Source organism: Saccostrea echinata, unplaced genomic scaffold (genome assembly GCF_033153115.1).
Source record: "Saccostrea echinata isolate AGI-Se365-2 ecotype Australia unplaced genomic scaffold, CSIRO_AGI_Sech_v1 ptg000009l, whole genome shotgun sequence".
NCBI lineage: Eukaryota > Metazoa > Mollusca > Bivalvia > Ostreida > Ostreidae > Saccostrea > Saccostrea echinata.
Genome location: NW_026889758.1, coordinates 6,907,980 through 6,975,313, shown reverse-complemented (window position 1 = coordinate 6,975,313; position 67,334 = coordinate 6,907,980). Strand labels below are relative to the sequence as shown.

The 67,334-nt window shown below is 32.7% G+C and overlaps 4 protein-coding genes across 5 annotated transcripts; 2 read left to right on the top strand and 2 right to left on the bottom strand.

Annotated features, from left to right (window-relative positions):
- Positions 1-15,587: 15,587 nt before the first annotated feature.
- Positions 15,588-20,697, bottom strand: LOC133183234 (keratinocyte-associated protein 2-like). The gene is made up of 5 exons (XM_061318183.1): positions 20,640-20,697; positions 18,441-18,595; positions 17,808-17,871; positions 17,565-17,631; positions 15,588-15,780 (listed from the first exon to the last, which is right to left on the bottom strand). The coding sequence occupies exons 1-5, from the start codon at positions 20,641-20,643 to the stop codon at positions 15,666-15,668; spliced, it is 405 nt and encodes a 134-aa protein (XP_061174167.1). The 5' UTR covers positions 20,644-20,697; the 3' UTR covers positions 15,588-15,665.
- A 7,807-nt stretch (positions 20,698-28,504) lies between these two features.
- LOC133183233 (Krueppel-like factor 9) lies at positions 28,505-31,629 on the bottom strand. Its single transcript, XM_061318182.1, has 4 exons — positions 31,515-31,629; positions 30,794-31,369; positions 30,233-30,322; positions 28,505-29,974 (listed from the first exon to the last, which is right to left on the bottom strand). Exons 2-4 carry the CDS (start codon positions 31,275-31,277, stop codon positions 29,805-29,807), a joined length of 744 nt encoding a protein of 247 aa, XP_061174166.1. The 5' UTR covers positions 31,278-31,369; positions 31,515-31,629; the 3' UTR covers positions 28,505-29,804.
- Positions 31,630-34,366: 2,737 nt separating this feature from the next.
- On the top strand, positions 34,367-43,287 carry LOC133183231 (protein C1orf43 homolog). Of its 2 annotated transcripts, XM_061318180.1 has the most exons (8): positions 34,367-34,437; positions 34,685-34,784; positions 40,362-40,454; positions 41,282-41,375; positions 41,494-41,547; positions 41,816-41,979; positions 42,285-42,343; positions 42,616-43,287. In XM_061318180.1, exons 2-8 carry the CDS (start codon positions 34,722-34,724, stop codon positions 42,920-42,922), a joined length of 834 nt encoding a protein of 277 aa, XP_061174164.1. In that variant the 5' UTR covers positions 34,367-34,437; positions 34,685-34,721; the 3' UTR covers positions 42,923-43,287. The 2 variants fall into 2 exon arrangements, with proteins under 2 accessions (XP_061174164.1, XP_061174165.1); XM_061318181.1 differs by lacking the exon at positions 34,367-34,437 and having other exon boundaries at positions 34,674-34,784.
- A 3,641-nt stretch (positions 43,288-46,928) lies between these two features.
- On the top strand, positions 46,929-49,187 carry LOC133183230 (peptidyl-prolyl cis-trans isomerase B-like). Its single transcript, XM_061318179.1, has 5 exons — positions 46,929-47,134; positions 47,309-47,425; positions 48,020-48,125; positions 48,220-48,407; positions 48,686-49,187. The coding sequence occupies exons 1-5, from the start codon at positions 47,030-47,032 to the stop codon at positions 48,818-48,820; spliced, it is 651 nt and encodes a 216-aa protein (XP_061174163.1). The 5' UTR covers positions 46,929-47,029; the 3' UTR covers positions 48,821-49,187.
- The last annotated feature ends 18,147 nt before the right edge of the window (positions 49,188-67,334 follow it).

The following is a 67,334-nucleotide window of genomic DNA, read 5'->3' as shown; positions in this document are numbered from 1 at the left end:
CAGAGTAGGACAATTTTGCGTGCAATGTATACCTAAACATCAACATGACGATAAAACGCTATTTCTAAATTACGATGCATTAATTCTACAACAATTGGTTAACCCATAAACCTTACAAATGCTTCATAATTATGTTTTAAAACAAAAATCTAATTTTCAAAATACAAAAAAGACAAAGAATGAAGGTAATGTATTTCCGTTGCATTTCACTACCCATTTAGATTTGCAGAAGGTGACAGATACCACACAACATCGACTTACCTGTAGCTAACAAGAGACACCTGAGACGAATGACAGCGACCTGTGTATTGTCACAGCTCTTGTGGGTCGCCTTCATCATCGATTCCATTGATCGGACACTTTCCTGAAACTCTGCCGTGAAATTTACCAGATTTTAGTTAACGAATCAGTGAATAGATAACTAAAATTGAGGAAGTATCTGAAATATTATATCTGTTGTATAAATATTGAATGACACATAAAGTAAAGGCAAATTACACCGCGGTACATTAACAGTGTTTACAATAGCACTGTATGGAAGAATATTAAAATTGATAATAAAAATGTTTATTTGAGAATCTGTTGAAATGAATATTCTAGCGGCAATAATGATTTTATATGAATCAAAGTCAACAATTCACCTAGGCTAGCCAAACAGATTCAGAATTCATCAATGCATCGGGGAAAGCAGTATAATTATATGGAGGATTTGTTTGATCAGCAAACATAAAAAAATCTTTTGAATAATAGCTAAATGTTTATAAAAAAGTTTTGAATCTTGTACACACACACACACACCCTTACACACACCCTCACACACACACACACACACACACACACACACACACACATATATATATATATATATATATAGAGAGAGAGAGAGAGAGAGAGAGAGAGAGAGAGAGATTCAAAAATTATCTATGGCGTAATTAATATGCGATACATTTTAAAAAGTCCTATGTTTTACGATTTAAATCCATTTTCGTAAAATTTCCTTTTTCACATACTCACACCAAAACGTCTCAACTTTCTGCATTGGCTTGAGACTTGTCGTGACATTTTATATTTAGTGCACATGTATACATGCATACAGAAGCTATGATTCGTGGACCAATATATTGTTAAGACCTTTGAAAATTTATCCGCGCAATCAAAAGCTAATGCATTCACTTAACACGATGCAATTTTTTTTTATCCATGTTTTTCTTATTTTTTTTCTTATTTTGAGAACACAATATTTATCAATACCTTTCTTTAAAAAAAAAACAAACAACTTTTTATCAGAGTTTCAAACACAATTTTACACAAATATATGTTTCCACTTTACTGTCTTAAGTATAATGGCTGCTATTTTAGATTTATTTAAATTTCAAAGAAATAACAATGACCACACGATGCCGATCTGACATTAATTTCAATATTTCCCAAAAGTAGCAGGTTTTGATCACTGAAATGACAAAATTAAATCAGAAATACAGATCTTTAATTGCATGCGATTGACCAATTTTTGAAGACTTCAAACGAAAAATAGTAAGGACTCAATGTCAGTTTTAGCCAGGTAGAAGCCATTGTAGTTTTAGTGTAAAGTTGCAAGCACTTTGTCTTGTCAACTTCTTTCTGTTTTGTAAACATAAATTACAGCGTCTGAAACCTTGTAATTATTTTATCAACTTTGCGATTGATTTTCATTTAAGGCCTCCATGCAGGACATTTCATTTTTAACAAAGTTATCGTATTCATTATCTCACTCGTACATGTACAGTCATGTTTTGTTTGGCCAGGATAAATTAAGTAGCCATATTAAATCCGAAGTTTTAAAGTTTAAAGTCTACCCCCCCCCCCCCCCCCAAAAAAAAAATTAAAGTTTCTTTTAGAAAATTTGTCAAATCTTATTGAGATGCATGACATGTTTCTAAACATCATCACAAGTAGCTGGAAGAAAACTTTACATGACTTTATTATTCGTTACATGTATGTAAAAAAAGAACATTCTATATATTTCATAGAGGTTTTCTACATCGGCCCATTTGTACCGTGAAGCAGAGAAAGATCTATATTAGCAACACATCTATATACTTAGTAATTACGTAGACGAAGAAGTGTTTTTATTGTCATCATAGCCTTGTTACAACGCAAAATGTAATAAAGACGCAAAATGTAATAAACTGAGATGAATACATTTTGCGTTATTACATTTTGCGACAGAATATAATAACGCAAAATTTAAAAACGCACTTTTTGGGGTTTTTACATTTTGCGTCGAGGTTAAAGGAAAATGTTATAACACATTCTGTGGATCTAATATTAAAATTTAGATATCAATTAACCATTTTAAGATAGAACCTATGTCGGAAAAGTCTTTGTCACAGGATTTTCAAACTTTTCAAAATGAGTAAATGGTACTCACTTATCAATCTTTTAAAAGTATATGACATATTTCCTTTTAATTGAATGTAGTGCATCCTATGCAACCTGGAATGATAATTATAAATTGCAACTATAATTTTCAGCCATTTTTACATGAACATGGCCAGAAGGAGAATATAGAAATCACAAAAATACTTCTTCAAACATCTTCGTTTATAAACTTTATTGACTGAACAATAGTTAAAATATTATTCAAAATTAAATACTTTTTTCTTCAATGGACTTAAAAATTAAACCCACATTTCAACAAATATAGGCAAATGTGTTCAATATTTTTCAAAGGATTGTTCGTTATCTCCATATTTCAATCTTCCACCCTAACTTTGTAAATATTTACCAAAAGTCTTTGCCAGTGTTTTCAATCCTTAAGATGAAACTATAACCAAAGGATTACGAAATTTGATTAAAATATATACCTTTCCATGCAAACGAGAGAGAGAGAAATGTTTTTCATCAATGCTACCTCTGTTGAACTTTTTGCACTTACACAGGATTTAATGATTAAATAAATGTTTTAGTGTTTCTTTCAGATTTACATTGTGAATACTTAACAAAAATGTAAATATTTATTTAAAAAAATAAAAATTTTAGGGAAATATTATTATAATTCAAATGAATAAGTAACAAAAATACGAAAATGAATACACATCATTTCGTAATGGATATTACAACCATTAAACACAATCTTTAACTGATTTATGACTCATACGACATATCATTAAGGTATTGTACTAATTATGAGTCAACTGAAATTTCTTAGCAACTTTGCATGTCTTCAAAATAGTTGCATGTTATTCACATTATACGTGTATTTTCATTGGCTTAGTCAGCCTTGGACTCGTTCACTTAACTATGACGTCATACGACAGGTTCTACGTTAAATCAAATTACCAAGTTTAGCATTAAAAATATAAACAATGGAAATTTACATTTTGTATACCTACAATTTTGTGTCTAAATAACATTATACAACTATTGACTCTTTCGTTGGTGAATAGGGTTTGTTATTCACCAGAAAAACATCAGTATTGACCGAGGCTTCACCTATATTATTTTATTATATAGTTTTTTTTGTTTTGTTTGTTTTTTGTGTTGTTTTACGTCCCTCTCGAGAATTTTTCACTCATATGGAGACGCCACCACTTGCCGGTTGAGGGCTGCAAACCTATGCTCGGCACTCAGGGATACTGAGCAGTGAGGGATTTGTGCCAACACCTACTACAAATGTACGACACGGGACCTCGGTTTATACAGTCTCATCCGAAGGACTGGTCTCCACGTCCCGCAGTATCTATGCACTGTTTTCACAAATTGGACGACCATACTTTTGGTTTTTGTCGTGTTTTATGTCACCCTGAACGATTGACAATCTTAATGAAACTTCACAGTAATGGTAATCCCCAAGTGTAGTTATAATGCAACATTCAAAATGCCGCCTTTGACAATGAAATAGAGGTAGTTCATTTCGGGGTTACAGACTCAATCACAGGCATTGTCAGTGTTTCTAATAATATTATCCATACCTGAATTTAGTGTTATCGGCGTGTTTTCATACAAGACTAAAGTTGTAGTTGGGTGAATTCAAAAAAATTACCAAACACATATTTATCAACCTGCACTAAAAATACAGGTAAAGGGAAAATATTTCTATGTCTCAGCATATGTCTTTAAATAGTGTATAAATACCTGCCAAATTTCTCATCGGCATCTCAATTCACAAAAAAGTTATGGCCAAAAATGATGCTAAAAATGTCAGGAGTGCAACACCTTTTTGTGACATTTTGAAAAATGAATACTTTTTGAAGATCTGTGAAATAAAAAATAATAATTTATGTTGGAAATAAAGATTTTCCTGATGATATTCAAAGTATTGAGCTTTAAATATAGATTGTAGCAACTTTTGTTTGACCAAGTTATAGTCATGGCTGATGTTGAAAAAAAAATGTTATACCATATCAGGAGTGCAACAGAAAAAATGAAGTCCCCCCCCCCCAAAAAAAAAAAAAATATCGATTTTAAAAATTTGAAAGACAATTAAGTCAAATAAGAATTTTCAAAGTGTAAAACAATACGTGATATACAATTTAAACTTTAAAATCTTATATAAATCACAAGCAGCATTAATGAGAGTCAGGTATCTGTGCATAAACAATAATGTCAGGAGTGCAACATTTCATGTTTTGCTCAACAGCATGATAAAACTTTCATCAGTATATGATTCTCTGATTTTTATTTTGGAAAATAAAAACACAAAGAACATTTTTACCAAACAGATTTATCAAGTACAGGGTCTGTCTGAGTTTCAGATCTATATTTCTATGGTCAGGAGTGCAACATATTTTTTTTAAAGATTCAAGTTATATGATGAAAAGACTTCTATTCATGCTTCGAAATATTCTTTAATTAATAATAATCTATTTGAATAATTAAGTACTAAATTATTCACAGCTTTATTATTGAAATCCTTCTATTTTTTCAATTTAATCAATCCAGGTGTGTTTTTTATCTTTTCTTTGATTTTTTTTTATGAATGTAAAAACTAAACACATTGAAAATTTGTTATAAAATTTAAGTAATTTCCTCTCAACTTCACTGAAACAACAGAACAAGTTCTGATGTATTTTTTCTACTTTAAAGACTCCTAAGCTCTTGGCCAGGAGTGCAACAAATATGTTGGAATTATTGCTGATCAAATATGAATAAATATAATGAAAAAAATGATGAGTGGAATGTTTCTGGTTGACCTCAGTTGCTTACAGTGTTTGTCATGTGAAGGAAAATATACTATGAAAAATATTTTATCTTCTAAATATATATTTAAGCTAGTTTTTTTTTATATATATAAATAGGAAATAATTCAGGATATAAAGCCATTTTAAATACTTTGATGTGTTTTAATTATGAAGTATGGGACTATAAATATTGCATAATTTCGTTACCACTTGATGTTGCCAACACTTTATGAGTTTTTGTGTTCTTTGGTTTTAATTTTTAATTTTACTGCAGTCGGGAGTGCAACAAAACTGTTTTTTTAATTATCAATGATCTTCATCTATCTTTCCTAAAAGATACATTGAAAAAAATGTTTGATACAATTTGATGCTCAAAACATTATGTCTATCAAATGATTACAGACATTTTACAGTCAATTCAGCGAATAGTTTTCATCACTTAACACATATTTTAAATACAATATAATTACATTACACATGCAAATAATCATGTTTTGAAGTCTTGCTATAATAAAAAACTTGCCGTGATTGATTAAAATATCAAAACGACAAACTGATTTACAAACTAAGAATTTGGTTATTGTGTGTTATGATTTTCAAAACAATTTAAATAAAATACATATCAGATTTCAGGAGTGCAACACAATAATGTAAAATAGGGTCAGTTCAAAATCTAGTATTTTTGTGAGAAAATTTGTATATCAAAATTCTTTTTGGCCTAGTTTTAAAGAATTGACTTAAATAGACAAAAAAGTTATCCTTGGGAATTTTGTTTCATATTTCTTTCAAATTAAAACTTTTCAAACCAGAATTGAAAAAAAAAGTTATAAAACAATCAAAAAGCCAATTTCTTTTCCACATATACAAGAAAAGAAACTCAATAAAGGTTTATATCTAAGCATTTATATCCCTGATACCATTCTGAGGCATAAAAACTATAATTTCTTTGGATTTTGTATTTTAGAAAGTCTTTTAGGATATAGTAACATTTTCTTTTTTCAAATAAAATTTTACATATAGAAATTCTGAAACATTGTTTATCCAATTGTCCTTCTGTTCTAACTTTAGAAATTTTAACTAGGATGCATGTACAATATGATGATATAAGTGAAAAAATATGTTATGGCTAGTTGATTTTTTTCCAAAATTTCAATTTGGTGGTCATTATTTTTTAATTTACCTATTTTCTATAGTGGGATATGATGACAAGTATATTACACCTTCTTTTTTCCCTATGAGATTTGAGGTTTAATCTTTTATAATTTTTCCAGAAACAATATAGCAAGCTAAGATGGCCAACTATTTTTTCTGTGTTGCAATAAACGTTATGTAACAGGTCATATGAAACTTTGAATTCTGGTTGAAGATCTACTTTTTGGGAAATGCATGTTTACTTTCAAAGGTGCTCAGAAGGCATTTTTAGGTTCAGTGGTGTGTGCAGAGTTTAACAATTGAACACATCCGGTGAAACGTAAACATTAACAACAACAGAGCTCGTGCCCTGTTTACAAAAACGGTTTACGTTTCACGGGTGTATTCAATTTGTTAAACTCTGTACACAACTACACAACACTGAGCACGGGCTGACAATACTTAAGTGAGTGGGTTTTGCTTTCGCACATTTTTACTCTGAATTTTCTGGATTATAGATGTTATATTATTCATTACATGTAATACGCAACAAAATTGCTACTTTTCTTAAGTATTAAGGATAAGGTTAAAAAATGTGAAAGTGCAAGGATGTGTTAATCAAACACCTCTCGAAATTCGTAGTTTCAATAATTTCCAGATTAAATAAGTTTTTTATTTTATTTTCGTGTGAAATGCTATAGCAACATATAAGTTGTGATATTATACAGAAAAATTTAGAAAATAAAAGCTTCAAATCTGTGTCTATGCACCTTTAATATTACTGCAGTCGGGAGTGTTTTCTAATTATCAATGAACTTCATCTATCTTTACTAAAGAGTAAATTAAAAAAAATTATACTACATGTATTTAATGTTCAAAATATTGTGTCTATCAACTAAATACATACATTTTACAGTCAATTCAGAGAAAAATTTTCATCACATGTATATATATTACACATTCAGTCTTGGAAACATGCAAAACTTGCGGTAAATGATTTAAAAAAAAATATCAAAACGACACACTGGTTTACAAACTAAAAATGCATTATTGTGTGTTATAATTTTTAAAACAATTTTAAATAAAATACCTATCAGATGTTAGGAGTGCAACACAATAATGTAAAATAGGATCACTTCAAAATATAGTTACTATATGTTTTTGTAAGAAAACTTGTATATCAAAATTCTTTTTTTTTTTTTTTTTTGGCTTAGATTTAAAGAATTAATTGACTTAAATGGATTTTAAAAAATGTTTTTTGGGGAATTATTTTTTCATATTTCTTTCATATTAAAATTTTTCAAACCAGAACTGAAAAAAATAATGTAGAATAACAATATAAAACACCATTTTTTCACATATAGAAGAGAAAAAACTCAATAAAGGTTTAGATCTAATCAATTATTTCCCTGATACCATTTTGAAGCAGAAAAAAAATGTTATTTCTTTTAATTATGTTCATGTATTTCAGGAAGTCTTTTAGGATGTAGTGATATTTTCTTTTTTCAAATAAAATTTTACTAATAAAAATTCTGAAACTTTTTTTTTATCCAACTGTCTATTCTATTGTAACTTCAGGAATTTTAACTAGAATGCATGTACAATATGATAATGCAAGTTAAAAATATGTTATGGGTAGTTAAATTTTTTCAAAAAATTCAATTTGGTGGTAATTTATTTTATATTCACCAAGAGCAAAGACGGATTTTTGAAAATATCAGAGACTGGATCAGATGCCACGGAGGAGAAAGCATCCTACGTTTACCGGTCACACCCTTGAGCACTTTGTCTTGAGCTTTTAAACTATAGCTTAATAAAATAAAGTGTGTCGGTAAATAATTTTAAGTAAGACTTCTTTCAATCCAAGCAAACTGCCTTTAGTGAAGCTAGTTTTTTGCCAAAAGAAAACAGAACAGTTTTTGTGATTCCAAAAATGTCATTTATTAAAAATGACGATAAAAATCCACATTATAAAAAATTACTGGGAGGCCAAAAACCAATATTTCCTGTAATATACATTATAGGTAAAACAGTCCAAAATGAGTACATATTACATAATTACAACAAACATTATACACTGAAATGGCCTCCCAGAACTAGATGATAAAACAAAAGCAAAAAAGGTGGCCAAAAATTCTGCCACAGACAAAGTGAAACCTTGACATCGACAAGGTGAAACCTTGAAGGCCACCCGGTGATTCCAACGAGAACCAGAAGTCTCTGACGAGACTGAAGCTCTACTAGTTTGTACTAATAATAGTCTATTTGTGAACCAAGTCTCATTGAATTTGGACCAACTTTTACCAAAATTGTAGGATAATAGCGTTTTGAACGAATATTACAGAAATTTTTAGTAACCATGGCAATACTACGTTTATTGAAAGCAGAAACCGATATAACAAAAATATATATCTTAGCATAGTCTACTTGTTTACCAAGTTTTAGTAAAATCTCACCAAAAATGGAGAACGGGTAGTGTTTTGAAAGAATTAAACATGTTTTTTTTTAAATCTAAGTCACCAAGGCAACATCGTCAAAAAAAAATGTACTCTGAACTATGTAACTAAGTATAGTCTACTTATTTTTCAAGTCTTTTGAAAGGATTTCTCAGAAATTTCTACTTTTAGTTACCATGGCAACTTTGTTCATCGAAATCAAAAATCGATTCATAGAATTATGTACATTAGTATGGGTTAGTTGTGTACTAAGTCCATTGAATCCTACCAAATGTGTAAAGGAGTAGCATTTTGTTTGTTTGTTTGTTTTTTTTGAGCTACCATGGCAAAACCGTGCGTTGAAATCAAAATTGATAAACGGAATTATGTATCTCAGTATAGTCTACTTATGTACCAAGTCTTATTGAAATTGGACCAACTGGAAGAGTAGCGTTTTGAAAGAATTACACATTTTTTAAGCTACCATGGCAACACCGATCATTTAAATCAGAAACCAATACACTGAATTATGTATATTAGTGTAGTCTATTTGTGTTCCAAGTCTTATTAAATTCGGACCAAAACTGTAGGAGGAGTAGCGGTTTAAAAATTATACAAAGTTTCTATTTTTAGGTACAATGGCAACACCTTTCGTTGGAATCAAAAGCAGATAGAGACAATTATTTATCCTTGTATAGTATACTTTTATACCAAGTCTTACTGAAATCGGAGCAAAACTTTAGGAAGAAGCGGTGTTTTGAAAGAATTACAAAAAAGTCTACTTTTAGTTACCATGGCAGTTACCATTGCAACACCGTTCGTTATCTTAGTAAAGTCTACTTGTGTATCAAATTATACCAAAACTGTAGGAGAAGCGTTCTGAAAAATTGTTTACAGACGGACGGACGACAGACAACTTACTAATTAAGGCATTAGCTCTTCTGGTCTCTGACCAGTAGAGCTAAAAACATAATTAAAACTATCATTTTAAATGAAAAATGAACACAACCAGTTATAAATATGGGAGGGTTTTTTTCCATAACAGACAAAAGTAATGTATACAGTTTGCCTATAGTCTCTCAGAAAATTATATGAATTATATACTCTCGCGATCAATCTCTTCTTTAAAATTGAATTTCAATTGAATATTGATATCGAAATATACTTTTGACACGATTTCAAATAATTCCAAGAAAATGCTTCATTTACTACTTAATTCAATTATAGCTGTAACGTACAGGAAAAATTATGTTGAAATTAATTTTAAAAAAAAGAAAGAGTAAAAACTCATTTACTAGATCTTGGTCTTAAATACTTCTTTCAACATTCGACCTAACGACAGGCATAATTGCAAACAATGTCACTGTATCGGCCAAAGAATTTGCAAAATGTTGACTGTAAAGGAAGTTGACGAAGCCCTTGTTACATTAACTTATTTGTCAGTAAGCCTGCCTAGAAGTTGTTGGTGTTCTCTTGCGTATCGAATCAACTGGGAGACATAACATATGCAGGTGATATAGGTATATTGCTACATAATTAAAAAAAATATGGCTAAGGAAAAATTGAAGTCGTCACATTTATCAACTATCATAAAATCACGTCATTAGTTGCCATCAATGGCTTTCTGTAGTAAAACATTCAAATATGAAACAGATGTGTCAGAATTTATCAACTATCATAAAATCACGTCATTAGTTGCCATCAATGGCTTTCTGTAGTAAAACATTCAAATATGAAACAGATGTGTCAGAATTTGTGATGTCTTTTATTTCGAGTTCAGTGGGATATATCAAATTTGGATAATTTGGGAACCTGTAGAAAAGAAAGCAAATGAAATGGAAAACAAAAAGAAACGAAACGAATACAGGAAAAAAAAGAAAAAGAGGATAAAAGGTAAAGTTATATACAATTTTTTATTAGTACAGAATGTTATCATAGAATTGATTTCATTTGACACCCGAAAGCACTTCATATTATCGAAAGCAAGTGATGTGTGTAAAATAATCTGTATTCATATTTTTTCTCTCTTCTTTTTGTTTCTTCCGCTTTCATGGGTTATGTATTTTTTTCTGCAATAGCTGTTACATTAATTCCCGTACTTACAAACAAAGAAAGCATTTCATTGTTTAAATTGACCCTTACTTTTTTGATACATATACCTGAATTATCAGCTGGGACGAGTATATACTGATCATAAAATCTTCTTAATTCTTTTAATAGTTATTTTGATTCACTGAACACGGATGTTAGCATTTGCCATTCGGCCGTTTAATAAGAGATTTCAATATCCATCTCAAATTGTTCGTCTATTCTGTCAAAGTGTCAATGCCTTCTCTTAAATACTAGTAGTAATATAAGAAACTTCACAAACTTTAACACGCCGGAAACTAAATCACTTCATGGTTGCCTATAGAAGATTCATAGCTATTTAGCTTTTAATCAAAAGTTTTAAAGATGATTATTGCATACACATTTTATTTCACTCAATGAAAGCAAGTTGTCAAAACACACATTTTGTCAGAAACCCAGAATTTTTGTCTGTTTGTTTTTTTTGTTTTGTTTTTTTTTTAGTGTGACCACCTCCCCAGGGCCATAGCTTCTCACCAAATTTATCAAAGTTGTACGAAAACAAAAAACAAAACAAAAACAAAACAAAACAAAAAAAAAAAAAACAAAAAAACAAACAAACAATAATAATAAAAAGATATAAGAATTAATTAAAAAAATAGTTCAACTTTAACTAATTCTAAAGTATGACTATCATTTCTTGCGGACTTTCTGCAGGACGAAGAAAGCGTTACATTATTTTCATATTACCTTTCCATTTACAAATACTACCGTAACGGTATAAAATCAATATGTGTTATTAATGGTGACAGTCACCGTTTTCATTGACTGGATATAAACTTGTGAATAAACTTAGGCAAAATTAATTGATTACCAAAGTTCCTAATTATGAATTCTGATTAAGTTTGTCAAACACTTTGCCGTTATTTACTCAGCATTCGTTACAAATATGTAAATGTACGGCAAGACTGAAAATAGATACTCTGTAGTGGTATTGATTTCTATTGTTGTAGCCAATATCTAGTGCGAGTATGAATATTCATAAAATTTTAAAAATTAACAAAACCTCAGTCATCAAATTTGGATTGATTAATAAGTTAAACTGTACTTAAGTTAAAGTCGAGTTACATTTGATCAATACTTTCTTCTCTCCCCTGTCCACTAATTCTGACAAAATGTGGTTCTAAGGTGATAGTTACATAAGGGTTGTACTTTTGCAATTCCTTTATTGTATGTATTTTGGATCATTCAAAATAACAAGCTGCTGTGAATTATAAAAGGGTGTGCTTGTGTCAGTTTGACAACAGTTAACTTAAGAATTATAAAAGGGTGTGCTTGTGTCAGTTTGACAACAGTTAACTCAAGAATTATACAAGAATAGATATGGGTTACCCCATATCCAAGATATTCGACTTTTAATTTATTCGAATTTTCATTGTGTTCAGATGATTTCTAATAAAAAAACAAGTATTTACTGACAAAACGTCAGAGATACTCAAGCTGTAGAAAGTCAACTATAAAACTGCCATATACATAAATATCCTAAAATGACATATTTAGGCTACTGAGTTTCAACATCTTTTGTTGAGTAAAATATGCATATAGTAGGAAACAAACTGCATGTACATATATAACGTTACATGCATGTAGTGACTTTATCACAGAGTTGCACATGCATAAAAATAGTTTTAATTTCACATAGAACATAAACTAAATATAATTAATCGTATAATTTTAAAAATGTATTTATTAACGCCTCACTCATTTTCAGGAATATTTAATCCAAATAGCATGTTACAGGCCTATAGCAACGTTTTCAAAGTGAAAGGGGGGGGGGGGACTCCCAAAAAATCCCGCGTACTGTGGGCCTGTGCTACATGTGTACCATCTAACTTTCCAATGATAGAATCTTCTGTAAAAAAAAAAAATTCAAAACAAGTCCAAGCCGTTATGGATTATCAAAGATAGCCCATTTTTATAAATAGCAAAACTACAGATCTATCAAGGATAGATTTTAATTTATTTTTTAATTTTGTGCTATTAAAAAGTACTATCACTCAAAGTATAGGCAGATGTTAAAGATGGTCCAACCTGTCACCTTTTAGAGTAATCAATGAACTCGTCCAATGATGCATTGACGGCCGTTGTTAAACGGGAAAGCGCGAGATCGGTTGCGGCTATGGAGCATCACTGAATATTCCTCCACCATATACTGATTTTGAATATACAGACGTTTTGAAGATAAACTTCATTTTTGTTTCTAGAAATGTTTTTATTTACAAAAATAGTACATTTTCGTGTTAGATCGATGACCATAACTCAGCCCCTCTAGCCCAGTATAAGGCTTCACCTTGAGTAAAAAACCTGCACTTGTTATGAAACTGGTGTATAGTTCTAAACTTCTTTATGTCCGTAGCAAGTACTGATACCCAGTCTCCTAATCTAAGCGTCACTAGGGAACGGTGCACACACCTGTTCTTGCAAGACCAAATAGCCTAGGTCTACACACGTGCGAAGATCTTTCCGAGCTCGGAAAATCACGTTGCTTTGCCGAGAAGTGTTTAACCATAATAACCATTCCGTTATTTAAAAAAGAGAGAAAAAACACACACACACAGTTAATGATTAACATTCTAACTCAAAAGAAAATATACGGCAATTAACGAACAATAATCATGACAGTAATATAATTGGTGAAAAGATTTATCATTATCAATCGAAGTGTGACCTATATATTTTCTTGAAAAAGACTGAGGAGGCAGCGAGCGTAGGAATATGAAAACTTTTTATTTGCTTTTTGGGGAAAAAGTGATTTTCTGAAAATCTTTTAACGTTAATTTTGTTTTCTTTAACGTATTAAATATACATGATTATTCTTAATATTTGTTGTAATGTTTTATCTACTGATCATGAATGGAACTATTTTCTTCGGAACAATTGTGTGAAGAGTACCTGACTTTAGTAATATATCTTGAATAGATAATATGCACTGATCGAATATATTAAAAAGGACGTGCTTGTGCCAGTTTGAGAACAGATAACTTAAGAATTAAAAAGAATGAGTTTGTGTCAGTTTGACATTTAACTCAAGAATTATAAAAGGACGTGCTTGTGTCAGTTTGACAACAGTTAACTTAAGAATTATAAAAGGATGAGTTTATGCTAGCTGAGTCACTAAGATACCGATATGCTGATTTGTCAGAAAGATACAAATATATTTCAAACGTTTGGGTACATTGTTGCAACTGATCCCCGTCTGTTCATTATTCGCAATTTTCTAACCAGCGCTTCTCTTCTTAAATAATCATTAGAGGTAACCACAAAAATGAATATAATTAACTTGTCCTGGTAATACAATAAGGATGTATAACATTAATCACGAATGTAACATTCATTCTTTGCATGCAAGATCAGGACGAAGTCTCACAGAACAGGTTCATTCCCAAATAGGCGTACAAGTGTATATATGAAGTCCGCCTTGACCAGTCTACTACATGAAATCTCCAGATGCTCTGTGTGAGCCATACTTTCAGAATGTGTAAATGATAACAGATTTTTTTTAAGGAAGTGCCTTCCCAATTATGTAAGAGGGCGTTTTGGCCATTATTGTAGGGATGCATATTTCCAATAAAGCTTTGGGCGCACCGTTTCGTAGTAGGGGTGCCCCGTATACGAAACAAGTGCCTGTGGCATCTGACCTCCATTAATGGATGTTGTCAAAAAGATAATTTTAAGCTGGTCGGATGCTGCTACGTGTATATTAAGTGAAAGAGTGACAGCGCAGATTTTTTTCAGCAGGGCCTTCCAAAGTACTAATAAATTCTCACTTAACAGAGTGTACTTATCGATACATATTGTTTCATCTTTCTAATACTGAATGTGACCTAACATTTTTTTTTTCTGAGTGAATAAATTTTAAGTTTCGAAACCCCCCCCCCCACCTTTCCCCAATTCTCAAGAACCTACAATGTTGTAAAAAAAAAAAAATGCATGGATAATGCAAGTAAGTACAAATATACATGCTATCAAACATGTTTTGATTCTGCATTTGATCAATACTAGTATTTATCAAATATATCAAGTTAAAGTTATGACAGCAGATCAATTCCCAGGAAGTTGTACAATGACCATCCTTGCCGGGATGGAATCATTAAATATAGATGCTTTGATTCCTTCAGATTTTTGCATTGACTGAAAAAATTCTTTGAAGATGTCTCAAATGCTGTATGTGACATAAAATTCCAGGTTATAGATAACGATACAATTTCTGAAAGAGGTTTATTCTCAAGTGATTACAAGTCGACCTACTACCAGATTTTCAATAAATTTCTAAGAATTGATATACATGTAGTATATAATATTTATACAAATTTTAATTGGGAAATGATTCATCAAATGTTGTTGGGAATGAGAATCTTTACTTCCATTGTATCAACATTTCTCAATAGTCTCTTTTTTTCACAGTAAAACATTACTTATTCTTAATGAGCCCCATCATAATTATTAAAAATCGAAATGTGGGGAAAGGCATAATAATTTTTCAGAACTTTTTGTTACCAGTAATCCCATTTGTTCAATATCTAGAAAATTATTAATGAAATATGTTCCAACCAAACCAAGAAATATTCTAGTCCATTAACTGTGCATAAATAATGCTAGGGAACCTCTGGAGCATGACATTTCACTTTAAAATTAACTTTTCTGAAACTCAAGGGAACACTTACTAAATAGAACAGCTGATTTTGCTCACATTGGTGAAGCTTTCTGTGTGACCCACAAAGTTAGAACAAAATTTAATACTACAAATAAATTTATTTCTACAAAATATGAATGTGTGTAAACTGAATATGATGCCAGATAACTTGATTCGTTACTTCCTCTTCTTGCCTTGTGAAGCTTTGACTGGGGTCGCTGACACAGGAACTGAATATTTGTTTAAAGAAATCTTGTTTATGTAATACAGGGCCACCAAGGAGAACAGGAAACTGAAAGTAAAACATCAATATATAGACTATTACTCTCTATATATGGTGTATACAGCAGCATTTAAAGTAAAACATCAATATATAGACTATTAATCTCTCTATATAGTGTATACAGCAGCATTTAAAGTCAAAACAAGAAACATAACTCAGTCAAGATTTTTCATAGCACCTGAAAGATTTTTTTCTTGAAGATAAATTAAAATATATATATATTTTTTTGTTTAAAATAAATTCTTTTGGCAAAGTCCCTCCAAGATCTGATACAGAATGGACTTGTGGTCCGGGAATTCTGAGAACAGGGTCAGGACATTTTGGAATTTTGAAAAACGGGTAGAAGATGGAGGCAATGGCGGTCAGGACACTAGGGGGTTAAGAAGGGGTTGACAATGACAGTCAGGATCACTGGGAATTAAGAGACCAGCAAAAGGGGGGGGGGGGGGGGAGGCACCTATATACAGAGAACGGGGGATGTCAATAACATTTTGATTGCCAGTACTCAAAACAGTCCCCTTATTTAAAAAAAACAAGAGGCTCATGGGCCACAACCCTCTTACCTCCCAATATATATGTATTCTTATGAAAAATTTTGATAGCCTTTTGTGGCCCAACCCTATAGACAGGGGCAATGATTTAAACAAAAAAGGAATCTACACTACCTGAGGATGCATCCTCATTTGCAAATTCATCCTGGCTATGCTGTTTTTGAAAAGAAGAGTTTTAAGGATATTTCCCTATGTAATCTCTATTGTGGCCCCACCCTACGCCTGGGGAACATGATCAGAACTATTTACAATCTACATTAACTCAAGAAACTTCCTAAGTTTCAACTTTTCTGGTCCTGTGGTTCTTGAGAAGAAGATTTTAGAAGATGTTTCCTATAAATTTTAATGTAAAACTTTGATCTCCTTTTGTGGTTCAAACCTACCACTGAGAACCATGATCTGAACAATTTACAATCTACACTACCTCAGTAAACCTCCTAAGTTTCATCTTTTCTGATCCAGTGGTCCTTGAGAAGATTTTTAAAGATTTTCCCCAAAATTTCAAAGTTAAACTTAGATTCAATGTTGTGGCCCCATCTTACCCACAGGGTACATGACTTGAACAATTTACAACCTACACTACCTCAGAAGCTTCCACATGTTTCAGTTTTACTGATCCAGTGGTTCTTGAGAAGATTTTTAAGATTTTTTTTTTTTAAATTCCCTATATATTACTATGTTAAACTTTGAATCCCTATTGTGGCCCCATCCAAGCCCCGGGGACCATGATTTGAACAATTTACAATCTACACTACCTCAGGAAGCTTCCACATTATGTAAGTTTCAGCTTTTCTGGCCCAATGGTTCTTAAAAAGTAGATTTTTTAAAGACCCCATCCTATTTTTTTTTCCTTTTCTTGAATACCTCCCCTTGAAAGGTCACTTGGCCCATTCATTTTAGAAATTTAGAATCCCCTTTACTAAGGAATGCTCTGTGCCAACTTTGGTTAAAATTGGCCCAGAGGTTCTTGAGAAGTTGAAAATGTGAAAAGTTTACAGATGGACAGATGGATAGATGGATGGGACAGATGGATGAATGTCAGACAATAGGTGATCAGAAAAGCTCACTTGAGCTTTCAGCTCAGGTGAGCTAATAACAATAACTTTTACACAAATTTACCCTCAATCCCTCTTACAAAGCAATGCTCTCATCTTGTAGTTTACCATTTCATTGAAAAAGAATCTTGATCCTCTCTCATTTCATTCATAATTATTTCTGATACTGATGACATAGTAATCTTACCAAGTTGTGACACAGACACGATGGACCAGGGCTGAGGCAAACATGGCTGCAGCCAGACAGAACAATACTGAAATATCAAACAGATTGATGTTTAGAGCAAACACAAAATCTAATCATCATCTGATCGACTCACTTTCAACACAATGAATCAAAAATACATGAGCATGCTTATAACCTTGAAAACCTTTGAAAAGTTTATTCTGAAATAAAATCTTCTTTTATTTCTTTTCACTCTTGTCTTACCTTCTGGGAAAAGCTTGGTCTGAAAATGACTGCCAAACAATGTGCTTTCTAAATTACCAACTCCCTGAGCAAAAATTAAGGATAATCTGGAATACACATGGTAATATACTCTTCAAACTTAAGACATATGCAAAAGCAAAAAGGAAATAGATCAAAAGAGATAGAATATCTTAAACAGAGGAGATGTGCATATCATTCTAATCAACTGTGGTTTTTAGTTCTTAAATCCAACTGAAAAATAATTTCTATATGTTTATTATTCTCTATTACCTATTGTCCATTTGCTAAGAACAGTGTCTATTATGACACATAGGGTAATACTTTTTTAACAAGGTGTTTGACAATGTAAATCAACAGATAAAGGCTATTATCAATCAAAGTAACAAACAACGAAATGAAGATTTGACCAGAGTTGACTGAATTGGGATTGAAGCCTGTGACCAATAACAATGGAAAACACTGAGTGACACAATGACAATTAATAAAATTAAAATGAAATTGTTAAACTATGAAGCACACTTTTTGAGCCATTTTTCTCCTCTGTACAACTCAATTTCTTCGAACTATCTGTAGTTTTACTGACTGTGTGAAGTGAAACTGTTCCAGTATTTACTGACTGCAGCAAAAGGATACAACAAGAATAAAGAAGAAGACGCAGCTCCCTAGAAGTCCCCCAACAATTGTCATGTACTCAGATCCAGCCAATTGTTGTTTGAACATCTGCATAGCAGCAAATGATGTCAAGGCCATTGTGAAGGACAGCACACAGGATGTACCACTTGATACAGCTGTAAAGAAAATATGTTGCGATTATTAAAGTTTATTACAGATACCAAGAAAAAATATTTAACAAAAGCATGCTCAAATTCCTTCTTATAGCAGAATACATTACATGTAAAGAAAACATATAGGCATTTCTCTTTCATATAAATGCAGAATAGTGGACTTATTCTTTAGTCTCAAAATATTGAGTATAATGCAAAAGGTGAAGATAACGAACAGTGATCAAACTCAAAAATCTAGTAAAGAAAACAAATCCTGAACGTGGCAAAAACTCAGACCCCTGGAAAATATACCAGAGGTGGGATCAGGTATCCAGGAGAAGTAAACATCTCATATGGACTGATCACACCCATATTGATCAGTAAATGGAGTAATCCACAGTAAAATTGTATAAAAACAATGGCCTAACAGCTGATAGAAAACATGCCAGGTATGACTCAATGATCAGGGGCGTCGGCAAAGGGGCGGCAGTCGCCGCCCCAATAATTTTACAAAAAAAAAAAAAGAAAAAAGAAATGAATTTTAAATGAGAAATACAGAATTACAAAATTTGTAATGGCAATATCTGTGGTCAATGGAGCGGCGAGAATAACTGCAATCTGAGGTCAATGGAGCAGCAAAGTGTAAAAACTATTGTTTACACAGACACAAACTGGGATGTACGTATATATTACCTATACCTCGCGTGTGTAAACAACAAGCATACATGTAGTATCCATCACTCTACATGCAAGTTTGCTACAAATTCTTCATCAGGCCGACAGCTAGCAACGTTTTTGGAAATTCTATTTTTAGGGGCGTGTGGGGGTTCTACAAGTTTCTTTTTTTTTCTTTTCAAATGCTGGAATTTGCCCGAATTCGATCTAACAGCGACGAAAAGGGGGGATGGGACAGCGTATAATTGAATGAATTTTTACATATTAAAAGTTAAGAAAAAATTGGAGGCGCCCCTCCCCCTTCCTGACATCTTCCACCGCGTATAACAGGCCTGTTCATTGTCTAATTGATTGGTTGATCGATGTTTGGAAATCTTTGATGAATCGAAGTTGTAAGCTATTAATTTAAAGCAAAATACTAAAATACTGGGTAAAAACTACTATTTAAGACATCTTCAGTTGATTTTTTTCTATAGTGTCATACGTATTTCTGCATTTCAATAATGGAGGGATTATGAAGGATTAATCACCCTGTTCATTTTAAGTTTCATAATTCAGCAAGAAACAATAAATATTATAAAATAATGGAAAATTATATGTATTTTAATCTTAACCTCGTCATAGTTCTTTCTATACAGTTTAGAAAAAAAGAAAAAAAAAACAGACAAGCTCCTAGCTATTTAAAAATATTCCGATTTTGTTTGATTTATAGTATATATGTAACTTATAACACACAAAACATTTTTTTGGTGGCATGTTTAATTCTTTTTTAATCAGAAAATACCTTTAGGCTATTAACTTAATGGGAAAAATATAAAGATTTTGGCGGACATTTTAATTATTTAGTTTGTGTCACAAAAACTTAAAAAGTTAGACCCTCCTTTCGATCCAGTTCGCCTCTCCAATGTCAAATTGTTGCCGACGCCCCTGATGATGAGTTGCATTTCCAAACATTGTCATAATAATGACCATAGAATTTGCAAAATGCTAAATGTAAACAAAATAGTTAAAAACCGTATACATTTTTTTTTTTTCAGTAGCCAGCCTTGGTTTGAAAAATGACTGTACTCAGAACGTGCTCTTGATTATCGAATCAGTTGGGAGACATAAACATTAGATGCAGGTAAATGTGGAATATTAATATTAGTACATTAACAGAGACAGTTGACGGTGGAAAATCTTAATTTAACCCAACACTGGGCCAACAGTAAACGAATCACCCTCAGTAACCCCCCCCCCCTCCCCCAATCTCTCCGAGTTTAGCAGTCAAGCTTTGTTTTCGATTAAACTGCAATGCTCGGCATCTGTCATCATATTCATTAAAATCATACGCATCCTTTATGCTCTTCTCTAGTGCATTTTACAGTCATATCATCGCTTTAAAAATATTTACCCATTTTTCGTCTTTTTCAGCTTTGCCTGCGTGTACGAAAACCGGCTCGGAAGTTGATGAAAAGAATACCGAACCCGATGTAGTTGGTCAAATATATCACGTACAAAATAGGAATATTGTAATAAATACAAGTAGATTTTTTTCTTGAAAATTTGTAACATACTGTGTTTTTAGAAGAACAGTCAAATCCATGCACAAATTAGGACCGTTACATAACTTAATTAACATTAAAAAGAGTTGGTCAAATATATTACGTACAAAATAGGAATATAATATTGTAATAAATACAAGTAGATTTTTTTCTTGAAAATTTGTAACATACTGTGTTTTTAGCTCCAACCATTTACTACTGAATACAAGAACAGTCAAATCCATGCACAAATTAGGACCGTTACATAACTTAATTAACATTAAAAAGAAAAAAATTAAAGGAGATGGAAACAAGGCCGGTGTGCAAAATGCCTATAGCGTCAAATGTGTAAAAGCCATATTCAATTTGTGAATTTAGTATAAAATAGTCTAAAGTTATTGTTTTTCAAATTTTTGAAAGGTATAAAACAAGGACAAACAAAACTTTTCTGCGAAAAATTCTCTCAGCAAAAATCTTTCTACGATTTAAAAAAAAAATCCCGAACCCAAGCAATAAAAATACTGCAAGCAGTTTTCTATTTTCTCCATAGAGACTAACATGCTTCGCTACAACAGCGGGATTGACATGACCCTTGATTAACGAATAAATCTTCAAATATTTCGGAAAGATTAACAAATGTTGCACGTGTCATAAAAGTTTATTTTTATGGTATAGTGGTCTTTGGTTCCTGTTTTTGTTGAGTGGACTATGAATGGTTTTACGCATACCTTGAGTATAAGCTTTCAAAAAAAAAAAAAAGAATATGTATAAGCTTTCAAAAAGAGAGAAAAAAAAAGTGGATCCATTTTCATACACGTGTAGGTGGGGTAACCATGATTTCTTGAATCTTAACTGAATCCTATACTGACGATAGTTCCTAGAATATCTTATTTCGTGTATCTTTTGTAAAATATCAAATATATTTATATTATTATTATCTTGTGATTTCTTAACTAGTTTCAAACCGTCTATGAAGATGTAAACACCAAAAATTGTAAACTAATATCGATAATTCAAGCGTGTGTTCCCCGAACGTCTACTGGACTAAACGAACATCTAATTATCACACTCAATTAAGAGGCACTGTAAGGGGTACAGGTAGAATCTACAATCATTTATGAACTTGCTTTACCCATATTCATTGAAGGAGGAATTCTACAGCAACAATAATGTTTGGATCTTTAAGGCATCTCATCTGAAACATGGTTTCAGCATGGAAATATTGATAAAAGATATTTATTGTTTTAACATGATTTTTTTCAGGGGAAATGTAAAAATCTTAAAGATTTTAAGCATTAGTTTAAAAAATGCTAAAAAATAATGTGTTTTGTTTAAATAAATATTTTTTTAGAAAAAATTAAAAAAAAAAAACTTATCTGATTTTTCTTGACATTTTCTATTAAATATTTATATTATCCATTTATTTTGGGCAAACTTTAAACTCTAAAGGATCTTATTTGCAATTAAAACAATCTTTTCATTATCTCCTAAAAAAGCCCCCAAAATTCATAAAAATCAATTTATACTGATATCAATCTTTCCATACTTAAGCCATATTTCAGAGGAGATGTCTTAAAGATCGGTTAAATAAAATTTCCGTGAACATGTAAGTAGCATTCTTTCTTAAACAGGAAAAATCTATCGATCATATGTCATTTTAAATAAATTTTGCTTTAGATACTTTTGATTTAATTTAGTTTTAAATCACCGTTTCAAACCATTAATTTTAAATATTATAACAATAAATAATTTCGAAATCTTTGTTAGTTTGTATCATAAAACTCAATCATAATGTACTATAATGTAATTTATTTTGGTAAAAATCTATCAAGAAACGTAAGATACGATTATTTGAAGAAAAAAAATCATTTTGAATTTTACTCCCCCCCCCCTCCCCAATGACATTGGGTTATGGACAATATTTTTAAAGGTAACTTGTCAAATAAATTTTGCCCCCCCCCCACCTCTTTCAAAAACTATACAACGTGTCTGGATTTGATGTAAATTAAACGGTGCTATCTTTAGATTTAATTTAAATAATAAAAAAATACCCTTGAAAATCCTATTTTGTGTGTTCGTGTGTGTTGAGGAGTGGACTTTCTCTGTTTGTAGATTTTTTTTTCAAGTGCTGGAATATTCGCCAGCGCTCGACCTTACAGCAACAGAGTGTAAGAGGGAGCAACATCTAAATGAATATTTACATATTAGATCTAGAAGAATAGGCTATACTACAGGAAAAGTCTTTGCTGAGAAAAATGCCCCCCCCCCCTTTTCGTTTCGTTCTATGGACCTGCAAATGCGATGTGAAAAAAGTTCTCCATGTTTAATATAGATTAAACAAAACTTAAAATGTTAAAATGTGGTGTAAGTGATGCTTTAAGTGCCAAGTGTTGGGTTAAAAAAAGTTATGCTTGAAAATAATTCATAATAAAATATTTATTACATGTACATGTACATGAAAAAAATATTTGTTTAGTGCCTTCAATTATAGCTAATATTTAATCAATAAATATGTGCTTTAGTACACAGTTTTATCAGTAATTATTAAATTATTTGATTTTGACTACTTTGTTCAATCAAGGTAACACAGGTAAACTCTACCTGACCCCTTAGAGGGCCTCTTAATTGAGTGTGATAATTAAATAGTTGTTTTATCCAGTAGACGTTCGGGGAATAAACCAATTCAAGTGATATCCATAAAGGCATTATCCAATACTGAGGGTTATATAAGAAGTACAAGCTCCCAGGTATCTTGCACAAATGTCCGGTAATGTACCTCAATTTTTTGTGAAGAAACTTGTCAAAGTAGCAACACTTCAATCACAAGTTCTTAGGAAAAATTAAATATGATTGATCGAGGAACGTCTCGTCCGACCTTAATGCAAAGTCAACGTATATTCTTCTAGTATTTGTTCTCCATTTAACTGTTTATTTGTATACATAAAATTGGGTCAAAGGAGACATATACACATGTACATACATGGGAGTATTAAATGAGTTAAATTTCTCAGAACTTTCAAATCATTCTGCATGCCATATATTTTCCGCAGCCTGCTTATATATAGAGGAACATGCCTTAATGGAGAGTGAATGCATGTTTTAATTGTGTCTATCGACGTTTTTTGTCCACTATAGATTCAGTTTATGCTCAAGTTGTAAATAAGAAGATACAAATCACCACTTCTAAAAATTTTCTTTTCATCCGATTTGATATGCTTCACTTTAAAGATAAATCTATTTTTGGAGTGCTACTGGATTGCACGTCAATATTTTTCAAAATTTTATCAAACATTTTGGAAGATTTCTTGCTTAATTAAATATTTAAATACACATGTCATGACTGTACATAAAATGAATGTTCATGTACTTTGTCAAAAGCAAAGATCTGATAAATTTAGTCTACTTTAAATTACATAACTAACGCTGTTTTATCTAAATGATTTGTCCAAGTCCCTGATTTTTCTCTATATTAAATATGGATATAACAAACAGTAATCAAGTTCAAAAGTCCATTGAAAAAATACAAATCGGGAGCAGAGCAAACACAGATCTCTAAAAAATATCAGAGGTGGGATCAGGTGCCATGGAAGAGTAAGCATCCCCTGTCGACCAGTCACACCCACCGTGTGCTCATTGTCATGATCGGGCAAACGGAAAAATCCGTAGACAGTTCAGTGTTTAAATAGTATTAGTATGTATGAAAAACATCAGTCAGTATTTATTTAGACTTAATGATCGATTGTATTTGCTGACAAGATCATTGTATCGACCACAGAACTTTCAAAATAATGACTTTAAAGCTGAACACGATTCGTAAAAGGCAGAGATTTATGTTTGTCCGACATATTACTCTGCATTTTCCGTTATCTGTACAGCCCCTATATATATAAGCTTTTCACTTGGTCTCGGTTTAGTGTAATCAGTTTTTACCGGTGTGGACGTACATATTCTACACAGCTATATACTGTCAACTCTGATAGCAACAAAAGTAGCCGTGTGCTTCTTCCACGGCAAAAAAAGGAAGTTACCAAAGAAACTTACATCAACTGCACAGGTCAGTGCAGTACAAACAAACACAAATAAATGTAAACTGCAAAGGAAAATGTAAACAAAGATAATGTAAAATTACCAACAGGAATACGTGTCGTCCATTCCATTCAGGTACCCTTGACAAGAAAGCAGTCAGGTGTAACAAATGCGAAGAATATACACCGTGCTGATATTGGAGATAGGAAAACTAATATGGCATATGCCTATTTACGAGTCGTGTTCAGCTATAAACGAAACTGTTGATATCCTTATTTCATCAACTTGTTTGTCAATAGCTTGCCGCGTTTAAGAAATTATTTTAAGTGAAGCATGCTCTTGCGTATCGAATAAGGTATATTGCTACATAAGTAAGGGAAGCTGACGATAGAGAAGTTGAAATCATCATATGTATCATAAAGTTTTGTTGTTAGGTTACCATCAAAGTATTTTTCTACAAAAATATCCAAATATAAAACAGATGTGTCAGACTCTGTGGTAACTTTTATTTCAAGTTTATTTAGATATATCGAGTTAAGTAACTATTGTTATATGATAATACAGTTGAACTTCGGTATCTCGAACACTGATATCTCGAATACCATTGATATGTTAAAGTGATTTGGAAGTCCCGATCCCTTATTCTTCAAGTATTTTACCCTGGATATCCTGAATCCTCGGATATCTCGAATTTTTTCTTGGTCCAATTGAGTTCAAGGTTAGACTGTACATTGTCGATATATCTAAATGTCGATATGAAGGCCAGAACAAGTGTCTTCTTCTCATGTAAAAGTTTTTAAATAAATTCTGCTTCATATGAATATAAAAATGGGGTGCATTTTGGAATCCATAGGAATTCCGACAGATTGTTGGAAGACCTGACCTCCAAAAACTACATAGATATTGTCAATCATGCAGAAAACTCAAATGTCTTTTTAATATCTATTTCAGGGTACTTGTGTGTACTATCAGAATCAAAATGATTTTACAAATGACCAATGATAAGGTAAGTTTACGATGTCCATTTTTATTGAAAAAAGCAGCTGTCAACGATGTCAAAAAGCCTGGACTTTAATTTATCGTGGGGAATGGTACGTGTACAAAGTGTTGAAAAGTCATACGTTTTGATGTTATTGATTTTGGTAAAATTTTGTGATTTCAAATTTTCTTTAAGTTCCTTGGCGTTTTTAAGTATTTTCATCTGATTTAATTTACACCACTTCTTGAATATATTGTTGTACAGTACTTCTGAAGTTTCTCCTTCACCGCTGTTAATATTTTAGTCAGGAGTAAAGAAAGAGGCTTAGTAGAACATTTACTGGAACCCGCTATATAAAATTAGTTCTTTAGATGTGAATACCGGTATTTATTTTCCTAGAAATCGCTTTGAATGGACTAATCCCCGTTTTGCCATGCGTTAGTCAAATGTTCTAATCCCTGCTTCAAAGGCTATTTCCCAGTTACTAGTACTCGTAATCCTCTAGATTTTCCTTTTATATAGGTACAATATACATGTGTAATACAATGAAAAAGTATATCATTTAGAGAGTTAGCAAGATTTCAGTTCACCTTGACCAAGACTTTTCCCCTCGGTTTCCCATGGGAAAAAAGTCCTGGCATGGGGAACTACAACCTTATGAACTCAAACAATGATTTATTTTCAGTGTATGCCAATATAATTGCAGGGAGGGGTGTGAAAAGATTTTAGAACTTGTGTTCAATCCTTATGTGCTTATGTATAATCAAATATGTAAAACAAAAAATAAGTAAATACTAAAACATGTACTACTAGTAGATAATAACAAAAATCCATCATTTATCCATCTGTCTATTCTTCCACTCCCATTAGCATAAAAAGTCCATGGAAAGCACATAAATTTATATTGATGATAATATGTGAAACATTGGCTAAGGTAATAAAATTGAATTTTAAAAAGGGATCACAGTAAAAAAAAAAAAAAAAGTTCTTCATACCTGCAAATTTATGTCTATAAACTTTCTCGATGGCCAGTCGAAGCACTTTTTAATCTATTATGTACATTCCCTTTTAAGAAGGACATGGATATTTGTGGGTCACTAAGTCATTAGAATCGTATATAAGGGTTGCTTTGGATAATTTTTTTTAAGCAGATATTTTTTCCCAAAATCCATGGACTTCCCTAAATATAAAGAGATTGTTGTTGTCTCTGTTTTGTGAATTACATTTACTTTATCCAGCAAGTTGAAATGTAATTAAACATATATATGTACGAATTGTTTTGTTTTAATCAATGGGTGATTTCCACCACAAGTATGTGCATGTATTAATTATATATTCCAATCAATACATGAGACAAAATGTATTTTATTGTCACAAACAAATTCCATAAAACAGCCACAATATAATTAAATAGATACAGTATATAGTTCAACATCAACAAAAATAAAATTATTTACAGATACAACTCAAACATGGGATGAAAAACTAAAATCAGATTAACATATCTCTGTACTTTTTTCATAAAACCTACAGTTCAAACATTTTTACAAAATATATATACATTTTTTTAACCTTCTCTTTTGAAAATGGAAACCTTGTCGGATTCTTTATACAAGACAAAATATACTCTCAATTGGCACCAAATTTAACCGAAATTAAAACTTTTATGTACAAATTAATTAAAAAAAAAAAGAGTCAATTAAGCATCACTTAAATGCAGCCATCCAGTGATTTTTTTTTAATTGTTCAAAAGCCACAGTAACCAATACACATTTAATAAAACTTCAATTGATTTATCAGTAGTCTTTCCAAATGCAATAAAAGCTACTTTTTTGGATGTGATATTATAAAAACTTGTATCTACATGCAGCTTTTGATAGAATGAAATGTTATCACCTAGAGCATAGCTAGATGTTTTACCAAATTCATTGACTCAGTGGATGGTTTCATTTAGGTTATGTTTAATGACTGTAAATGGCTTTTTGGAAGTTCTGTGTAATAACCTCTGAGTGGACATAGATGTACATAGCATCAGATCTATAAATGACAAACATTGAGTGATGTAAAATACTGAGGCACTCCTTACAGCTACTCTTAACAAATCAGATCAGTTACTAAAACCTGTCATCTAAAATGTCAAAACAAAAAATGAACAACATGGACAGATCTTGTTATCACTTAGAACAATGGAATATAGCACCAATCATTCAATGGGTCTGTAAAATATACAATATTTACAATGCGTACAATACTTCTATTCCTACAATATTTACAATGCTTACAATACTTCTATTCATACAATATTTACAATTTTTACACAACGATGTGTGGAGCATTTAGCCAAATTTACATCACATTTTCTCAGTTTAATTTCACGCACATATATTTATTAATGTATCTACTAGTAAAAAATATGTATGAAATTATTAAAAAAAAAAAACAAAAAACAAAAAAAAAACAATGATATGACAGAATGGAATTAAAGTTAAAAAAAACTTCATGTGGATATATGTAAATTTGGAAATATAAAGTGACATGTTTTATTTTGGTTACGTCTATCTTTGTAGGACTGGAAATGCAATCACCGTAACAATAAAGACCTGTGATTAAACATCCCAGCTGTGGCGATGTAAGCATGTCACACAAAAAAGCTCTTTTGCACAATGATACAATTATAACAATATTACCCTTGCATAACCCCCCCCCCCACCTACCCCCCCCCCCCCCATTTCAATCATTCAGGTACATTTATATTCAAAATTATATCTAAATACCTAGTACAGGGTAATCCAAATATTTTTATCTTGCTTGGTTTAGAAGACCACAGGTTTATCTCCACTTAGTAAATTAAGATAGTGTGTCTTTGTGGCGCAGATTTTTCATTGTCACATTCAAATATCAGACAATTACGAAGAATATGGAACTGACAACTAGTACAATAGCTAAATATAATGCTAATATCATTTTTCTGTTTCTAATTCTATGAAAATGTAAATTGTTTAACTGTAAGCACTAGAAAGTAAGCAAACATTTGTAGAAAACTGGGATTTCTTTGATAAAACATTTTGTATCAAGGACACCTCAAAATTATCAATATCATTCAACACACAATGGAATATCAACACAAGTTTCAGGTCACATTGACATGTATCACACTCTGCTCAGGATCCCTGAAGAGATTTCACAGAAAACAAAAATAACAAAACAAAGAGAGGGGGAGAAAACACTATCATGTTTAGGAAGGCACAACCATAGCTAAAAGTCACTCAAAACAACAGCCTAATAAATAGAACACTGTCCAAGGACTGGCATGGATTTACTGTATTTCAAGAGTTAATGTTTTGATACTGAAGTCATTTTCATCTACCAAGACAAAATCCCAAGATCCTGGTAATACATCATTTGCACAAAACTGTATTGCAGTTGTAGAGAAGCAATCTTAACAAAAGGTAGCCATGAATTTATACATAGTAAATGTAAAGTAAAAAAAAAACAACATACAGAGATATTAATAAACATAATAAATTTAGCAGAACCGTTTTTTTAAAGTTTCAAGTTAACAACTCAATAGGAAACACATTTAGCCAGTATCATCATTCACACAATGCATTGTTGATTTTTTTTTTCTTTTAGGCTTCAATTCTGTTATGCACTTAAAACCTACTGAGATCAAGCATCCATTTGAATCCCTCAAGCTGCACACCAGTATAACATCTTAAATGTTTCTTTATATACATGGATGAGTATACTTTGCAACAGGTAAACTTTTTTATCAGCACATGATATGTCTATCTGTCTGAACATTTAGTTTTGATTGTGAAATCTGAAGAGATCTACTTTCTTGGCCTAATGTAGGGGGTGAAAATCTCCCTCCTGATGTCTATAATATAGAACAGTCCAACATAATTCTGTCCTACATAACATATAAAACCATAGACCTCGGTAACAGATACCTGTTAATATCCTGTACTTTGGCAATTAATTACTATAATACATGTAATTAAGATCCTTTATAACCTGTCGTTCATTTTCATCGTTCACTTTCCTTACCGGTGGGTAATGGACTGGTATTGCTTTTCTTTAACCTTGACCTCTGAAGGACAGTGGGGTCAAATTCAGGGTGTCGTCTGGCATGTTTGTTGAGATGATCACTTCTCATGAACCTTTTGTCACAATATGGACAGCAAAAACGTTTCTCACCTAAAATCCAGAGTATCAGAAATTATACTAGTGTTTTATTAAATGTATGTGTAATAATTAACTCCATGTTTACATTAAACACATTTAAAAAATAGTTATATGGGTAAAATAATTAAAATATAATTAAAATGTTCAATTAGAAAAGAAACTTTTCAGATGATTGTTGAGATGATAAATATATATGTTTTATTAAAATCATCTATAAATTTACAAGAACAGAGTGACGTTTTTAAATGTATGGAAGTAAATAATGTCTACCTGTGTGTGTCCGTAAGTGTCTGGCCAATTCATCTGACCTGGCAAATCTCTTATCACAGCCTGGCCAGGTACAAGGGAATGGACGTTCTCCTAAAAGGCAAAGAAAACAGTCAGGGACAATCAAAATGCCAACTACAGGGAGAATGTCGAGGAAAATCAAACAAAGTCACTCAATTAACTAATTAATGACTAATGAACAATTAATTTCATTTCAATTAACCCTGAACAAAACTCATCTACTTTAGAGCATATCACTTCATATTTTACTTTTAAAAAGTTTAGCAAGGAGATTTGTAACCCAATTAAAGAAAAAATTAATTAATTTTACTTTGGACTCACAAAATGAAAGAAATTTTAGTATAACCATGATAACAGTCCTATCTTGTTACAATATGGAGATTAATTGAAAACTGTGTATATTAATAGGCACTGGCCACTGTTGTTATATCAACAAACATATACTAATAATTAAAAATTTTACAGTCCAATCAATCTATGAGTTATAACTTAACAAGTACCCCCCTCCCCCTTTCCGACAATGTAATGTCTAAGCTTGTTTACCTGTGTGTGTGCGCAGGTGTGCTTTTAGGTGTGAGCTTTTTCCATACATTTTGGCACACCCTTTGTAATAACACTGATGCAGTTTCTTCTTCGGATTACACATAGAACTGTCATCTTCGTCAGAACCTTCAGCTACTGAAGTGGGCGGGGTCGCTTTTGCGCGCTTTCGTTTCTTGTCTTTCGTAGATTTATCAATGAAACTCTCGTCATTTTGTAAAGATCTTAAATGAATCCTCTTCATTTCCCCACTGAAATAGTCATGGTCTACGTGTTCTCGTCTTAACTTTCCCAAATCTGTCAAAATGCTGGCAAGATTAAACAAAGAGTCTCTCTTTTCTGCGTTGGTTACGTCTGCCATATTTTTCTCGTCAGCTGTTCGGTGCACCATATTTGAAGCAACCATATTTGACATTAACACGAGCCCTTCAGCTGCCAAACTTGTTTCGTAGTCGATATCTGTTTGATCTTGGTAAGTCATGATCATGATCTAAAAGTCCGCTGACAAAACAACGTGCTTTCTTTGTCTTGACCTCGTTTGGCTATTTGGCGGATTACACAAGCAATATTCTCTGTTGTCTGAAAGACGATGAATTCACCTTTTAAAAAAATGAACGAATTAATTCCTTATTCTGTTATTCCTCATCTCTGTTTTGATGATTGTCATTTTTTAATGTAATGTGCCCAGTTACGCGTTTGGTAACGTAAATAAACCATTACTTACCTCAAATGGTTCAACCGCGTGCTGTGGGCGTGCCTGTTGTATACAAGGAAGTGACGTAGGAAGTTTCATTCTGAGAATTAGACTGATTCCGCGAAAATTCAAAAAAAAAAAAAAATAAAATAAAAAAAAATAAAAATAAATAAATAAATAAATAAAAAGAAAAAGAATTAATAAAAAATAAAATAAAAAGCAAGAATGTTCCGATATTTCTCCTAACAACTTTATGTTGTTTTTACGAATTTTTCTTCATGTCGAATTTTTCTTCGTGTAAATTCCAAATAAATAATTTGATCATGAATGTATTTGCTTTCGTCATGGATCGGACTTGTGACCTCTTTAGTGTGAAAGTACAGGTTTAAATTAAAGGGGAAAAAAGCTAATAGACAAACATGATGATGTATCATCTTTTTCAAAAGAGGGGGAGGGAGCTGAAAAAAGGGGGGAGGGGAGTCCCCGAAATAGAAAAAGGGAAGGGGTAAAGTTGCGACAAAAAATTTCACCAGAGGCATACATATTTTTGTTCTGATTTTACAAATAAAAAATATTTAATTAGATAAATGTAGAGTTGTGGTATTGATCGTACTGCAACAAAATCGTGGAAGGTGAAAATTTCATACCATATTTTATACAGTGAATGATTATCATCGAAAAAATGATGCTGATACTACACATGCCTTATAGAACTTTAAATTAAGAATAAACATTTTTGTTTTAATCAGAGGATTTATTTAATCTATAAAAACTTTCTTTTAAAACAAAATTCCTTTCGATTGATCGACTAAAAAAATAGTATAAAACTGCTAGAATGTATAGGAGCTTCCAAGGGCTTATCTCCCTAAAAGCTCCCAGGTTTTAGGAATTCTGTGACTTATTTTAGCTATAATAAAGGTTAATACCAGATGGTACAAACTTCCGGTAGGTTAATACGAAAAGTTGATGTTTAAGACGTAGAATACGATGTATTTTAATCAGCTGGATCACAGGTAATTCAATATTTTCCTAAGGAATACATGCTATTCACCTACTTACTTTCCCCAGATACCAATTTAATTTTACATGTTCATATTACACTGATCCTCGACGGTTTTTCCCACCCACCTGTAGTTTGTACCAGCTAAGATTTTTGCACAATACACGCTATTCACCTACCTAATTCTATTAGCGTCAGATTAATTTTACATGTATATTTTAGACTGATTTCAGACTGTTTCCCTCACCTACCTGTATTTGTACCAACAAATTACTACAAAATACACGCTACTCACCTACCTACTTCTATCAGGTACCAGATTAATTAGTGTACCTGAATATTTTACACTGATCACGTACGGTTTTCCCCCATGCACCCACCTGTACTTTATACCAATTAAGATTTTTTTTAAACAATGCACGATATTCACCTACCTACTTTCATAAGGTACCAAATCAATTTTACATGCACATTTGACACTGATCCCAAATGGTCTTTTTCACCTTCCTATAGTTTGTACTAACTAAGATTACTTTATAATATATGCTACCCTATCTACTTTTACTCACAAGATTAATTTAACAAGAAGCTATTACCCTGATCCCCGAAGTTTAATTACTTAGTCCTCTTCGTGTTTTGAGCACATGAGGTCTGCACCGAGGACCTCCATCCCTGTCTGTCCGCTGACATTTGCTGTACCACGCCCCAAGTCCATCCGGGCCCTAATATATCATCTCTTTTTGTACTGAACGTCGCCATGTCTCCTTTGGTCGCTTTCTGTTTCGCTTTCCCAGTGGAGTCCATCTTAAGGCTACTCTTGGTATAACAGATGTGTCCTTTCTGCATGAGGACATGTCGGATATGGCAGCTGTTTGTGTTCTTTCATACAGCTCCTCATTGCTGATCTTGTTCGGCCAGAATATCTGAAGAATTCTACGGAGGGATCCTGTTTGGAAGATATCTAGTTTTTGAGTGATGTTGTTTGTCAACTTTCAAGACTCAGATCCATAGAAGAGGACTCTAATATTTGTTATCCCTATTTTGGTTTTGGTTCTGATAATTTAAGATTTCCAGATGTTCTGTAGTGGTTTGCAAAGGTGGCACGGGTTTTTGCAACTCTATTCTAGTTACAAGATTAATTTAACTTAGGGATATTTCTCTGATCCCAGGTGTTTTCTCCAACCTACCTGCAGTTTGTACCAGATAAGAAAGGAATATCTAAACAATTATAATAATAATAGATTTATACTCTTGGTCACTAAAAGTTACCCCCCCCCCACCCCCTCTAAATCCGCCAGTGAAATAAAGGTTCCATTCAACACCTTTTACGCAGCATAAAACAAAGAATTATTGGCCAGTGCACTCAAGAGCAAACATCAAAAATCTTTGATTCGGAAAAACTTGAATTCTATTAAAAAAAATAATACTCAAGAAAAAGAAGTCCATATTTATTTACTCAGAAAAAGATCTGAGAGATCCTCTCTTAGTAGAATTAGGTTAGGTGCACATTAACTTGCAATAGAAATTGGTAGATATATTTCCACATCAAGAAATGAAAGATGTTGTAATGCTTGCAATACTGATGTGATTGAGGATGAAATTCATTTTCTTTTTCACCATAAATCTTATTCTAAGCTAAGAAACACATACATGTACCTTAGAAATATTTATAATTTAACAAAGAAAAATATTAATCTTTACAGTGAAAGATACATGTTACAATTATATGTAAACAGTGATATACATAAAGTCTTAAAAGTAACTGTGAAATTTATTAAAGACTTATTACATCACTTCTGATGGGATTCTCTTCGATTTTAAAAACTATTCCAACCGGGATCGGGATACCATAAAAAAACGTAAACAAGTCAGGAGCCAGGGGCTGCGGAAGATAAAGTTTATTATAAACTAATCTAAATTAGTTCTAATTGCAACAGTCATTCTCATTTAAATGTGAGTTGAATTACACTGTGCTTTATCCTTTTTAAAAATTTCAATGGTTATCTATGGCTTGGGTAACCGGTTACATGTATTTAATGTACAATTATGCGTAGGAAAGAATTCCATAACCTGATAACTGTATAAAACTTCAATAAGTCATAAAGGATTCATAACGGGTCAAAATCGATTTGAATATCAAATTAGTTTATTACATATTTAAAAATTTCTTTCATTTATGATATATTTAGTTTACTTGCAGATCTGAATATGTGAGGAGGGCGTTCAAGTATCACAGAATGTCTGTCACAAGGGAGCTGACTATTGTAGGAATAGTTTTGTTTATCGCAGCAGGACTATTGGTAATATAACGATTAAAGTATTCTGTGTATGAACAATGATTCCCAAAAATATTAAAGGGATAATGTGTTTTGAAGTCTATTTTTATGTTTGTATATATATTAAAAAAAATAGCAATGTAGTAACAGAGTACACTTTTAACATTAATCCATCAATCAGATGGGTGCTAGTCACTGCACCCCAAAACCAGAACGCCCCATGCATGAGCACCCCAAACATTTTTACCGGCTCCGAAGTACAAATATGAGCACCCCACTTATTTCACGAGCGCCCCAAATTAGCATATTTCGAGTGCCCCAAGGCTTATTAACTAATAAAGAAATAAATTATTGGCTTTTTTTACAATTTGATGTTAAAAAAATATTGATATATGAAAAATTCACAAGCACCCCAAATTATATATATCATGAGTGCATCAAATTTTACATATAACGAACGCCCCAAGATATGTGAACTAGCATTATGAAGTTATAAAACGTACGCAAATTCTTAGTTAATAAGTTAATTACATGTACGTGTATATACTTAATTGGAACTGAGATACAAAATGTGAAAACGTGTTAGACAGTACTTCATGAATCTCAGAAACATGTAGGTTCGTACTGGAACAAGTTTTTAACAATAGATGGTTTTCCAATGACATATTTTTCCTCGGAGTTATTCCCCTTGGACGCCATCTTGTAGGTCAAAGTAGTGAATTTTCCTCTTTGAGCAACCAATTTTAAAAATGCATGCCAAAAATATATGGTAAAAAATATTTACGATATTGAAATTATGAATTAAAAGAAGCTTTAACAAACTTATATTCATAAGAAAAACAGTGTTACCTTCACCTCAGTGCCCAGTATAACAAATTGAACTTGGTTGAATAATGAAGGGATCTTGGGGTGTTGGCCTCAATATGGCGGCCATGGGAAATAACTCTTGCTTAAATCACCTTGATGGAAAACCATGCATCTATAATATGATAAAGCAACACATATTGAACGTTGTTGAAATATTTATAAAAATGGACTTATCATTTTCTTGCAATGAAGACAATTCTCCATCTCTCAAACGATCAAAAAGAAATGAACAGTCAATCAACAATTTTTTTTTTCATCATGATGTGGTAAAAAATAATTATGAGATTATAATTGAGCGGGCTCCTTTATGTGGGATAATGGTGGTGCTCAGACTTTGAAACTATCGTTTTTAATTACACAAATAATTAAAAGTTGATAATTTAAAATAATATTACACAAGCGTTCTTTGAAGAAAGAAAGTCAAACAGAAGAATATTTTTTACAGTTGTATGCAAATAAACATAAGTCAATTTCAACATAGATTCAAATGAAATATTCAAAAAATAAAATATAACTGATGAAGTACTTATATGTAAAATTATCACATAACGAGCACTTGTGTTAGATCGGATGATATTATTTGGGGCTCTCAAAATGCTAATTTGGGCTGCTCATGAAATAAGTTTGGGGCGCTCGTGATTTAAATTTGGGACGCTCATATTTGTACTTGGACGCTGGTAAAAATGTTTGGGGCCCTCATGCATGGGGCGTTTTGGTTTTGGGGCAAAATGACAGTAACCCAATCAGATACATTCATTAAGACACATACATATCTTGTAAGCATTTCATCAGTTTTAAGCTCACCTGAACTGAAAGCTCAAGTGAGCTTTTCTGTTCTAGAAGTGTCCAGCACATATATCTAAGTCTGTCATGTGTTGTCTGTAAACTTTTCACATTTGGACTTCTTCTCCAGAACCAAATGGCCATTTTCAACCAAACTTGCCACAGAGCATCCTTGGTTGAAGGGGAATCAAGTATATTCTTTCAAGGGAAAATAGTAAGAAATTTTGAAAGAAAAGATGAAGCACATATGAAAGCTTCCTGACATAGTGTAGATTAAAGTCTGTTCAAATCCTCGCCCCAGGGATAAGGCATGACCACAATAGGGGATCAAAGATGTACATGGTAATTTATAGGAAGAATCTTTAAGAATCTTTTCAAAAGAATATGAAGACCATGGTTAGTCTTATTAATATGAGAGCATCCTCACACAGGTAGTGCAGATTCAAAGGGGGAGTTTCGATAAGGCCGTTTTTCGGCCCCTCACGAAAATTTATGAAATTTTGATATTTTGTAGAAAAACTCCTTATCTTCCTAAAAATATGAAAATAATTTATGTTACGCATTTTCTGGTCACGTGGTAATTGAAAATTTAAGTATACTCCCTTTCATATATTTTTGGAGTAGACATTTTCATAGAGGGAAAGTGGATTTTTTTAACCATCAAAATCGTAAATGAAATAGGATAAATATGAATAATGACATATATTAACCAATTTCAACAAATATTTTTTACGGAAAATGGTGTTTATCTTATGCGAATGTTTTTTTAAGGTGCGATATTTTTCTGGTGTGTTAAATGTTAGTTTTCTTTAAAAGAGGATGGATTTAACTTATAAAACGTAAACATACATAGAAAGTTTTAACATCATAATTAATCGACAGTTTATACATAAACTTTAAAATCAGTATTTAACATTTTCCCATACGAAAAATGGAACCTGGAACACCGATGCCGACGGTATTACGAAAGCTCCCCCAACTTCGAAGGGGTAAGCTAAAAATGTGACGTTAACGTTATAAGTTGGCGACAAAAAGAGTATCGAAATGAAGATAGGATACGAAAATGTTTTCTATAATCGAGAATCTTCTTTGATTTAAAAAAAATATGCTACTTTTGGCTTAGTATTTTAACACAGAGTCAGATCAAGAAACCAGGAGCTTCTAATTTTAGATATGCAAATTTTATGCAATTTTCAATTTTTAGATATGAAGTGCACACGCGACACTCATCATATTTCAAGAAATTAGTGTGCAGAGTATAACTAATTACTGAACAAATTTAGGTGAGTGTCCCTCGTGCACTTCATATTCTAAACATCGATTTATAAATGCCACCCTCTTATATTTTCCCATAAGCCTAATGTTAATGGATCTGAGGGTACATCTAAGTATGTGTCAGCTACGGTGTGAATTCATCTTATATTAACTTTTGAAATATAAATAACAAAAGTTAACATATTTATCTTGAATTCTAAACTAGTTTTGAAAAAATAAATTGAAATTTATTTTTATGAAAAAAAGTGGGCCGCTGAGCGGCCTTATCGAAACTCCCCCTTTGTTCAAAATCATGACACCCTGTGGGGTAGGATGGGGCAACAATAGGAAACCAAATTTTTACATGGGAACATGTAAGAAAAAAATCGTAAGATTTTTTGTTTTGAAGAACACTTTTCCATTATTACTCATTTTAAATATGCAACCATTCTCAGGTACATGTAATGCATATTCAGAATACTTCCAATAAAAGCCCCAGGGAAGGGGGGGGGGGCACAATTGGAGATCAAAGCTGTACACTGGAAAAATAAAGGAAAAATATTCTCAAGAACAACTAGAGCCATGATTAATAGTATAAAATGCATGGGTCATCAGGAAGTGCAAAATCAAATTTGTCCAAATCATCACCCCCAGGAGTAGGGTGGGACCACATTTTACACTTGGAATTATTATACCCCCCCCCCAATCTTTAAATATCTTTTTTCAAGAATAGCAGAGCCATGATAAATGAATGTAATATAAGGGTAGGGTGGGGCAACAATGATAGGATCAAAATTTTTACAGGAAAATAGAAAATCTTTCATATTTTTTTTTAAAAAAATAAGCTTGGCTAATTTAGTCTTGGGTTAGACGGTTTCCTGTCCATATTTTGCTTCATATACTCCGCGTCACTAGGACCAGGTGGACTACAATAAATTCAGGGCAAATCTGCCCTGAATCTGAGCCCATTGTGATGTCGTATTTAGCTGCGCTTCCAGTTTAGAAGTTTATTGTGACGTCTATTTTTCTACGCCGTCGATGCAATGTATCATTGTGACGTCAATATTTATTTATGTGGTTAACGGCAACAGCTCATAAATCCAACGATTTAGCGTGAATTGTTCAGACCAATCAGGTGACAGCATCGATTGTAATCCACTTGGCTCTCCTGCCTTGGCAAGGATGAGCCAGGGGACCAGGCTAATCTTGGGTAAGCATTGTGGCTCAGGGGCTTTTGTTATGAGAATTGAATGAGAAGTGTATCAGTTAATATATAGACAGAATCTTAAACCTGATAAATTTGAAGACCTTTTTGGCTTATTTTGAGTATAACTGGATACAAGAATATGGTTGGCAGATTAAAGAATAGTAATTAAGATATATTTATATGTATATGTATCTATGAGGTAAATGTTTTCCTCAGGTCTTTAAGATACATTAGGCTATAGAATATATATGATCATTTTCCTTGCTATCAACCAGAGGCATAAATAACCAAGATATGAAACTCTTTGAAATCTCGTGGTCCCTAATCTAACTCCCTATTGTTTACAGTTTTCAAATCTCACACTGTTTAAATCACAAAGATCTTTAAAATTTTCAAGGGTAACAAAGTAAAACCTTTTCATTTATATCAACAAATTATTGGGTATGATTTTCTTTATTTAATACAATAACAAAGGGAGAAATCTGTAAAAGTAGTAGGTGACCGGTGGTCAGCCATATCTTTGAGATTTCACCAACTTTCATTCAGTGACCTCTTTAATTTGCCTTGTATGCTACATGTGTATTATTAATCAATGGATATTTTTAAAATTTTCAAATCATACACCTATATTAAATAAAGATAAAATTAATGTAACTTTAAATCAAAATATAAAACCAATTAAAAGTAAAATTAAGAAATAATGCAGGGACTTTCACATATTTTAGCAAATAATAGCAGAGTTGCGAATCTCTGTTATTTATTTCTCTCCTACCACATTGAAAATATTAAGATACATTACAAATATTTGTTATCTCACCAGTGTGATGATATATGAATGTGTAAAAATTACCTATCATGACTCAGAAAGATTTTATATATTTTTTCAATAAAATAAACATTTGTATTTATCGTTTTCTTCTCAGTAAATATCAATGTACATGTATAAGGGTCATCATTAACTTTTCACATTTTCATCTTCTTTTCTAGAACCACTGGACCTATTTCAACCAAACTTGACACATAGTATCCTTGGGTGAAGGAGATTCAAGTTTGTACAAATGAAGTGCCACGCTTTCTTCCAGGGGGAGATACTTAAGAAATAGTGAAAATTGGGTTGGGTCATTTAAAAATATTCTTCTCAAGAACCACTTGGCCAGAAAAGATGAAACTTATGTGAGAGCTTAGGACTAATTGTTAAGTGTTACATGGACCACATAGGAATATATATATATAGATATATAAAAATCTTTAAAAACTTTTCTTCTCAAGAACAGCAAAGTTGTGATTAGTCATATTTATGTAGAACCCTGGGGATGAAGTGGGGCCACAATATGTGATCAAAGTCTTACATGGAAATAGATAAGGATGAAAATCTTCAGTAGAAGAACAGCAGGCCAATAGTAACTCATGTGAGCGCTGTGGCCCATGGGCCTCTTGTGAGTAAAATTACCGGTATGTATAAAATAAATATCAATGTATATAATCTTTAGGTTTTCATTATGGCATTTATTGTGGCCAAAAGGCAGATATCACGGTTTGCCACAAGAGGTGCCCAGAAATCGATTGGTTCAGGAGCACCCAAGGTAATTTTCCTTTACAAAAATTCCATATTGTTGCATTTTAATTTGGAATTCAGCATTACATCCTGTTTCTGGTTTTGGTAAATAACTATACAGTGTCCAAGCAAAAGATATTATTTTTGATATGTTTACATGTCATTTGCTGTCTCATCTCCTTTTAATATGACATTATTTTGCTAAATATACATTTACAACTACATTTTTCTTAAAAACAGTTGACAAACATGCCCTGATTATGCATTTTAAGAGGTTGGAAAAAATGTGAACCTTACTATCTATTTGATATTCAAGAAATCTTCAGGTTTCACGCCCTACATTTTTTTGGGATGAGGTGGGAGAAATTCAAATATGTATGGGGAATACACAGTTAAGATATTGGTGATTTATATTATGGAAAGAAATAATCATTTGATAAAACTTTAGGATACAGCTTTTTTTTCCCAGGAATCTCAAGTCTGTTCTTTGTCTTTTGGTCACCAATATGATTTTAACATTTTAATCATGATATAAATATATATAAATCTGATAAACTGGAAGAAAGATGTAAAATTTGTTTTTAATTGGTGTATATTTTAAGAAAGCTTTAATTTTTAATTTTATTTTTAAGCTCAAACAAATGTCTGGCAATGTTGATAATATTATTTTTGATAGTCTTCAAAATAAAAAAAAATGTGTTTCAAAGAAAACTGCAATTCCTCATTTATTTCAAGTGACACAATTTTCAAATACAGAAAAGGGAAGATGCTATTTTGATGTATTTTTCTTAATTTATGTACATGTATTCTGAATGTCAAGTTATAATTTTGTATTTCTGAATGTTTAATTTTTAGATGTTCAAGAAACAGATCATGGAGAAATTAAACAGAGTATCGAAGATAAAATATGAACCAACATTACTAAACAACAAAATTTTATCATCTGCAGGTAAAGTGATATGTAAAAATCATTTCTTTATTTCAAAGATTTTCTAAACTTTATTAATTATTATAGATATTTTAATTCTGTCTGTTTAAAGTATATGATATTTATGTTAATATTTCAGATTCTAACCATTATTTATATAGAATGAAGGCCATGGATGCATTCTCAAAGTTTGGTAAGTATCCTATAATGAAAGGTAAAAGATAAAATAATTAAATGCTAGAATGAATCACATGTATTTATGATTTTTGAAATAATTTCCATAATCCATGAATACTTTGACCATTCTGATAATCATGCATAACTTGTTCATATTACAAATTGACTAGCAACTTTGTTTGTTTTTATGAACACAAACTATTTTTTATGCTTCAATTCATCCTAAAAGAGGAAATTGATTTAAAAGCTTTACTGATTCTGTTGTCCTATTTTTATGTCTGTAGACGAAACTTTAAAGATAGAAGATAACACATACAAGGGGCGTCACCCAAATACCCGGGTCAGGTGGTATCTGACGGGACTCAAAAAATCCTGCCTTAGTACCTGCCCATTGGAGGTTATTAATGAGTTCAGTGATGCTTATGAGCATGCTCGTCATAGCCCAGAGGTATAATGTAACAAAGTTTCATGCAATATCAATTCTTACATGTAATGCTAATGCTGAAACTAAAACTACAAAATTTGTTTTCCTATTTCAAAATAATGTTGCCTTATTAAAGTATATATTTCATCTATTTATATGAATACATGTATTAAATACATTTGATTATATATATGATAAGGTAGATAAACTGTTAGGATTTTAGTTTTCTACTTTTTATTTAATGTTTGATAATGATTAAGACTTTTCTTTTTCTGAGTCTCATTAGATTATTTCAGTTTGTAACAAGTACATAATTTTAATGTTTTTAGATATTTGGAGAGAGTGAATACGACCATTACATGAAATTATTGAACCAACTTATAGATAAGTATGTGTAATTGTACATAGAACCAACTTATAGATTGGTACATGTATGTGTGATGTTACACTGAAGCAATTTATAGATAGGTACATGTACATGTATGTGTAATTTTACATGGAAGCAACATCAAAATATTTTATCCTTGATTAAAAAAAAATTGTAGGGCTTGTCGGCCAAGTTTCATTCATTGCTTCTGTTGAATTCCTATATTGAGTTGCCTTTTTACATTCAGCTCAGCCACCAATGTAAATCAATTTCACATTTTTATTGATTTTTAGCCTTAAAAAGGGATTTAAATTGAAATCTCTGGAAAAAACTTCGGGAGTGGCTGTGCTAGATTCTAAAGTGTCATTTGACCAAAGCAAGAAGAATAAAATAAAAACTGAAATAGTACAAGAGAGTAAGCATACATCTGTTATTCCTGTGGATCTGAGGTTGCGAACTCGCAGTGGCAGTAGTGGACACTCAAGTTTACTGGACAGTGGTCATTCTAGTCAACCAAGCAGTGAGAGAACGGACAGAGACAGTCCAGAAAAAATAGCTCTTGTTGAACTCAGTACAAATGACAAGGAAAATCTCGTGTGACTTACCTGGTTATTATGAAAGTAGAATCCTGAAATATGTGAGAAAGCTCTCTCAAGAGATAATTTTTTTCATTATTTTTCCCCTTGTATGTTTTTGAAAGATTCCACAGAATTTGTTGACCAAGCTACAAAAGGAGAAACAGTTTTGGAGTGAATGTTAACTGTTTTCGTACTCGGATCTCAAATCCTTCAACAGTTGAATATAACAAATTCTTCAAATTGTTCAGTTAAATGCAAGATGGAATAGAAAGATGACTTTATTATATAGCAGAAAATTTACATTACATTCCCTGCGTGTTCATTTCTTTTAAAATAGTGGTAAATTGTGTGTCTACATGTATGAAGTAAAATGAATGACTGATTTGACACACAGGAATAGTGGATGATTAGAACCATGCACGAATATAATATTATATATATATATATATATATATATATATATATATATATATATATATCCCTGTTACAACATAATGAGTATAATTAGCGATATCTGTCTTTTGTTACTTTGTGAATAATTTATTCATTCAATATGTAATATATGTACAAATTAATTCAAAAAAATGTTTGTAAAACCTTCAAAAAAATTAAAAATGTACATTTAAACAAAACATTTTTGATAAGACGTATTTGATCACAAATAACCACGTGGGTGATGGCATATATTGTTGCCCTGCATTATTATACATGTATATCGTTGGTGACAATATGTCGATGTGAACGGAACTTATTGATCATGTTCATGTTAATGGTAATGTTAACGTATGAGTATATCAGCGCTTGCAACAATATTTGATTAAATGAAACTCAAAGTTTAAAATGAAATATCACCACGCCGAACGTAAACGTCAGAAAATTTACTTTCTGACAGTTTCTCAAAAATACTCCCCTCTACATTTCATACACAGTCTTTGACGCTTTTCCCACTCTACCACTTGACACAATTTGCCAACAGCTGTTCATTTTAGTGTAACATGCGTTCGTCAGTGTTTTTCAATTTTTTTTTACCGCGTTACTCTGCTTCCACAAGCCCCGCAATAGTGAAGCGCTCCAGCTCTTGACCAGCCTCTTACTGATAATCCATTTCCTCTCATGCTGACTATCTTCTAATGCAGGACTCTACCACTCAGAAACCGTTTGTGCAATTTATACACAAATGCACAGCTCCCTTTGGACATATTTCTTGCTTCCTCCACACAGGCACTTGTTTCATATACAGGGCATCCCTACTTATTTTTACCACGTGAACGATGCCCTGTATATGAAACAAGTGTCTGTGTCCGTGCCGTCCTTCAACGTCCTTATTTTATTAGCGGGGGTGTCAGTCCGTTCGTCTGTCTGTAAAGAAAGCGAGTGTGTACAAGGCGAGGACAATCCCCCGCTCTGAGAGAATACTAGTATCTCAATTTTCAAACTTCAAAGTCTTATCTTATTAAGTTTAAATGACGGAAAAGTAAAATCTATTCCATGTTTTAAAAAAATGGAGTCTGAACCTATTCTAAACTGCTAAATGAAAATCGAACATTTCTGGAAAAAAATTACGCTTCAACAAACTCGTTTTTTAATTCACAAAAAAAGACAAGTAGACTTCATAACGTAGTGGTTAATGCGTTCAGTTTTTCGCTTAATCGTGAGCTCTGGAGAGAGTTCGAATCGTGTGAAGCCTTTTTTTCCTTTTTCGCATTCTTTAAGAATATGAGTGAAAAAAAAAATCATTTATCAATAATTTATTCAATAAAATAAATGTGTAAAAGATTATTTTGACAATACTATTTTTGAAGAAAAAAATTAACTTTTCATGGACGTTAAGAATTCAGAAATGTCTTTTATCAGAGCGGAAGATTGTTCTCTTTTCACATTTTCGACTTCTTTTCGAGAACAACTAGGCCATTTTCAACTATAAACTTTCCACAAAGTATCCTTGGGTAAAGGGAATTCAAGTTTGTTCGAATGAAGGGCCACGCCTTCTTCCAAAGGGAGATAATTAGGAATTAGTGAAAAATTAATGGCATCTTTTAAGAATCTTCTCCTCAAAAACCACTGTGTTAAAAAAAAAGAACTTAAGTGGAAGCATCCTCAGGTAGATTCAAATTTGTTCAAATCATGACTCTGAGGGTAGGGTGGTGCCACAATAGGCGATCATAGTTTTACATAGGAATACAAAGGAGAAATCTTTAAAAATCTCAAGAACAGCAAGATCATGATTAGTCATATTTATATGGAAGCATCCTCAGGTAGTGTAGATTCAAGTTCGTTCAAATCATGACACCCCCGGGAGTAGGATGGAGCCACAATGGGCGATCAAAGTTTTACATAAGAAAACCTAGGGAAAAAAATTAATAATCTTCTCAAGAACAGCAAAACCATAATTGATCATATTTATTTGGAAGCATCATCAGGTAGTGCCGGTTTGTTCAAATCATGAACCCCAGGTGTAGGGAGGGGCCACAATGGGTGATCAAAGTTTTATATAGGTGAAACCTTTAAAAATCTTCTCAAGAACAGGAAAGCCATGGTTTAACATAATAAGATAGAAGCATCCTCGGGTAATGTAGATTTAAGTTTTTTTTTCAAATCATGGCCCCACAGGAGTATAGAGAGGGACCAAAAGAGGGGATTAAATTTATTTACGAAGGAAAATAAAGATAAAATTTTTCTTCTCAAGAGAACAGAAAAGTCATGATTAGTAATATTAATTCAGAAACATTCCCAGGTAGTGTAGATTCAAGTTCGTTCAAATCATGCCCTCCCCCCCCCCCCCCCCCCAAAAAAAAAAAACCCTAACCGAACCACTTTTATATTTAAACTTTGTTATACTAAACTGATTTCCTCTTTTTCCTCGTCAAAGTACTCAGGTGAGCGATGTGGCCTATGGGCCTCTTGTTTTGAATAACCCTGGTGTATGGAACGCCAAATTAACATATATTCAAATATTTGAACCTATCTTTAATTAATTGTACCTATCTTCAAATCAATTGTACCTATCTTCAAATGAATTAAAGATAGGTTTAATTCAATTTTACCTATCTTTAATTGATTTGAAGATAGGTGCAATTGATTTGAAGATAGGTACAATTGATTTGAAGATAGGTACAAATGCCATGAATTAAAGATAGGTATAATGGATTTAAAAATAGGTGCAATATTGAGTTGAACCTATCTTTAATTATAAAGACACTGACAATAACAACTACTCCCTATAAAATGCTTTGCACAGTTCCCTCCTTGTTCAAGACGCTGTTAGAGGGAGCTTTCATTATTTTCAATAACAGAAAAAGAATTGAACCTAGGTATAATTGATTTGTACCTATCTTCAAATCCTTTGCGGATATGTTTCAATTGAACCTATCTTTAAATCAATTGTACCTATCTATAAATCAATTGTACCTATCTTCAAATCAATTGTACCTATCTTCAAATGAATTGAAGATAGGTATAATTCAATTGAACCTATATTTAATTGAATTGAAGATAGGTATAATTCTATTGAACCTGTCTTTAATTGAATTGAAGATAGGTGTAATTATTTAGAGATAGGTATAATTATTTACATCTATCTTTAATTCATTTAGACCTATCTTCAATTCATTTAGAGATAGGTTCAATTATTTGAAGATAGGTACAATTATTTGAAGATAGGTTCAAATATTTGAATATATGTTAATTTAGCGTTCCATACTGGTGGAGGGTCCTGTCTGATTAATTAGGTAGTTCTAACAGAGTGGCAGAGGCTTCATATTAGTGCAGAGATTATCAGATTATTACAATCGGTAAGTAGTTAGTACAGAAGATTTAACAGCTGGACTTAGGATTACCGTAACAGCAGGGAGTGAGTGCCGGTGTCATGTGACTTTTCATGGCTTGATTACAAAGAATATAAATATTTGAATCTTGTAGAACAAATCAAAGCATATATATATATATATATGTAAAGAATTTATGTCGGGAAGTTAACCCTCTTCAGTTAGTGCAGTATGTGTAGTGGTTGTGTTCTCCCCCGCCGATTGCCACTACACATGCAGGCTTATGTTGCAGGTACAGCGGTGGTTTTAGATTAAGTGTGATGTGCCACGTGTCTGCATAACTAAGGAACCGTAGAAGACCAGACATGGCGTGTGATGGAAAATCTGTGTTTGTTCTGATGGTGTTTTTGGTCGTTGTATGTAGCAATGATACAGCCAGAGAAGAACTAGGACCCATGGTGACGGACAAAGTAAGTCAGCTTCAGCATGTTCAGTGTAAATCTAAAAAATAAAATAACAATGGTGCTATTTAGTTAGTTTGGTAATCGGATCCTTGTGATCGACATCAACACTAAGGTAGTAATCGTTTAAACTGGTTAGTAAAATACTCGTCTTTTAATTACTGAATCTGCTGACTTGTATAGGTTTACTTTGACATTCGAATGGGCGATGAAGAGATAGGGCGTATGGTGATTGGTTTGTTTGGAGATGTGGTTCCTAAGACTGTCCTCAACTTTAAAACCCTCGCCGAGGGCACCGTGGTTAGTATGGACATATAGTTACGATAATTATCGATAACCCACGCATACATGTATATACCAGTATGTGTACGCTGAAATAAACAAAATGACTGAAATTGTACAAAAATTTTATAAATTCTTCCAACGAAACTAACATGTACATTGTAACATATTTTTTGAGTGTAAAAATTACGATTATTTAATGAAGAGCATGCGGGGCTAGTTGCAAATAGATGGTAAATAAACTTTGGATACACATTTAAAGTGTATTTAAAAGGGATGTATTTTAAAACAAGCTACATAAGGTTTCTATTGGAAGGCTACAGTTCTGCACTCCATAATTAAGTACATGTATGTGACCTTTTTACTCTCATAAAATGCCATTGTTCATTCATTAAAAATCTAACAAGGAAATATTTTATTTTCGAAAGTCATAAAATTTCAGTGACTTTGAATCAGACTGGTAAATAATGTCATTTAAAAAATTTTTCCCCTGGACCTTTATGAAATATTTGCTTTGTTTGTCAAAAGTTGACGACGATATTCCTTAAATTTTAATGTTATATGTAATTTGAGATCAATGAAAAAACAGTATAACCTTAGTATTAATCTTAGGTTCGAGACGGAAAAAGATTAACGTACGAGGGAGTTCGTTTTCATCGTATCATCAAGGACTTCATCGTACAAGGAGGGGATATAACTCAGGGAAACGGATATGGAGGTATACAAACAGCAGAAATGATATAAAAGGAATATATGAATAGATTAATTTAAAAGATCTTTTTAAAATTGATCCTCAATTTATTAATTTTCAGGGAGAAGTATATTTGAAAGTGCAAGATTTCCGGATGAGAATTTCCATCTTGCACATTACGGGGCTGGGTGGGTCAATATGGCACATCACGGTAAAGACACAAACTCCTCACAATTCGCCATTTTTGCCGTCCCGGCTCCATGGTTGGATGGGAAGCACGTGGTTTTTGGAAAGGTTTTGGCAGGAATGGTAAATAGGCATCACTACAGTATATTTAGTCTGGATGTCAATTTATCAAGTATCGTTTTCATGAATGCGTCTAAAATCAAAGTACAAAGTATGATAAAGAGAAATCGCTAAATAATATCTTACATAACTTATCAAAACAAACTTTAGTGCTTTTAAATCACTAACAATGTGGATCAGGTAAATTAATAACAATATTATTTTTGAAGCTCATTGAACCCCCATATGAACAGACATGTATTCAGTAATATTTTCCTCACTTTTTTTTTTTATCGTTTCAGGACATATTTCGGAAGATGGAGAACGTTCGTACAGATAGTAATGACCGCCCCCTTGTGGAGATTACTGTTGCCAGATGTGGATCACTCCCCGTTGATAAACCATTCCGTGTGGATTTAAAACCAAGTCCTGAATGAGGACTACCATATTGAATATGAAGAAAAAGCTCAGCGCCTTTGTCTGCCAAGAAAGAATGATGAGAATGTAGAAAAGGCACACAGAAGTCAGCGGTTTAACAGACACAGAAAACAGTTTATCAAAATATATGGATATAATTGGATACTTCATTTCAGTTAAAAATCAAACATGGATCAGAATTCCGTGCAGTTAAAAGACTGAAAGTCGCGTGCAATTCGATAAAAAATAAAGGTACAATTAAAAACTGAAAGATATTTACTACTTTACGATAGGGAGATTAATAAAAGAAACAAAGTTCTATATCAGCAATGTTTAAGTTTTTACATATACACTTGTACATGCATAATATAGGTAGAGAAAAACAGGTATAGTTCTTTGACAGAAAAAATTGCAGGGGAAACTTTCTGAGCACAAATGACAAAAAACAAGGCTGGACATTTTATATATGTCGGTTCGGATGTATTGACTTCAGAAATCTGCCTCCAAATTTGGACTTCGTTATTAGCTCTACTGGAGCTTATGCGATAGTTAGGTGTCCGTTGTCTCTTAGTCCGTCCGTCTGTCTGTCAGTCCATCTGTTTGTCTGTAAACAATTTTTCAAAATGCTACTCCTCCTAAAGTTTTGGTCCGATTTCAGCATAACTTAGTGCACAAGTAGACTACACTAAGATACATAATTCTATGTATCGGTTTTTGATTTCGGTCAACGATGTTGCCATAGCTACTAAAAATAGAAATTTCTGTGAAATTCTTTCAAAACGCTATTCCTCCTACAGTTTTAGTTCGATTTTAAAATAATGGCATTTTTCATACAAATTGAAAGGCCATTATTTTCACACTGAATTGTGTATGGATTTTTTCGTTTGCCCGATCATAACAAGGATTACTAGGCGGGTGTGACTGGTCGACAGTGGATGCTTACTTCTCCATGGCACCTGATCCCACTTCTGATGTTTTAGAGGTCCGTATTTGCGCTGCACCAATTTGTTTCAATGGTTTCTTCCAGCTTGATTACTGTTCGTTGTCTTCATATTTCATTTGCACGTAGTGTCTTAATTAATGAACAAATTAAAATAATTGAAGTCATTTAAAATTCATGAATAAAAAGATGTGTGGTAATTCACTAAACGTCACGTATATGTCGCACTTGAAAGTACGTCGTATATGATGTCTCGAAATAGCTAGTTTCTAAAGGACAGGACCCACACATAAGTGATTACATCTAAATGTACTCTCCACTCTACCTCGGTAATGAAGAACTCGCAAAAGTCATTTTATAATGCAATGTATGGAGATAACGAAAAGTATACAAGCTCAAAAGTCCATTAAACAATACACATTTTGGAGCAGAGCAAACACGGACCTCTAAAACATCAGAGGTGGAATCAGGTGCCATGGTGAGCATCCCCTGCCGACCGGTCACACCCGCCGTGTGCTCCTTGTCTTGATCGGTAAATAACGGAAAAATCCTTCAACAATTCAGTGTGTAAATAATGGCTTAACAATAAGTATGAAAAACGTCAGTCAGCATTTGATTTAATGATAAATTGTATTTGCTGACAAGATCATTGTATCGACCATAGAACTTAACGAAATGACGCCTTTAAACGAGACTGCTGATATTCTTGTTTCATCAACTTGTTTGTCAACTTACCTCGTTTTAGAAATTGTTCATACGTAGAACATGCTCTTGCGCATGCGCGGATCTAGAGTGGGGGTGGGGATCCGGGGGTTATTAAAAGTATATACTGAAGTTAATTAAAAATGGCATTGGAACACCCCACCCCCACCCCCGAAAGAAAACGTGGACCCCCATCACCACCACGAAACAGTTTTTGGGAATTGATTTTTACTTTCTTTTTTGACTGGACCCCCCGGAAAAAATTCCTGGATCCGTGCCTGTTGCGTATCGAATCAACTGAGAGATATGCAGATGATGAAGGTATATTGCTGCATAAATACAGGAAGTTGACGATTGTAAAGTTGAGGTCATCACATTTATCATAAAGCTTGGTTGTTAGATTACCATTAACGTCTTTTCTAGTAAAGTATTCAAATATGAAACAGATGTGTCAGACTTTGTGGTATCTTTTATTTCAACCTCACTGGGATATATCGTATCGGCATAAGAATGTAAATAACCATTGTTAATTAACAGTACGTCGTCGATATATCTAAATGTCGAGTTGAAGGCCACAACAAGTGTTTTTTTTTTTCTTTTCACGTATAAGATTTTGAACAAATTCTGCTTCATATGAATACAAAAATAGGTCTGCTAATATCGGGGCGCAATTGGTACCCATGGGAATTCCAATAGATTGTTGGAAGACCAGGTCTCCAAACAACACATAGATATTGTCAATCAGAAACTCGAGCATCATTTTAAAATCAACTTCAGAGTACTTGTGTGTACAACCAGAATGTTTTTTAAACAAAATAATTTTGCAAATGACCAATGACAAGGAAAGTAAATTTACGAGTTCCATTTTTGTTGAAAAAGCAGCTGTCAATGATATCAAAAAGCCTGGACTTTAATTTATCGTGGGGAATGGTTGTATATAATGTTGAAAAGTCGTAAGTTTTTATGTTGTTGATTTTGGTAAAATTTTGTGATTTCAAATTTTCCAAACATTCCTTGGAATTTTTAAGTATTCACATCTGATTTACAGCACTTCTCAAATATTTTGTTGACAGTACTCCAATAATAATATTGTTGTACAGTATTCCAGTAATCTACATAAAATATATTCATGCATTAAATTGAGCAAAAATGCACAGGTGAGCATGTGGACAATAGGCGACTTGTGTTAGTGTTTTAATAATAAATTCATTACCAGTCCGATATTTAAAAGTTCTCTTTCAGAAAGAGTTTTTGGAAATATTTTTCTGTTAAAAACAGTTTATGTTTGGAAGTTGATGAATTATTCATGTTGTTGCAAAACAGCAAATAATACTTTTTCAGTGTGTGCAATTTTGATGAAATTGAAAATTATAGATGCCAAAACTACATTTTTGGAAAAAAATCTTCAGAATATAATTGGGGGTAGGGGGCTCTCTAAACCCACACGGATGACCTTGCCCAAATACACATCCCAAATTCATTTGTTTTCCTGTCGTATTTGCCCCAACTTCCCCTCTTTGGAAATTTTCTAGATGGCACTTTTGCAACCTCCCGAAGTTACAAGCAACCTTCCCGAATAACAGCAGTGGTACTAGTTTTACCATGCTCTTTGATTTGATTTTGTTTGTGTTACTAACATGATGGGTTATTTCATACACATGCTGTTTTGTGTTGTTAAGTAGAAACTTGTATCATATTTTAAATGGGTTTATGCACTAGCTGACAAAAGAAGGTTACTCTCTACCATCATGTCATACGCTCACTGTATTTATGAGAGAGGAATGAAGGTAACCTCACTTGTTTTTGCGGATAAACAGACAGACAGACGGACGGACAGAGCAAAAACTATATACCGCCGAATCTTCGATTACGGGGGCATAAAAAATTTGAAAATACATGCCAAAACTATACCTAATTCACATCAAAAGTTTATCTTGCCTTTCTTTTTCCCTCCAGTAGATAATATATATAATATATAAAACTAAAATGCCTATCAATAAACCTTCGCACGATAAACTGATTGTCTGACGTCATGACGTCAGACAGTATTAGATTTAACCAAGGCTTGTTGGTCAAGTCGTTCAATAGAATTCTTGTGATAAACTTCATATTATCTAAACTATTAATTGGCGAGCATGTGGAGTAAAGGAAACATGCTAAACACCCAAACAAGCCAGAGTATTGGAGCCGATGCCATTATTATCACATTATACATTACAGGTTACATAACATTTGGCCATTCTCGAAAATTGCATCATTCATGTCCAGCAAAAACAGAAGGAATGAAGCTGGTCAGGTCAACACTATCAGATAAACTACTGATTGGATGTTTATTTGCAATGCATGCACTATGTCCCTCTACCTTTAGAATTTTTATAAATCTACACATATTCATAACTAGCAGACGTTTGATTTATTCATAGTTTAAAAAAAAATATCAAAGTGAAGGATAAATGTTGAATATTCTTTTGCTTAAATTAATTGCAAAGATATTAGCTCATTTTAAACATGTTTATTATTTTTAATAAGACATTTCTTAATTATCAAAATTGTTCACCAATTGATGTTTAGATTTTTATGTGTTGTAACTTTTTCTTTCAAAAGCACTGGTTATATCTTCCTATTCATTAACAGGCCCGTTGGAATAAATTTCAGAAAATTTCAGTTTCGGGTGGACACAATCAAGGAAAAATTCCTTATCGGGCATAAAAAAAATTATCTAAAGTTAATATTTACATAATTCAGGGGACACAAGCATAAAGTACTTATGTATAAATCCTCGAAATTATTGAGCTCACGGTCCCCCCCCCCCCCCGGTTCCTACGTCCATGAAAAAGAAGAATTTAAAAATAATATAATGTATACAGAATCACGTCTCTGATAGAATAAACGCATGTCCAAGTTTCTGAATTGAACTTTTCTTGTTTCTTAGTGCTAATTCATTTCATGACTCAGAGTCATGTTGGTTACATTGGATTTAACTTTTCTTGATTCTTCGGGTAAAAATAAATTTGCTCAAGTCAGACAAGCTTTTTAGGAAAGCTAATACTTGTTTCTATGTTAAGTTAAGCTTTATTTAAAGTCAGTTTGGTAGTTAAAAGACAACACAAGCACTAATGAGCTTTTGACTGACATAAATGAACATATACATCAACATAAAACATGCATAACAGTGAAACAATAAAATGTACAGCACTACATACATTTACATCACAATAGTAGAGCACAATTGAGTCACAATAAGAAGACATATCAGACAAAGTTAAATACGAGGGGTGATCAAAAAGTTCGCGAACTAATTGAATAACGTCCTTAAAAGAAATAAAATGAGGTTTCAGTGTTCATTATTTTTTAAAGTAGTCCTCTCCGATTTTGATGCATATCTGCCATTGTTCTGCCCATGCGTGATCCAGGCGGTCACGTGACATGCTACGTAGTGGTCTGTTCACAGTTCTAAGCTAAGAGATTTTTCCGAGTCTTATATTTCTTACCATGCAAGTAATTTTTATAACAAGAGCAGACCATCTGTCAGAAATGGCCAAATCTCGGCAATAGGATTGGTGCATAAGGAAATCCCTTCCCGGAATTAGCATGGTGACCATCACAACCCGAGTCCTCTGTCTCGGGAGCGTCCTTTATCCAATGTGGAAAAAGTATGGGCGCCTTCTTTTTTTCATATCTCATATGTTTAAAGTCTAAAGTAAACAATATTTTACAGATTTAATAATTATATTATTACTCAGACTATTTTCAACTATTTTTCTTACTGTAACTTGGCGATCTTTCAAAACAAATTGCTCAACTAAAGACACATCTTTTTATCGGCTTGCTTTCGCTGGTCAGCAGAACAAACATAATTTTTAACCATCTCCCTGCCTTCACTTAAACATTCAATCCAATAAATGATTGAACTTCTGGTAAGTCTTTTGTCTTCATAAACCTTGTACAAATTATCATACTCCACTGCAAAGGAATTTCCGAGATATACGTTAAACTTTACAGCCGTTCGTTGCTCGAGTAGGACTGAGTCAACCATTTTTTGTCACAAGTGACCTACATACTGACGTCATTTTCACATTGTGACGTCACAAACACGGAGCAAAACATTATTTAATACCTGCTATTTATAGAACATGTGTTTGATTTTATGTGTGCCAAATTTCATTCTGATCTGAATTGTGGTTTTTTAAATATAGAGATAGTTTGCGAACTTTTTGATCACCCCTCGTATACATGTATACTACACATGTACAGACACACACACAAAAAGACTACAAGACCTTACCTAGTGGAGCAGGCTGAGCATCCACAGTCCTTGTCGCTCCAGGAAGTTTAGATTTAAACTATAAAAAGTTTGCTTGACATTTAAAATTTTCGGGTAAGGTGCTGCATATCTAAAAGACACTTTGTCATAGGTCAAACTTTTGTGATTTCTAAAATATATGAATATCTAAAATTGTACTTTACACATTCAAAAGCCATACTGTGCATTCTTCTCACTTCTAAAGAAGTAATTTTGCTTTGTGTAGAAAATCTCCAAATCTTCAGAGATGAAACGTAAAGCACGTTCTTGAATCTTTTCATTTTTTTTCTCGTGTTTTTCTTTGAAAGTGCTAAACAAGAGGACAAAAATCTAAATTTGACAGAATATAATAACCATAAAATATTATAGTAATTTTGTTTGGTCTAGTTAAGTTTTAAAACATTTAGTTGTTAGGCAGCTTTTTTGTAAGTATTACTAATATAAACATCAAATGATCATTAAATCAATATCAACCCCCAATAGTTTAACAGTCTCTTCGCACAAAATTACTGCATCGTCATTTCTAAAAATTGGTTTCTTTGAAAATGGTTTGTTATCCAAGGCAATTGCCTGAAATTTAGATGGATTAGCCTGCATACAGTTTTCTTTAAACCATTTCTATATCACTATTTTGACTATGTTTGAACTTTGATCCTTGTCAGTCTGTACAGAGTTAACTAATTTCACTTATGATTATGGGTAGTGACTACTAGTTATTCAAATTATCTATTACAAATTATGAATTAAGCATCAGTTAGCTATTTGAGCATCTGTCTTTATTACCACTCGTTGAAGATAATTGCCACACAAATAGATGTATTTACAGATGCATAGTGCGGGGAGGGGGCTTTAATTCCCCATTTTTTTTCTGAACCTAATTTTTAAATTCAGTATGAAAATGTTCATTGAAAGGCCAGTTGGTTCCGATTTTTAAGCGCTAAGCGCAGCGCAAAGCGCTTTCTGTCATCTTAAATCTACTTCCGTTCGCGATCCAGCGCCACTTAGCAAGTTAGATAACTCCACTGGGTTTTCTAAAAATATGCAACTGGAAATCCCCGATGCTCTTTCGGCTATTTTAGTGTAATACTGCGTTACGTACAGTTCTAATAATAGGAGTCAATTAGTAAGGTAAAGAGTATGCATGTACATTGTACGAAAATCAACGGTTAGTAGATAGGGGCGGTTCTTATCTCTATACATTGTAGTTCATTTAAAATCGTGTCGGCACATACCACTTGTGTACCACGTTGCTAACAATTGCTGCATCTATGGCGCAGATACCTTAAAAACGGTTAATTATATGTCATGTACATATAATGAAGTGATTGAATAAGTACAAATTTTTAAAACTCAGATGGGATTTCAAGAAGTATTTAAAACTCAAACTGGAATTAAGTTATTTAGTAGAAAATTTCGCATAAAATTAATTTACAATGTACCTACACATGTACGTTCTATATAATTTATATCCATAGTAACTAATATTTCTTCTTCTAGACCCTTATTTCAGACAATGTAACTAAAAACAAGTCTTCCTCTTATCACCCTTGCACCATGCAGAGAGCTATCAATGAAGTTGATTTTCGCATCTCAGTGTCAATTAGTAACAGACTGGAATACATTCATGAACTGTCTTTACTTGTGTTGTATTCTATACTTGTAATATGGGTAAAAAAATATGATGTAAATAATTCACAAAGAAAGGCAGTTTGCGGCTGTACGTACACGTAGGGAACGTGGAGGCTGTGTTTTCAACGAATCCACTTACATAGGAAAACTAATTTCTCGGAAATATTGATGACAAATATTGTGCTTTAAAATTGTGTGTGCAGTGCGCAAGATCTGGCGGAAAATGCTAAAACCTTAATATTAAACCTTCTTAGCAATGGACAGGAATAGCGCTGATGAAATATTAAGCATACTTGTGTTAGGAACCTTGGAAGAAATAGTTTAGGTAAAGGTGTGCGTGTGTTGCTGATTTGTCTGCTAAGCGACTTAATGAGGACTAAGTAAAACAGAATAAAACAATGTTGCATACCTTCATAAAGATTTATTCATACTTGAGATTAATATCATGTCTTTTCTTTCTTGGGCTGTTGAATTATCTATCATTGAATTAGCAGAAAAATTACGGGTCGATTATTTTCAGTACTAGTATTCCTTTTTAACACACCAGTGCTGTGGATATTTTTTCCTCTCAACATGTTTTGCGTGGTAGTTAATTTCATACATAAACAAGTAAAGATTGGTGTAAAGTATCAAATATCCGTAAAAAAAAAAATACTGAAGCAATTTAAGTATTTCAACAAGAGTCCCAAAATTACTTTTGGGGTTTTAATGACATATTTTTATTGCGAAGAAGAAAAGTATAAAAATTTTATTTTAAAAAAGTAAAATTTACAAATCAGATACATATATTTTAGATCAACAGAAAAGACTAATTTTTTGATGCAAATACATAATAAATCATGTACATGTATATGAAAATCAGATGTAAAGGATAGCTCTGAATGTGTTATCATCAAACGAAAAAGACAAATATAATATCCTTATAATCAAAATGTATATTTACCAATTATCTCTGACAAAATGACGTAAACTCTACGGGTGCTCATTTAATAGATTTTTTTTCACATGATGATGCCGATATGCTGCACAGCGCGATGAATGTGAAGTGTAAAAAATGTATAATGCACAGCTGTAGCATATTCAAAACAAAATGAAATATATAGTCTAAGTTTTATTTATCATTAATAAATACCGGACGCTCGTAGCGATTGTGTAAATATCTTACACACTCCACTAATGTATTTCTTGTAAAATCCTTTCTATAGATTCGTAAATTTAAAAATCGCTCATGAATATGAAAAAAAAAAATGAGATATACTAAAAAACAATTAAGTGAGAATACTAGTATTCGATATTTTTTAGATCTTTAATTCATAACTTTAATAAAATATGTTAACAATAAGGAAATATATTATCGACGCAATAAAAAGTAACATTTTTATTTTATTGGGAGCACTTTCTAAAATGAATTCACAATCACAAACAGCTATCTTCAATTTGAAATACTCGTGAACACGGAATGAATTATTAAAAATTATCACCAGAACATTTTAACTATCAGTGTTGCACAATAATGAGAGGAATATCAGCGACATTTTCAAGTGTTCAAAATTATTTAAAAATATACATTTTCCAGCAAATGTATAGCTACATTTATAGTCTAAATTTGGTTGGAAGACTCGTCGACCACCCCCCCCCCCCCCACCTCCAATGAATTGCGATTTATACGCAAACCTACCTCTTATAGACTCCTATAAGGCGATGGAGAACAAAAATATTTTTACATGTTCCTTTTTTTTTCGTTTCTTTCTTGTTTTATTAGGTTTGAGAAATACTAAATATCTGTTATTAAATTTTTATATATTGTTTTTTTTTTAAAGAAACGGAGAATCTCGAACCTTCAAATGTTTCCCCCGTCTGGTTTGAAAAGGCGGATATAAGTTTTATTTTAAATTAAGTGAATATGTATCGAAGAACTGTGCTCGCCCCAGCGCGGTTGCACTGTCAACATAATACTTCTTCCAATACAACAGGCAATTTAAATTCAAAATAATTCTGATGAATTTCAAACATTGCTTAGCGCTTCCCAGTACTTTCAGTACTTTGATTTGATACAGTAACTATGTCCAAACATATTTAATGTATTTTAAAATTTTCAATTTTTTCCCATGCTCCCCCTCTCAAATTTGATACTACTTTCTGATTCAAAAACGTGGGAGAATCAGGTTAATTTTTCCCCCGCAATTTTACTAGGTATTGAATAGTTTCACTTATTTCATCACCATTTATCTAAGCTCACACTTGGTAAACACTAATACAGTGTATTATTTAATTGTATTCACTCATTAATTCTGCAGTGTATGAAGGTGTATTAAAGGAAAAATCATGGTCCATCAACATTTAGGAGGAGACTGTGAGTATCATGTTCACAATTTTTAACTTCCTTTGCTAGTTTGAAATATTGTCTTAATAAGATTTTTAAATACTGTAAACGTATTTCAGAATTTTGGTGTTGGGGAGTCGGCGGTTAGGAGTTGTCTGACAAAGAAAAACTGGCTGAATTTTCAAAGATTTGTTCGAAATGTTACTAAATATTTTGTAACAACTCTTTGATTTAGCTCTGATAAAGGATATTCTTGATTTAGGGACAAATTAATTTGATTGGAAGCATTCAATGAGAGAAAATCATTTGAGCCCAAGTCTAAATCAATCTTTACACTACTTAATGTATATTAAATATTTCATTCAGTCCCCAATCTGTAGATCAAAGATAAACAAATTTATGATCATCAGATTTATTTGAACACTCCAATGCACAAAGTATTTGATATTGTCAAACGCCTGGGATTCATTTACGCATGTAAAGCACAGAGGGACGAAGGAAATCCACATCCTGTTTAATTAAGATAAAGTAAACCTCATGGATCACAACACTAACCTGGGTCACATTTTTCTATATGAAAAACTATTTTATTGCCAAATTACTCACATGACTTTGTTTCTTGACATAAAGTTTGTAAATTACTAATGGTGTTGAAGAACTTCTTTCACTATAAATACAAGTACTAGACTAAGTATAAGAAATTGAAGCTCTGAATATTTGGTATGAAATATGAAGATAACGAACAGTATTCAGTCTCGAAAATCCAATGAAACGATACAAATTTGGAGCAGAGCAAACACGCAGCTCAAAATTTAGAGGTGGGATCAGGTGCCATGGAGGAGTGAGCATCCCCTGTCGACCGGTCACACCCCCGTGTGCTCCTCTTCATGATCGGGGGGAAAACGTAGACAGTTCAATATATAAATAATGGCCTAACAATTAGCATGATAAACGCCAGTCAGCATTTGACTCAATGATAGGTTGTATGTGCTGACAAGGTCATTGTATCGACCGTAAAACTCGTGAAAAGATGACTTCAAACGAGACAGTTGATATCCTTATTACATGAACTTGTTTGTCAATAGCTTGACTCGTTTTAGAAATTGTTCATACGTAGAGCATGCTTTTGGGTATCGAATCAAATGAGAGACATAAACCCGATATGCAGGTGTTAAGGATATATTGCTACATAAGTAAGGGAAGTTGACGATTGAAAAGTTGAAGTCATCACGTATATGATTTAAACCTTTATTGTTGACTCACCCTGACTAAAATGATCTGTCTTTAGCATCTTGATTCTACAAACTATAAATATTATAGTATATTGATTTTACTATTATTTTTCATAGCCTTGCTGTTCGATGACGAACATTTCGGAAAAAAATCTATATATAAGATCCTATTACCCAAACTCAGGTCAACTGTAATCCCAGGGCCACAATTTGAACATTTGAATTGAATCTAAATACATGTAACAGGAATGCACGCATTTCATTCGACAAAGTTCTATCCTGATGTTCTAAAAAAGATTTTCCCCTATGTATCCCTGTGCAAAACTTTTGACCCCTTATTGTGTCCAACCGAAATCACTGGACCATAATATGAACTGTCTTTAATACACATGTAAAAGTTTCTGGCACTTGATTCTTAAAAAAAAAAGATTTTTATTTGATCTCGACGTTTTCTAAACTATTTTTAGCTCACTCGAACCAAGGGTTCAAATGAGCTCCTCTGATCAAAACTTGTCCGTTGTCTATCGTCGTCATAATTTTTTTTACATTTTCATCTTCTCCAAAACCAGTAGAACATACTATATCAATCAAAATTAACAAAGAATATTCTTAGGTGAAGGGAATTCAAGTTTGTTCAATGAAGGGACCCCTCCCCCCCTTTCTTGAAGAAATAATCAAGAAAAGGAAAAATTAGGTATTGTTCATTTAAAAATATTTTCTCAAGTATATGTACCACTGGTCCAGAAAATCTTAAATTCTTGTGAAAACTTCATGACACAGTATAAATTCAAGTTTTTTTAATATCATGGCCCCGTGAGGATAGGAGAAGACCACAATAGGGGTCAAAGTTTTAAATGAGAATATTTTGTATATAGAATTTAAAAAAAAAATCTTCTCAACAACAGCAGGACCATGATTGGTCAAATTAATATACAAGCATCTCAGGTAGTGGAGATCCTTTTTTTCAAATTGTATCTGTTGGGGTAGGACGAGGTCACAATAAGGGATCAAAATTTTACAAAAGAATAAAAAATATGGAACAAATTTTGTAAGTTTCTTCTCAAGAACAATAGGACCACGAATAAGCAAACATTCTCGGGAGGTGCCATTTTAAATCTGATCAAATCGTGGCAACTATGGTAGGGTAGGATTGAAAGTTTTACAAAGGAATAAATAGGAGGAAATTCTGATGAGGAACAGTAGGACCATGATAAGCCACATTAGTAAAGATAGAGCATCCTCAGGTCATGCAGATTTAAAGTTCAAATTGTAACCCATGGGATTGGATAGGGCCACAATAAGGATCCAAAGTTTTTCATGGATACATGTACATGTACGTATTGAAAATTAATAAAGAATTTTTTCAAGAGTAGTTTGGCCACATTAAATCATATTAATATGAAATTATTCCAAAGTTGTGGGGCATCAAGTTATTTCAAATTATGAATCCTGGGGCTAGGACGGGGCTTAAATTGGGAATCTGATTTTCCACAATTCATATATACAGTAAAGAACATCGTAAGAAAAACTTAGCTTCAATAGAAACAACGCCATGTCTGTTATTTGGAATTGCAGCATCCCCATGTTGAGTTGATTCAAGTTAGGTTATGTCGTGACCCCTTCGGGCTAGGGGACATAACATATGGTTATTTTTTTAAGGAATTAAAGGTGATAAAATATTTTTAAAATCATAGGAATAACAGCAGGGCCAAAGAAACCTGGGTGAGAGGTATCCATTGGCCTCTTGATTTTTTCCCCTTGAAAGGGTGCTCGATCTTTTGAATCAAAAATCCCCTTCACCAAAATTCTACATTTGGCAAGTTGGTTGAAACCGATTGATTCTTTAGAAGTAAATATATGAAAAGATAAGACGCAGAATGACAGGGAGAAAAGGCAGGCGAATAAACTTCTATCAGAAAAATTAACATTTGCATGAGCTTTCAGTTCAGGTAAGCTAAATTCACTGTCTTCCTTTTCCGTTTCTGTTCACTGTGAGAACATGGTAGTTTTTAAATTACCAACAAATGCAATTTTATTTAAAAAACATGTTTATGTATGTATTTTGTAATGCATGCATCTGTATCATTAGCAATACTGAAATGACTCCACTACAGTCTAAAGTGAATTGAGGGGGGATCCCTGAGGATTTTTTTTTCATGACACCATCTGAGAATTCCTTGTTTAAAGAATTGTGGTGTTTGAGCACTTCAAAGTTATACAGTAGATCTTAGAAAAAATATTTTAATCAAGATTTTTAAATTTTCCTTTAAAGAAATGGTCATAAAATTCAGATATACATGTATTTATAATTCATCGAAATAAATAATAATTATCCGGTGTTTATGCTTCAAATCTGATGCATCTCTCGGGAAATGTTAATGCAATCATCTGATGATATAAATAATACATCGTCAGATAGTGGCAAAACCCCCTGGCACCTTTAACGGTTACTAATGACTTTCGAAATGGTAGACACTCATGTGATTGAGTGTCATTTCAATATTACACTGGGAGAATTGTTGCACCGGATTGTTCACCAGAAACAAGCCCTCAAGAAGAGAAACTGCACGGATCGTTTAATTATCCAGTATTAATTTTGCTTTCTAAAAACTCAAAGTGAGTACATTTAATACATTACTTTTGCAACATCTTACAAGAGTTAAACCAATTTTAATTGAAATAATTACTATTATGTGTAGTAAATGATTGTTAAAATTACCTTTATTACTTGAACAAGGGCTTCATGGACTGGTGGCATAAAATTAAAACCACTTGATGTACATCAGTGAATTTTTGTCCCCCGCTTTTACTGAAAGTGGGGGATATTAATTTGGGTCTGTCTGTCCGTCCGTCCGTCTCTACGTCCGTCTGTATTTCTGTCTGTCTGTAACGCTTTCGTTTCCGCGCGATATCTCGAGAACCGTTTGAGCTTTCGCAATGAAATTTTGCATAGTAACTCCCTATGGCCTAAAGAAGAACCCTATTGATTTTGAGGTCAAAAGGTCAAAGGTCATAAATTCATAAATTCTGTCTGTTTTAACACTTTCGTTTCCACGCGATATCTCGAGAATCCTTTGAGCTTTTGCAATGAAATTTTTATTTTTTTTTATTTTTTATTTTTTTTATTCACACAACATACATAACATTATATACATACATCAAGTTTCAGAAGCAGAAGTGTGTTTTTATTTTATGAGAGAGAGAGAGAGAGAGAGAGAGAGAGAGAGAGAGAGAGAGAGAGATTTTACATAACAACTCCCTGTGGCCTAAGGAAGACCTCTATTGATTTTGAGCTCAAAAGATCAGAGTTCAAAGTCGTAAATTTATACATTCCGTCTGTGTGTAACACTTGTGTTTCCGGGCGATATCTCAAGAAGCTGTTGAGCTTTTGCAATGAAATTTTATACCATAACTCCCTAGGGCCTCCCTCACCCCTCTTAAAGTGTCCCGCCCCGTTTTTTAGTTATTATTCATTTACATGTATTGTTTTAAGAGTTGCATGGCACTATTTTTAGGACAGGGGCTTGTGGAGAGTTATTACGTATAATACAGGTTGTCGGCGGACATTATATTCTTATTACATCTATTAGAACTGTTTAGTAAAGGTTAAATTAGACACCATGTATTGATTAAAATTTTGACAATATCAAACGTCAATATAAACATTATATGTGAGTTAATGTTTGCATTTAATTTCCTATATAATCAAGTACCTCCGTGGTCTAGTGGTAAGTTGGTCGTTTAGCAAGCGAGAGACCCGGGTTCAATCCCCGGACGATTCTCTCCCTCTCTTCTTTTTTGGATTTACTAATTGATACTATTCAATATGTGAAATGAAAAACTTATGATGTCTGGTGTGTACAAACTCATAAAATCATTATTACAGTGTGATAAATATTCTGTATATTAAAAATAATCTTCTATACACATATTAAAGAATAAGCAATGAAATCTTTATATCCATATTGGCATTTTTTAAAATTTGCTTCAATATACATGTATACATTTAATAATTCTACAAATACAGGGGGCAGTTTGACCCCCCCCCCTCCGAACTGCGCATGCTCTTCTTTTTTCCCTAAGCGGGGGACACAATTTCTCTGAATTAGCTTGTTTGATATTAGCATTTGTTGTAGAATTTATACATTCATTCACTCGAGCAGTGACATAGTTCTACTTTTTTTGTGTCGCCTGCAGTGCAGAGCCCAGTCATATTTCCAAAAAACGACCAATGGCCGATGTATTTTGAGGCAAAAATTAAATTCTTCGGGCTATATTTGTCTTGCTCGATTTTGGCCTCTTTTTTCGTCGGCCCACCAATTTTGAATCCGTCGGACCCAGTTATAAGTTTTCTACGTCGGTTGCCATTTCTTCAATTGAAGCAGTCATTGAATAGTCCGTCGAGCAACCCTCGATCATCGTCCGACCATCCGAATTTAAGACAGTTTATTAAGTCGATCGTCGGTCGGTAGACATTTAGGTATTAGGTTTTGGTAAATGTTGGCCGATGATTAAAATCAAACTGCGGCTCAGCGCTCCATGATTGGGGGACGATTGACCTACTTATAAATATTTAGACTTTTGAAGTCATCGGTGTTTGTAGGAATTAATGCGACTGCTCCGAGTCGTCCGATACTAGTGTCGGCCGATCAGGTTTTTCAGCCGACGATACGAGAAAAATTTGGTCGCCCGACCATCGGCTTAAATGTGACCTAGGTATTAGGGATCACTTTACCCGGCGTATATCTGTCCGTTTGTCTGTCACACTCAGTATATCTTGAGAACTGTAAAAGTAGTGGATTTGATATTTTGTATATTTATTGCTTAATACTTTGTTGTTGTTTTTTTGTGTAAAATACAATAGTTACCGACCTCGTGACCTTTGAACTTGACCTTTAACCTACTTTTTAAAATATTTTATTGTGCCGATATACAGCATATTTTTGACATGATTTAAGAGGTAAATTTGTGCTATTTAGCATGTGCACTGTTTGAGATATAATATCATGAAAATCACCAGGGTTACAATACACTTGACCATGACCTACTCTGCAGAAAATACTCCGGACGGTTTATTAACTCGGGTCTCTTTTGATTTTATTTTTTGCATTTATATTTAACGTTTATGAACTCATGACACTGTACTTTGAAACCTTATGCAATCAAGTAACCACACAAACTGAAATTTAAATACTATGAAAATACCTCGTGATCGGTATACCCAAAGGGTCGTTTTAGACTGATACTGCAGTAAAGAAAGACTGTAAATCCCTTCTGGAGTATAATTTGATAAATACGTATTTATTATGTTTTAAATTGAAAAATAAATATTTCTTATATGTTGTTTCAATTTCATTATTCACTCAGTAGCTTTGAAGGATAGTGAATCATATTTCAGTTTGATTTTAATCAACATAGAGTGTCAGATTTTATATAATAAATGCTATATATTTGTTGAAATTTCTTTCTAAATGTTATTATAAATCATAATAATGCTAGTAGCAAATAAATAACTGACCCCCCCCCCCCCCTTTCGATTTATTGTCCTTTTATGATTCAATAAAACAGGCGACACATGTTTTCCCTGGAACACTCAAGTTTTTTTTTTTTTATTAAAATGATGCCGGAAAGGGGTGGATCTTTTTGCCGCAATTTATACTTTGGAAAAAACTCGCATTAGTTTTTAAAATGATTGAACAGGTCGGGAATTGAAAAAAAAAAGTTCATATTACCAATTTTAATTAAATGGCATAATTTTAAGATTCAGAGACAGGAGAGACACATTTGATGTCGAGTCGGGTTCATTTCTTCTGATCAGTCATCCAACGTGTATTCAAAGTTATTTTGACTCACATATAAAAAGCTAAATAAATATCATACCTATAACGTTATCTTTACAAGTTATATGAAGAATTTTCCTAGCCAATAAATTGATAAAAATGTTCGAGAACTATCTCTATATTTACAAAACCACAATTCAGATCAGAATGGAATTTGGCACACATATAATCATACACACGTTCTATAAATAGCAGGTGATATGTAATGTTTTGTTCCATGTTTGTGACGTCACAATGTAAAAATGTCGTCAATATGTAGATGACCTGTGACAAAAAAAAATGGTTTACTCAGTCACGTACTCGATCAACAAACGGCTGTAAAGTTTAACGTATATCTTGAAATTTCTTTGCAGTTGCATATAATAATTTCTACAAGGTTTATGAAGACGAAAGACTTGCCAGAAGTTCAATCATTAATTGGATTATTTGTTTTAGTGAAGGAAGGGAGATGGTTAAAAATGATGTTTGTTCTCTTGCCCAGTGAAAGCAAGCTCTGGAGGAAATGTGTCCTTAGTTGAGCAATTTGTTTTGAAAGATCGCCAAGTTACAGTTAAAAAAAATAGTTGAATATTTTAACAATAATATAATTATCAAATCCCTAAAATATCGCTTACTTTACACTTTAAACATATCAGATATGATAAAAAGAAGGCGCCCATATTTTATCCACATTGGATAAACAACGCACCCAAGACAGAGGACTCGGGTTGTGATTGTCACCATGCTCATTCTGGGAAAGAATTTCCTTATCCACCCATCCTATTGCCGAGATTTGCCCATTTCTGACAAATAAACTTTTCTAGTTATAAAAAATACCAAGTAACTTGCATGGTTAGAAATATAAGACTGGGAAAAATATTTTAACATCTGTGAACAGAACGCTACGGAGCATGTCACGTGACCGCCTGGATCACGCGATTCGCGCATGGGCAGAACGGTGACAGGTGTGCATTAAAATCGGAGAGAACTATTTTAAAAAAAATAATGAACACTGAAGCCTAATTTTATTTCTTGTATGGAAATAATTCAATTAGATTGCGAACTTTTTGATCACCCCTCGTATATTTATTTGTATGTAAAATATTTTTTCATTGATAATCCATTATTAATACAATGTATACGTGTATATAAATATATTGAAATACCAGAGCTATTCGTTAGACATTTTGTGAGATAAGTTTCAAAGACTTAACTAAAACAAAGCTTAGTTATCACTTCGCTCATGGAAGGGATGTAAGGTCGGTGGTATGAGTGTGGGATTGGTTAGTGAGAACCCTTGTACTTATAAGATCACCAAACTCTGTTTAGGTCAACCCCTATTATCTTCCAAGCTTATTGGTGAATTATTTCTCAGGAAATTGGTAACTACAACTCAAATGTTATGTGCAAGTTACCAAAAAATAAATAAATAAATAAATAAACAAATGAGTTAACTTGAATGATGGTTTACAAACTATATTCTAAGAATATTTGCTTAAACATCCACATATACAGGCATATTACCGATTCTATACCCTTTCTGCAAATTGTTGTGCGCAGGAATGACTACGTTTAACTTTCACTTC

Bases quoted from the DNA above. Each gene is read 5' to 3' on its own strand.
- LOC133183231 (XM_061318180.1), top strand. From the start codon at position 34,722: ATGTCTGTCACAAGGGAGCTGACTATTGTAGGAATAGTTTTGTTTATC. The intron at 41,548-41,815 runs GTAAGTATCCTA...TTATGTCTGTAG, and splicing joins GGATGCATTCTCAAAGTTTG to ACGAAACTTTAAAGATAGAA. The intron at 42,344-42,615 runs GTATGTGTAATT...ATTGATTTTTAG, and splicing joins TTGAACCAACTTATAGATAA to CCTTAAAAAGGGATTTAAAT.
- LOC133183234 (XM_061318183.1), bottom strand. The intron at 17,872-18,440 runs GTATCCTTTTGC...ATTTTTGCTCAG, and splicing joins TCTTCTTCTTTATTCTTGTT to GGAGTTGGTAATTTAGAAAG. The intron at 15,781-17,564 runs GTAAGATTACTA...TTTTACTTTCAG, and splicing joins CGTGTCTGTGTCACAACTTG to TTTCCTGTTCTCCTTGGTGG.
- LOC133183233 (XM_061318182.1), bottom strand. From the start codon at position 31,277: ATGATCATGACTTACCAAGATCAAACAGATATCGACTACGAAACAAGT. The intron at 30,323-30,793 runs GTAAACAAGCTT...TTTGCCTTTTAG, and splicing joins ACACCTGCGCACACACACAG to GAGAACGTCCATTCCCTTGT. The intron at 29,975-30,232 runs GTAGACATTATT...TCTGGATTTTAG, and splicing joins ACACTTACGGACACACACAG to GTGAGAAACGTTTTTGCTGT.
- LOC133183230 (XM_061318179.1), top strand. From the start codon at position 47,030: ATGGCGTGTGATGGAAAATCTGTGTTTGTTCTGATGGTGTTTTTGGTC. The intron at 47,426-48,019 runs GTTAGTATGGAC...TATTAATCTTAG, and splicing joins CCCTCGCCGAGGGCACCGTG to GTTCGAGACGGAAAAAGATT. The intron at 48,126-48,219 runs GTATACAAACAG...ATTAATTTTCAG, and splicing joins TCAGGGAAACGGATATGGAG to GGAGAAGTATATTTGAAAGT.